This window comes from Carya illinoinensis, chromosome 1, assembly GCF_018687715.1.
Source record: "Carya illinoinensis cultivar Pawnee chromosome 1, C.illinoinensisPawnee_v1, whole genome shotgun sequence".
Lineage (NCBI taxonomy): Eukaryota > Viridiplantae > Streptophyta > Magnoliopsida > Fagales > Juglandaceae > Carya > Carya illinoinensis.
This window is the reverse complement of record NC_056752.1, coordinates 32,802,395-32,874,483: the sequence shown is the minus strand read 5'-3', so window position 1 is coordinate 32,874,483 and position 72,089 is coordinate 32,802,395. Positions and strand designations below refer to the sequence as shown.

General features: G+C 38.5%; 5 protein-coding genes across 11 annotated transcripts; 2 read left to right on the top strand and 3 right to left on the bottom strand.

The window, feature by feature from the left end:
* Positions 1–37,953: 37,953 nt before the first annotated feature.
* On the bottom strand, positions 37,954–41,625 carry LOC122315502 (40S ribosomal protein S8-like). Its single transcript, XM_043131437.1, has 3 exons — positions 41,302–41,625; positions 39,734–40,069; positions 37,954–38,549 (listed from the first exon to the last, which is right to left on the bottom strand). The coding sequence occupies exons 1-3, from the start codon at positions 41,340–41,342 to the stop codon at positions 38,543–38,545; spliced, it is 384 nt and encodes a 127-aa protein (XP_042987371.1). The 5' UTR covers positions 41,343–41,625; the 3' UTR covers positions 37,954–38,542.
* A 99-nt stretch (positions 41,626–41,724) lies between these two features.
* Positions 41,725–44,876, top strand: LOC122315454 (probable anion transporter 5). Of its 3 annotated transcripts, none has more exons than XM_043131365.1 (3): positions 41,725–41,911; positions 42,673–42,921; positions 43,037–44,876. In XM_043131365.1, the coding sequence occupies exon 3, from the start codon at positions 43,158–43,160 to the stop codon at positions 44,484–44,486; it is 1,329 nt and encodes a 442-aa protein (XP_042987299.1). In that variant the 5' UTR covers positions 41,725–41,911; positions 42,673–42,921; positions 43,037–43,157; the 3' UTR covers positions 44,487–44,876. The 3 variants fall into 3 exon arrangements, with proteins under 3 accessions (XP_042987299.1, XP_042987307.1, XP_042987292.1); XM_043131373.1 differs by having other exon boundaries at positions 42,639–42,921; XM_043131358.1 differs by lacking the exon at positions 42,673–42,921.
* Positions 44,877–49,067: 4,191 nt separating this feature from the next.
* Positions 49,068–56,745, bottom strand: LOC122315468 (programmed cell death protein 2). Of its 5 annotated transcripts, none has more exons than XM_043131404.1 (12): positions 56,633–56,743; positions 56,515–56,555; positions 56,074–56,413; positions 55,896–55,979; positions 55,473–55,603; positions 55,237–55,334; positions 52,615–52,703; positions 51,895–52,006; positions 51,036–51,190; positions 50,848–50,918; positions 49,925–50,039; positions 49,068–49,431 (listed from the first exon to the last, which is right to left on the bottom strand). In XM_043131404.1, the coding sequence occupies exons 3-12, from the start codon at positions 56,326–56,328 to the stop codon at positions 49,264–49,266; spliced, it is 1,278 nt and encodes a 425-aa protein (XP_042987338.1). In that variant the 5' UTR covers positions 56,329–56,413; positions 56,515–56,555; positions 56,633–56,743; the 3' UTR covers positions 49,068–49,263. The 5 variants fall into 5 exon arrangements, with proteins under 5 accessions (XP_042987338.1, XP_042987330.1, XP_042987345.1 ...); XM_043131396.1 differs by having other exon boundaries at positions 56,074–56,435; positions 56,633–56,732; XM_043131411.1 differs by having other exon boundaries at positions 56,074–56,555; positions 56,633–56,745.
* A 2,902-nt stretch (positions 56,746–59,647) lies between these two features.
* LOC122289799 (uncharacterized mitochondrial protein AtMg01250-like) lies at positions 59,648–60,067 on the bottom strand. Its single transcript, XM_043097129.1, has one exon. It carries the CDS (start codon positions 60,065–60,067, stop codon positions 59,648–59,650), a length of 420 nt encoding a protein of 139 aa, XP_042953063.1.
* A 5,012-nt stretch (positions 60,068–65,079) lies between these two features.
* Positions 65,080–66,904, top strand: LOC122315450 (phloretin 4'-O-glucosyltransferase-like). The gene has a single exon (XM_043131347.1). The coding sequence runs from the start codon at positions 65,312–65,314 to the stop codon at positions 66,716–66,718; it is 1,407 nt and encodes a 468-aa protein (XP_042987281.1). The 5' UTR covers positions 65,080–65,311; the 3' UTR covers positions 66,719–66,904.
* Positions 66,905–72,089: the final 5,185 nt, after the last annotated feature.

Here is a 72,089-nt window from a genome sequence, read left to right as displayed (position 1 = left end):
ACCATCTTTCATATTTGCAAACAGTGAGTCCAGAGTTTGAGACCTTTGCTTGGGCATTGCATTTCTCTATTGCGGCATCAGTTGTGATTTTGCATAAGAGCCTCCCTTTGCGGCTCTCCTTAGAGGAACACCATCCCTTGATTTGTTCCAATTAGTCACCTTGTAACTTTTGAAAGCTCTATTACTAAGCGGAGCGGTTGGAGTCTTTTGTGCAACGTTAAAGGAAAATGGTTCTGCTGGAAATTTGACCGTCTCTGGGCTAAGACACCCTGTCTAAATGAGAATCTTGTGTCCATTAAACATTTCACCTTCATAAATTTATCTTGAGTGTTTGAAGATTTCTGACTCTTGTTCAGAATCCTCTACTGTTTCTTAGGCTTAGTTTTGGTATTTTTGGACATCTTGATACTGTCTTCTAATGCCATGTCCATTTTCTTCTCTTTCAAAACAGACACCACTTCTCCAGTTAATGAGCCTTGCTCAATCCAAAAAATAGTGGTTTCCAAAGCCGCAACTCTTATGTCAAAATCGATATTGTCTCCCCCTTTTAATTCCACAATATTCACATGGGCCAACTCTCTAGCAAGCAATTTAGACACTAAGAACCCATCTATTAAAACCCTTCCAGAACATAAATCAAGACCATGCATTTAATCAAACAACTTCTCAATATTCTTATTCGGATGCAATGCACCCACAAAACCCCATAAAGGTAGATCATCCAAAAGGAATTTAAGCCGGTTATTATTGTCAATGACATCCTTGAACTGTTTAACCTTTGCTTTTCATCAAGATTTGGAGAACAAATAATAATCAATTCATTTCCACCAAGGATCTCACATTTGATGTTTGTAGATCTGCCATTTTCACCAGCATGTCCTTCCATTGTGATTTTTTGTTCTTGCAGATTTTCGAGCCATCTCAACAGTAGGTTCATCCAATTCCATGGCACTTCTTTGCTCTATCACCGATTCTCCAACAAAACACCACACACCCAATGCCAAGTCACATATCATGCAAAATCCTTAACCCTTAAATATACCCAATTCATCCAAAGACAACAATTTTGAACTAGAACTCAATTTTATTTCTATGCACAGTTCACCCACTTGAAGCAAGAGTTCACACATTTTAGCAAAATCAAATTGTGTCTGAATAAGAGATGGGAGAGTTCGCTAACCTTTGACACAACTTCTAATTGACGTTTTCCCAAACAACTGGGCACAATTGCTTCCCCTTTTGAGATGGTGAAGTGGTATGAGGGGAAGTGCCCTGTTACCCCTTCCACATTTGAGAGCCTGCAGAGTAGCGATGGTATCAGGGACTAGTCATCAAATGTGGGTTGCTGGGATTTTTTTTTGTCTCAAAAGAGTTCTGAATAATGTTGAAAGCATCCATTGGTAGCACTGACACCACCTGAAGCTTGAGCATGGTTGCATTTGTTGCAAGTAGCCCATTCGAGACACCAAGAATTTCATTCCCAAGATCCCATTGAATCGGAACACCGACGTTGGAGAGCATTTCTAATTTTGACTTTTGCACCAAAAAATTCTTGTACCAATTGGGATTGAAGGAGGAGGACGTAAGGTTTTCCCATGTGGTTCGTTTGGATGATGAGAATGTTGCATCAGAGGAGGAGAAGTTCAAAAGTAGGTCTACCATCAGCTCGACTTTGGTGTCCAGAAGGTCATCATTGACCCCTATCAGGCATTTGGTTTGGAGGGAGGAAAGACAATGTTGATGGCCTATTATCTAGGTTGGTTTGGATATCGGAGGAGGCATATGGTGGTGATGAATGAGTCTAGGGTTAGGAATTAATTTAGTTGGATTTTGAATATCATAGGAAGGAGGGACGATTTCTTCCACCTCTACTGCATTTTCTTCTTCTTCCTGCGTAACCTAGTCTTGCTAGTCCATGAAGGGTTGCTTGAAAAGGTTGAAGTTTTCATGGTATCGGTCGACTAAATTTGTGAGATGGAGCATTTTGTCAAGATTCTTTTCCATCAACAACAAAATTTCTTGCTATTTGTTAAAGCTTACCCCGTCCTCCATGAAGGATTGTCGGGCTCTAGATACTACTTGTTTTGAACTCCACTTGAAAGAACAATACAAAGATTCAACAAAACATAAATTGCATAAGACAAATAATCACGGTTTGGGATGTTTGAGCCTCACAATTCCTCTAGATGAAAAACTACAAGTTTCGACAGATTTCAAGAATGATTTCCCCTTTCTTCCTCGTGCACTAAGTACTCGTGCTCTCCTCTCTAACATACTGATAATAAAAATACCAAACTGACCCTCTAACTCGTTACAAGTTTACACTTCCAAACGCATAACTACATTAAAACAAAAACTAGATCGTTTAACAGCTATCACTACATTTTGTTGTTCAAGGCTTCAAAGCACTGCATTTTATTCCTTGCTAAACTACGTCGTTTCCTTCTATCCTTCGAGAGACTATTGCAACAGCTTCATTTCATCCCTTACCCCAACTCAATCAGTTAGGTTCCTAACAATGGTTTAATTTCAAAATTAGGATGTAAGACATGTGAGACAGGAAGCCAATAAGGTTGCTCATATTTTATCCAATTATTCTCTTTTCATTGAATATTATGTAATAAATATTGAGGTTTGAGGATTATACGCATTCAGCCTATAATTACGGCTGAAGCTCTTTGATTATAAATTTATGATATATATAAATATATATACATTTTAAAAAGAACCCACCCCAAAAAAAATTATCATATTACAAAGAAAGAAATGATTAGTAATAGTAAAGTACTGGATTAGAGAAAAGAAAAAAAAATAATCTTTTTTACCTTCTATTTACCAGCCATTTTCATTAGATGATTGACAACGATACAAAATTTATTTTAACCATTTTACATTTATCATTTATTGCACAATATGAAATATTTCTAGGACGACATCAAGTTTGAGATCAATTCGAGGAATGCATTGTGGGAGGCTGGGAATAAAGTTTAAACACTACTTTTTCAATAGATCTCAAACTAATTATTAATGGAATCTACTACTTTTTCAACTCTCTATAAAAGATTTAAATCCATCTCAACTTGCTTCATACATTCAAACATATATTTCAACATATTTACATTCAATCACCATATCTCAATACCAAGAGCCTGATGACCTAATGGCATGTAGCCCAATTCTCCAAATAGAAAACCTGGGTTCGAAACCCCCCCCCCCCCACCACCTCCCTTATAAAAAAAATACATCTCAATATAACCCACAAAATGCTACTATTTACAGATCAATTTAGATCACTTGAAATCACCTCAGCATCCAAACACATCCAAAATCCTCCTGAATTTTATTACATTCTTCTTAAAAACATTCGCTCGGTAGTCACAATTTACTAATCAATTGATAGATGGTTAAAAGGGGAGGTTGTAGATTTTTTTAAGGGAAAAAAACATTATCATTAGCTCATATATGAAAGCTATGTCATAAAGGCCAAATCTCAAATAGCATGAAGAACGAATGTAACTCCCACTTTTCGTAAGTTAGGAATATCACATGTTTTCATAAAAGTAGCTTATCAAGAGATCTTATATTTAATAAAATAAATATTTATTTTATAAAAGAATTATTTCATAAAAACATGTCTCCAAATAATATTAAATGAAACAATTGAATAAAATTTATGCCATAAAAATAATTTATTCTAAGAAGTTTGGAATTTAATCAACTACTCCATCCAAGTTTGAAATTTTCTTGTAAGTGTTTTTTCTTTTAGTGTGTGAAGCCCAAGCCTATTTTGAAAGTGGGTTTTTCCTTATTAAAGGGTGTCATCGTGTGTGTGCAGTAGGTCTAGTTGAAGAAATACAAAACCCAGACCCTTTGTAAAACGACGCCGTTTGGCCTAGGGTTAAAAGTAGTGGAGGAGTTTGGAATGTAGTATCAATTGGATTCCTCAAGGAGTTCTTTAACGGCGCTGCAGTTCCTCTTCTACCAATTAATAATTCCGTGCGACGTTGAATGGAAGCCCCCAAGAGAAAAATTGGTGCGGCTAAAAAATGCTCTAAAGCGAATATATGTGTGCGGCTTGAATTGAAAAACCCCTCCAAAATGTGTTGCGGCTTAGGTAAAATAAAATGATGCTGTGCCCTTGATCAAAAGTCCCACTGTCAATTGAATTCCTCTTGTGCGGCAATCTTCAATCTAGAGAAAAAGGTGTGCCATAGGTCACAAATCCAATACAAATAAACCTCTCTATCCATGCCACGTGTGAAATACCAAAAAGCCAAAAAGCAAGTCACATTTAATCTTCTTCAAAAGTCATATGAAGTCTCTTACGGAAAGAAAACAAAAAGCAACCCACATTCTTTTACTTTTTATATTTTTCTACCCACATGCTTCATCTATTTATATAACTAAAAAAATAGAAATCAGAAAAAAATAAAAATAAAAAATAAAATATCAAAGATGTGTTATGCATGTGAAAAAAATATATAATCCAATTAAACCACAAGTTATAAATTAAGCATAAATTCATACTATTAATCAATTTAAATCATAACTTGGATTTATGCATCTTAATCATTTTTTCCATCTAAAACCAATAATAATGTAATAAATGAATTAAAATATATTGGTTCTAAATGTATAAAATATGCAATATTTCAGCTCAATCACTGCTTCTCTCCTGAGCCCCTCTCTTCCTCGTAGTCCCACACCTCTCCGTCTTTCAATCTCTCATTTTTTGTCACCATCCACAGCCTTGTGAAGAAACTCTCCTCTCTCTGATCATCTTCCTCTTCAGTATCTCTCTCTCTCTCTCTCTCTCTCTCTCTCTCTCTCTCTCTCTCTCTCTCTCTCTCTCTCTCTCTCTCTCTCTGTGTGGCTTTAGCATTGCAACCACCATCCACCGCCGTCTGATCTCAAGAATGAGCATATATGCCTTGGATCACAGCCAGCCACTCTGATCCGTCGTCACATAGCATCCTTGCCAATGACGATTGCTATCGATTTTGTTTCTCAAATCTGCCAACCTCTATCTCTCGTAACTCCTCTGCCACCGCTTGTCTTGCTGTCCAACATTAGCTGTGGTGGGCTTTTTAATCTCAACCTCCATCCCTCAGATCCCTCCAGTTTTCTCTCTCAGATCGTTTTTCCTCCTCTTACTTTGTTTCTTTTTCCTAGGGTTCCATTGTGCATCGCCTGGTTTGCCACCCTTAAGTGCTCATTGAAGGTCGTTCGACCACCCACCACCTTCTCTCTACCTCCCAGCCTCACCCTTGTAAAAAGCCCTATTTTAGTTTCGACTTTTCTCTCTCCTAGGGTTTTCTAACTTTGCTAGCCACCACCAACCACCACGGGCTTCTCTGTATTAGACGCTTTATTCTCACCGGATTGTCTCCATCTCGTTCCTCACTATAACACCACTATCATAACCTAGATTTGTCACTGTCCACTATGCCCTACCATTGCCACTGCCATATTCCGCCCTTCTAGATGCCACCATAGTAAGCCTTTCTACCTCTTGCCTCATATTTTAAACTTTTGGTCATGTTCAGATCAGTCTAACCAACTCTGTCCATCTGTGTAGTGACATGTGCACATGCACACACTTGCTCAACATGTCGCGATCATCTAGAAAATCTCCTTCGCATTGGTAAGTAAATTTATAGACCGACTATTGAATTACTAACGTGGAAAACTATCACGAAATGCTAATGCAGTCTGGTTGCAAAGGAAAGTTTTTAGGGGCCCTGTGGAGTGATGGGTTATAAAATCTATAGTTTATGATGAATGTTGGCCTAGGGCCGGGTGGAGCATTGGGAATCATGTGTAGTTGAGAAAAATTATAAAACTGTGAAATGTGATGAATGTGTTGTTTTGTGTGTGATTTTACTATAATATGTAGGGGTGTTACCTGCCCCCCGCCCCCACCCATGCGGGGGGATGTTTTTTGTCCCCGCCCCTTGCCCCCGCATGGACGGGGGCGGGGTACCCCGTCCGGTAGCGGGGGTTCAAGGGTGGACTTCCCCCTGTCCTCCCCCTGGCTTGTGTAATTGGGCCCTTGGCCCATTCAGATTATTTGGGCAATTTTTAGCCCAAATAAGTTTTCTAGGCTCAGAATGACCCAAAAACACAATCCAGTCATTTTTTAGACAAAAAATTTAACTACAACTATATTTATTTATTAAAAAAATTGAAAAAAAATTAGGAATACAAACACTAATTACTAAATTCCAAGTTCAAAAACTTCGACGGTCAACCTAATACTATTAGCCTATTAATTACTAAGTAATAACCATCACTAATTACTAAGTAACTAAGGCATGCACTAAACTATTACAAAATTACAATGATAGAAATTACAAAATCGTGTCAACTAATAAACAATTACAAAATTACAAAGACATAAAAATAATAAATACTACAAATTGTACCATTAATGATTAACATTACAACTAATTATAAATTAACAAAACTATAACATTGGGATGTTTGATCAATTTTGAGTGGCGGTGAGTTCACTGAGACGTTCCATTGTGTTGAGATATGGGCAGACAAATTCAAGATCATAAATCTTGCAATAATAATAAGTTAAAAATAAAAAGAATTAGAATTATCAATATAAAGTTTTAACTTATAAATTAAGGGATTAATTGTGCAAACCATGAGCAATGGTGGGTCTAGAGTCTAATATAAAAGAAGTCATACTGCAACAGAGGTAGCTGTAGATGTCGTCCCAAGTATCACTACAACAATTAAATTTGAAATTAACACCAATTAATTTCAAATAAATAAATAAAAATCAGAGAATTGAATTCAGGTGACATTACCAGATCCAGGTGCATCATCACCCTCCTCCTCGGCATTGACATGATTATAATCAATAACATCCGGAACATGAATTAGATTCCCTGTGATCCAGTTTGAGGTGCAAATCAAAGTCTTAACAGTGGTAGGATCTAATGAGCTCCGGAATGGATCCAATACGCCCTCCTGTGTTAAAGGCTTACTCCAAAGCTACGGTACTAATAGGGATGACCAAAATACTACGGGCTATATATAATAAGCTAATATATATAATAAAATAAACACGCTAGTGTAAATATATAACCAACTAGAAATGTTGTTTCAAACCAAAAAAAAAACTAGAAGATGTAGCTCATGCCTTCATTTTAAAAAAAAACTAAAAAGAATGGTAATGTAAACTGATTACATGTACAACTCTTTTACAATTATAATGGTAATATAAACTGATTACATTTATTTTTAAAAAGTTAACTCCATATCATTTATTTACATTGCAAATTGCAATAAAAAGGAAAATAAATAACCGTGTATTTTGTAATTTACACAAAATCGAAATAAATCACAAAACCCTAAAACTATTCTAAACAATCGGATCATGTGAGCATCGGATCATTCCATAAAATCCAACCATTAAAATCAAACCAAAAGGATTTTATAAAAATAAATTTACACAAAATCGAAACACATTCAATTGAATCCAATATCCATCACTGAATACTGATCACTCATCACACACATGCACATTCAATCCTTCATAGCACACAATTCACAATCCCATCCTCCACTTAATTTCATAAAAATTTAAACTTAAAAAAAAAAAAAGAGAGACAGACTTACTGGTCGACGAGACTCTAGGAGGTAGCTATGGTGGCGACGGGGGGAATGGTGACGCGATGGTGCACTGCTGCACTGGGTGGCCGACCAAATTTTGTTTGATCCGGGGGGGGGGGGGGGGGTTTACGCTGTTGGGGGGCTTTTTGGGGGAGGGGTCTAGATCTGATCGCCGGGAGGGGGGGTTTTTAAGTTTTAACTATTAGGGCAAAAGTAAACCCAAAATAATGCTATTTTGGGTTTACTTCCTTAAGTAATATTTAAAAAAAAAAAAACGCAGGTGCCAAAACGACGCCGTTTTGGTCACCTGAGGGTTTTTTTTTTGTGACACCCCGTTTTTACGTGTATTTTCATTGAATGAATATTTTAATTTAATTAATATAATAGTTCTTTTATTTTAAATTATCGGATTTTAATTGGATTTTAATTGCTGTTGAATTTAAATTGTTGTTTAATTTATTTTAGCTTGTCTTTGGATTTAAAATTAAATAGTTTGCTTTTACTAGTTAATTATTATATTTTAGCTTTACGTTGTGTTTAAAATATTTTCTTAGTTTTATTGCTTTTAAACTTATTTTCGTTGGATCAGTTGTTGGACTCCAGAGGTAAGGATTGTACCTCATTTCTTTTCTTTTCTTTTTCTTTTTCCCTTTTTCCTTTTCTTTTCTTCTTTTCTTTCTTTTCTTCTTCTTCTTCTTCCCGTTTTCCTCCTCTCCCACGTACGCACATCTGCCCCTTTTTCTCATTCCCGTCGCCGCCACTTTGACCGGCCAGTTCTCCGCCGTCCGGCCACCGTTTAGTGTACCATCACCACCATTCTCTTCCCCTTCCACCAGAGATCATCCCCACCAATTTTCAGAGCCATCGGACCAGCCGTTAGCCTTCGAGAGCTGCCGGAAGTCGCTGCACCTGCTCTGTTTTTGCCCCTGTTGCCGGTTGCTTTCGCAGCCCAGAACCGCCGTTCGCTGGCGGCGTGGCCTACACCACCCACCCAGTTTTCTTCCCCTCTCACCGGTGAATATCCCCACCAAGTTTCACCTCCATCCGAGCCACTGTTAGCCGCCACGAGCTCCTCCAAGCCATACGGTTTTTCATCGTTTCCAGCGCCGTCGCACCACCTCCGGCCACCATCTTTTCACAGCTTCTTCCTCTACCTCTTGCCGACCTAAACCACCCATTTCCGGCCTCGATCCGTTGCCGGAGCAGCTCCCACAAGCTCAACTCCGTTCAGCCCCTTTTTGGCCTTCGACCGCCATTTCCACCACCACCCACGGCCAAAACTCGTTTCCTTTAGCTTCATAAATATCTCAAGACCATTCCCTATCAATTTCGTGCCTTGGTTTGTCCCCGTTGGAAAATGGGTAATTTATTACCCACGGCAACAGTGTAAATTACACTGTTACGTTGCTCTTCCTCCGCCGTTTGCAACGTCGCGAGCTTTCTAAAAATATCGTATAGCGCTGTAAGTATTTTCCAAACCCTATTTTCAGATTTAAATATATTGCTCTTTCAATAATTTATCTGCTGGTTGGTTGATTCCGGACTGAGTCCGAGGAGTTCGGGGGTCGGATGGATGGAGGACGGAGTTACTTGTTTTATTGATTTATGTTGGTTGGTTATTTTTGTGCATTGATATGACATTACATGGTGCATGCACGTGTGTTTTTGTTTAAGTGTGAAAAGCCTGTTTATTGGCGTAAGTGGACTTACGAGTGCGTGTGTATCACGACCCCAAGCCGGGATGGGGTATTATCTCGGTGGAGCTCCTCTGGTCACTCGGGAGCGGAATAAACTGAGTGACGTCCCCTGGGTTGTCGCTGGGCGACGACGGGAGCGGGGCAAGGGAATGCTTGGCTACGAACGCGCCGGGTGCGGAACCGGGCATCGCTCTACTCACCGACTCCGTGGCCCTTCGCTGGCGAGGGCTAGAGGATGCTTGGCTACGAACACGCGGGGCGTGGAACTGGGCATCGCTCGTTAGGTGTCACATGCGTGGTGGTACTCTGCGGTGTGGCACTGGAGCCAGGGTGTGCGGATGACCCTTAGGGGAGGTCATGGTGCATACGGATAAAGTGGATAATGGTTTGAGATGGATAAAGGCCAAATGTGACTTTTGGCGTGATATTTGGAAAAGATATGTTTTTGGGCCAAATGGGATTTTTGGCGTGTGTGGAAAGTTATTGTGATGACCCGCTTTTAAGTGTATTTTCGCTTAAATAATTATTTTTATTTAATTAATATATTAGTTTATTATTTTAATTTATTTGCGTTTTAAAATTGGTTTTTAATTTAATTTAATTTATTTGATGTTGTGTTTTATTTCTTTTAGTTGTTTTTGTGGTTTTTAATCTTTTTCGGCGGTTTGCTTCGTTTTCCCGGAGTGAGGATTGGACCTTATTTCTTTTCACATCTTTTTCCTTTTTCTCTTTTTTCCTTCTTTTCTTTTTCCTTTCTTTTTTTTTTCTTTTTTCTTCTTTTTCTTTTTTTTCTTTCTCTCCCCCTCGTCCGAACCCCCCCGAGCTCTCTCTCTCTCTCTCCTCCCTCTCCCTCACGCCGGACGTTTCTTCAGCCCAACCCAGTGCCGTTCGGCCACCGTTCGGCCCCCCACCGGTCCCATTCTCTTCCCCTCCCTCCGGTGCACCACCCCTCCAAAGCCCACCCCCAACCGGCCGGCCGTTTGGCCGGAAAAGCTCCAAGAAGGGCGCACGGATTTTGCTCCGATCCGCCGCCGTCGCTCCACCTCCGGCCACCACTTCTTCACCACTTCATCACCGACTCCTTGCCGTCCTAACCCACCCATTTTCGGCCTCCAACGACCACCGGAACAGCTCCTACGAGCTTAGTTTCTGATTTGGGTTTTTGGCCATTTTCCGGCGATTCCGCCGCCACCCACGGCCGTTCATCACTTCCAATAGCTTCACAACCATCCCTAGACCATTCCCTATCAATTTCGTGTCCTAGTTTGTCCCCGTTCAAAAGTGGGTTTTTCACAACCCACGGCTGCAGTGAATTTTCACTGTGACGTTGCTTTTCCGGCACCGTTTGCAACGCCGCTTGTTTTCTAAAATTGCCATATAGCGCTGTAAGTATTTTTCAAACCCTACTTTCAGATTTAAATATATATTGCTCATTCAATATTTAATTGTTGTTGGTTGTTGATTCCGGACTGAGTCCGAGGAGTTTCGGGGGTCGGATGGATGGAGGACGGAGTTGTCTGTTTAATTGATTTATGTTGTTTGATTATTTTATTAGGCATTGTTATGGCATTGCATGGTGCATGCGCGTGTGTTTGTGGAATTGTGTGAAAAACCTGTGTATTGGCGTGAGTGGTTTTACGGGTGCGTGTGTATCACGAGCCCAAGCTGGGATGGGTTATTATCCCGGTGGAGCTTCTCTGGTCACTCGGGAGCGGAATAAACTGAGTGATGTCCCCTGAGTTGTCGCTAGACGACGGGAGCGGGGGCTAGGGGTTGCTTGGCTACGAACGCGCCGGGCGCGGAACCGGGCATCGCCCTACGCACCGACTCCGTGGCCCTTTGCTGGTGAGGGCTAGAGGATGCTTGGCTACGAACGTGCGGGGCACGGAACTGGGCATCGCTTGTTAGGTGTCACATGCGTGGTGGTACTCTGCGGTGTGGCACTGGAGCCAGGGTGTGCGGATGACCCCTAGGGGAGGTCATGGTGCACGCGGTTAAAATTGGATAATGGTTTGAGAGGCCAAATGGGTTTTTGGCGTGCGTGGAAAACGGGTGTTTTATGGGCTTTGTGCATTGGGCATGTTTCATGCATCTTGTTTGAGTTTTATGTGTTTTTTTATCTGGTAGTGTTTGGGTTTTACTTACCTGCGGTACCATTTTGGTTCCGTAGCTTTTGGTGCAGAGTTAGAGGACGAAGAGGAGGAGGTTGAGCCCGAGGATGCGGCTCCGCCGGGTTGCTGATGCTGTGTTTTATATTTGTATAAAACTGTATTTGTGTTTTGTAATATTTTATCTATGTACGTTTTAAACAGCTTGTATTACGTTAAGAAAAAAATTCTGGTACTTAGTTATGACTTTCGTTATCCGCTGCGTGTTCTTTCGTGCACATTTGTTGCCTTTGCACACACTCGGCACCCGTCGATAGGATGGTGACCCGGGTTGTCACCATCCGGACGTCTCGATTTCCCCGTGTTTGGGCGTGGGGATTTGGGGGCGTCACAGTTATGTTTTATGGATTTTGCGCATTGGCATCACTTCATGCATGTTGTTTGAGTTCTATGTGTTTTTATCTGGTAGTGTTTGGGTTTTACTTACCTGCGGTACCATTTTTGGTTCCGTAGCTTTTGGTGCAGGTTTTGAGGATGAGGAGGAGGAGGCTGAGCCCGAGGATGCGGCTCCGCCGGGTTGCTGATGTTATGCTTTATATTTGATTTTAAAACTATGTTCGTGTTTTGTAATATTTTATTTAGGTATGTTTTAAACAACTTGTATTACGTTAAGAAAAAATTCTGGTACTTAGTTATGGCTTTCGTTATCCGCTGCGTGTTTCTTCGTGCACATATGTTGCTTTTGCACACACTTGGCACCCGTCGTTAGGGTGGTGGCCCGGGTTGTCACCATCCGGACGTCTCGATTTTCCCGTGTCCGTGCGTGGGGATTTGGGGGCGTCACAGGTGGTATCAGAGCTGTTCGGCTCTGGGTAAAACCATATGTCCCATAGGTGGAGTACCAGAAAGTTTTAAAAGCTGGTGTTAAAATTATTTTAATTTATTTAAGTTGAATTGTTTTTTTCTTTAACTTGATTCGATTTTATTTGATTTGAATTTATTTTATTAATTCCATTTGATTTGGTTTGGTTTGATTTTATTTGAATTGGAAGTATGTTGTTTATTTGTTTTATTTATTTTGTTTTAAGTTGTTTTGTTTTGTTTTGTCCGGAGTTAAAGTGGGGTTGAGGATTGTGCTATGGCAGGAGGACGGTATTATTGAGAATGTCGTTGATAGGAAAAAAAAAATACTTAGTGAAGTAGGGTTGAATTTTATAGAGGTGGGTTACTTTTATAATATTGTGGCTAGAAGAGAACGACATGGATTAGGCAATTTCTTGGGAGTAGGAATGTAAGTTGCAACTAAGGAGGGGAGTTAGCTTTAAGCCGCTTAAGATGGTTGAGGTCTTAGGTTTTGTGGAATTTATGTAATGAAGCTATAGAATATGAGAGTGTAGGTTCAACGAACTTTAAGGATTGGTTTAAGATAATTTTATCTAAGGTTTGAGGCCTTACAGATTTTAGGAAATAAGATTTTGGTAATTAAGGTTTTAGGTTCGATAAGCTTTGGGGGAAATAATTAAATTTCAAGTTTTAAATTCGCTGATTCGGATGAACAATTTGGTGGCAATTTGGGTTTTAAAATTTACAAGTTTTAAGGTGAATGTTTTGGATTAAAGCTATCAATCTCGAGGATTTCGGAAAATGATTTATTATCCGTTAATGTATTAGATTTTAAAAGCTTTGGGAGCCGATTGTTCTATTATGGGGTGTAAGCTCATTGATCTTAGAAATTTTAGAAATTATTCTTATTTGATTTAAGGTTTTAGAATTGCAGAGTTGAAGGACCAATTTATAATAAGAGTTGAGTTCTTAATTTTACAGACTTGGGGTGCTAGCTTGATCCACTCTGGAGAGTGATTAGTTTGCAACCATTAAAATGGGGTTGATCAGAGTTTAGTTAATAATATGAAATTTTTCTGGGGTACATTTCTTTGAGAATGGAAGGTAATGATTTAGTTCATATACTTCTTTGAGGATTGTAGATATTGATTTAGTTCAGAAAATGACTATTGTTAACTCGAGGTTGTAGTAATCGATTTTAGGAAATGATTTTTGTCGGTTCGGAAGAAATAGATCCATTGAGGTTTTGGAAGCAATAGTTTAATTGTTGGTATTGAATTCGATTGAAGTTGAGACCTTATGTTCTAGAGACTTTTGGGAACGGATTATTAGTAGGTTTAAGGTCATTTTCAGTAAAAAGCTTTAAGCGATAACTATTTGCTGATGTTAAGGGTATAAGTTGAGCAGATATAGGAATGATTCATGTTGATTTGCGGATATAAGTCCAGATGATGGAAATAGTAGTAATGGATTACTTGTACGTTGGAATGACTATTGGTTTCGGCTAAGGACGTATGAGATTGACACGTGATAGTGGTGAATCGATTGGAGCGTTCAGTCGAAGCGTGTTAATCAATGGAATGTGGGTTGGCAATAATTGTTATAGCTCGAGGTTATAGTGACAAGTTTTAAGATTGATTCATACCGAGTTGAGGATAATAGATGATGCAGGTTTTGGGAAATGAAATTTTGTTTATTTTGAGGATAAGGTACGGATGTTGGAAATGGAAGTGATGGATCACTTATACGTTAGAATGATTATTGATCTTAGCTAAGGGTACATGAGATCCATTTATAGTGGTGGTAAGGGTGTATGGATTTCGGAGAGTACAAATCCTAGTCTCTTTTTGGCTTGAGAGAAGTGGCTTTGGTGAGTACTGAAGTGGATTAGATGTGATAGTATTAAATTCAATAGATTTTAACTTCGAGTTCTTAGTGAGTTGATCGGAGTGTACAGTTGAAGTGGGTTACCAATTGGAGTGATGGTTGGCATTTATTGTTGAGACTATCTTCAAGAATTAATTGTGACTTGAGGTCACACATGAATTTAAATTTTGAGGCTATACTTTCCTTTGGAGTTTGAGTGTCCAATTGGGAGAATTATATACATTTTATTTAACTAGAAGAGAGATTGTTGAGTCGCCATGTGTAGTGGATAATGAAATCTTGAAAGTGGAAGTTTGGGAATCAACGGTGATTAGCCTAAACAGGTACGTAAGGTAATAAGCAGTAGAAGTCAGGAGAGTATTGCCATAGTTTTGATGGATTGGAGGTTTGAATAGCATGGCCTATCTTGAGATTTAATTTTGTATGCAATTGAAGGAAATAGTCGTGCTAATATTAGGGTTATGAGAATAGAAGTAGATAAGTGAGTTTATAAGAAGGGTTTACTAAGGTTATCGTGAATTTAGTTATCTCTAAATTAGACGATATTCAGAATTTAGGTGATGATCTTGAAAGTGTAAGTTGTTAGGTAGGAGTTATAGGTGCTTTATTAGTTGGTCGGGACGGATTCGAGCCCTATGTTCTTTATCTTAGATGAGATTGGCGTATTTTGAGATAATGATACTTGTTTTTAATTTGGAAGGTTGCAATTGATTGATATCGTCTTCTTTGTTGATGATCATGGGTGTCGTTGCGGAATTTTGATTTAGTTAAGGTAGCTAGAGATAATTGAGGAAATAGGAGTGATAGTTCATGATTAGGTGTGCTAATTTTGAGTAATTAGTGATGACTTAAAATTTCGAGAAGGTGCTTGTAATTGGAGAGTAATATTTTGTTTGGGCAAATTATGTTTATTGATGGTTTATTTTGGAAGTGACTATTAGGTTACCAAGATATAGTATACAATGAAAGTTTCGATGATATAGCATGAAGGTTGATTGAGGTTAATACAATTCATTCTAAGAAGTAATAATTTTTAGAATTTTCTTGGGTGTGGTTTTGAAGTTCTTGACGATATGGTGATTCCGGTTTACGTGGCTACTTTAGGAGTTCTAGACGTGATGCGTCGCTGGGAGACTAGTACGAATATGATGGAATTGCTTTAGGAGTATAATTGGAGAGATCTTTAATCATACTTGTGTGGAAATGGCTGATGGTATGATTTTCTCAAGTATACTCTGAGTTGCGTAGTGTATCTTACTTGGCGCTGATATTGATCTCACAAATTTCGAGGACGAAATTTATTTTAAGGGAGGGAGGATGTGACACCCCGTTTTTACGTGTATTTTCACTGAAGGAATATTTTAATTTAATTAATATAATAGTTCTTTTATTTTAAATTATCGGATTTTAATTAGATTTTAATTGCTGTTGAATTTAAATTGTTGTTTAATTTATTTTAGCTTGTATTTGGATTTAAAATTAAATAGTTTGTTTTTACTAATTAATTATTATATTTTAGCTTTACGTTGTGTTTAAAATATTTTCTTAGTTTTATTGCTTTTAAACTTATTTTCGTTGGATCAGTTGTTGGACTCCAGAGGTGAGGATTGTACCTCATTTCTTTTCTTTTCTTTTTCTTTTTCCCTTTTTCCTTTTCTTTTCTTCTTTTCTTTCTTTTCTTCTTTCTTTTCTTCTTCTTCTTCTTCCCGTTTTCCTCCTCTCCCACGTACGCACATCTGCCCCTTTTTCTCATTCTCGTCGCCGCCACTTTGACCGGCCAGTTCTCCACCGTCCGGCCACCGTTTAGTGCACCGTCACCACCATTCTCTTCCCCTTCCACCAGAGATCATCCCCACCAATTTTCAGAGCCATCGGACCAGCCGTTAGCCTTCGAGAGCCGCCGGAAGTCGCTGCACCTGCTTTGTTTTTGCCCCTGTCTCCGGTTACTTTTGCAGCCCAGAACCGCTGCTCGCCGGCGGTGTGGCCTACACCACCCACCCAGTTTTCTTCCCCTCTCACCGGTGAACATCCCCACCAAGTTTCACCTCCATCCGAGCCACCGTTAGCCGCCACGAGCTCCTCCAAGCCATACGGTTTTTCATCGTTTCCGGCGCCGTCGCACCACCTCCGGCCACCATCTTTTCACAGCTTCTTTCCCTACCTCTTGCCGACCTAAACCACCCATTTTCGGCCTCGATCCGTTGCCGGAGCAGCTCCCACGAGCTCAACTCCGTTCAGCCCCTTTTTGGCCTTCGACCGCCATTTCCACTACCACCCACGGCCAAAACTCGTTTCCTTTAGCTTCATAAATATCTCAAGACCATTCCCTATCAATTTCATACCTTGATTTGTCCCCGTTCGAAAATGGGTAATTTATTACCCACGGCAACAGTGTAAATTACACTGTTACGTTGCTCTTCCTCCGCCGTTTGCAACGCCGCGAGCTTTCTAAAAATACCGTATAGCGCTGTAAGTATTTTCCAAACCCTATTTTCAGATTTAAATATATATTGCTCTTTCAATAATTTATCTGCTGGTTGGTTGATTCCGGACTAAGTCCGAGGAGTTCGGGGGTCGGATGGATGAAGGACGGAGTTACTTGTTTTATTGATTTATGTTGGTTGGTTATTTTTGTGCATTGATATGGCATTACATGGTGCATGCACGTGTGTTTTTGTTTAAGTGTGAAAAGCCTGTTTATTGGCGTAAGTGGACTTACGAGTGCATGTGTATCACGACCTCAAGCCAGGATGGGGTATTATCTCGGTAGAGCTCCTCTGGTCACTCGAGAGCGGAATAAACTGAGTGACGTCCCCTGGGTTGTCGCTGGGCGACGACGGGAGCGGGGCTAGGGGATGCTTGGCTACGAACGCGCCGGGCGCGGAACCGGGCATCGCTCTACTCACCGACTCCGTGACCCTTCGCTGGCGAGGGCTAGAGGATGCTTGGCTACGAACACGCGGGGCGTGGAACTGGGCATCGCTCGTTAGGTGTCACATGCGTGGTGGTACTTTGCGGTGTGGCACTGGAGCCAGGGTGTGCGGATGACCCCTAGGGGAGGTCATGGTGCATACGGATAAAGTGGATAATGGTTTGAGATGGATAAAGGCCAAATGTGACTTTTGGCGTGATATTTGGAAAAGATATGTTTTTGGGCCAAATGGGATTTTTGGCGTGCGTGGAAAGTTATGTTTTATGGATTTTGCGCATTGGCATCACTTCATGCATGTTGTTTGAGTTCTATGTGTTTTTATCTGGTGGTGTTTGGGTTTTACTTACCTGCGGTACCATTTTTGGTTCCGTAGCTTTTGGTGCAGGTTTTGAGGATGAGGAGGAGGAGGCTGAGCCCGAGGATGAGGCTCCGCCGGATTGCTGATGTTATGCTTTATATTTGATTTTAAAACTATGTTCGTGTTTTGTAATATTTTATTTAGGTATGTTTTAAACAACTTGTATTACGTTAAGAAAAAATTCTGGTACTTAGTTATGGCTTTCGTTATCCGTTGCGTGTTTTTTCGTGCACATATGTTGCTTTTGCACACACTTGGCACCCGTCGTTAGGGTGGTGGCCCGGGTTGTCACCATCCGGACGTCTCGATTTCCCCGTGTCCGTGCGTGGGGATTTGGGAGCGTCACATTTTTAATATTATATAATTATATATATATATATATATACGGGTAGGGGTGGGGTAGCAGCAGGGCACCCGCCGGGGGGGGGGGGGGGCGTTGCCCACCCCTAATAATATGTCATGCCATCCAATAACTGTCTATCATGCATATGCATTCTTAACATCCTTTACTTATTATTTTATTACATGTGCTTTGTTTCTATGGTTGTGCTGTGATATTAGAAAACTGTGATTTTTGGTGTTATAACAAAAATGAGGATTTTGTGGGTGGGTGGGTATCATGACCCCAAGCTAAGATGGTGTATTATCTCAATGGAGCTCCTATGGTCACTCGAGAGCGTATAAAACTGACTGACGTCCCTTGGGTTGTTGTTGGGCGATAGTAGGCTTGGCCAAAATGGTAACGCTCTTGGTACGACTTTACGGTCCCTCTGCAGGCGGGGGTTAAAGGATGTCTAGTCACATACATGCTGGGTATGAAGCTAGGTATCATTCGTTATGAAGTCATATACACGGTCGTTACGCGTAATGGAACAAAGTGAGCCATAGTGTGCGGATAGTCTCTAGGGGAGACCATGGTGCACACTATAATAAATAAATGTCAATTGTGTACAAATGTGATTTTTGGCATGAGTGGCTATAATTCAAACAATTTTGGTAAAGGTTACAAAAAGGGGTATTTTGGGATAATCTCTCATGATTGTTGTGCGTGTTTGTTTGTATGCTTCCATGTTTGAAATTCCTAGTTGTTAATTTGTGAATTTACTTGTTGAGATTATGAGATCTCATTGTGGTGTTCTCACCTATGATTTCATTTCACGAAACCGTAGACTTTCATGCAAATAATGGATTTGAGCATGAGGGACCGATCCCAACTGAGGAGTGATAACATGGGTTTATCCCCATTGTAGCTGATTAAATTCTTATTTTATTGTTTCAGCTGGATGATTGTAATAATCTTTTTTTGAGAACATCTTCGTTGGATTATATTTAGATTTTTTGATACTTAGTTTTTAGACTACCTTATTATTTTCCGTTGCGTTTATAACTGTACACATATTGCATATGTGTACACATGTGCACATTGCGTTAGGGCTGTGCACAAAAACCGCAGATCCGATTCGTCCGAATGGACCGACCCGACCCGACCGCTAAATACGGTTTAAACTAATGTTCGGGTCGAACCCGTGAAATGCCGGTTCCAACCCAAGCAACCCGCCTAAAGTCATGTTTTAAGCATAAAATCCCAAATCAAACCCTAGATGCCGAAAGCTCGACTCCATTCTCTCCCTCATTATTCCTTCTTGTCGTTTGTCACCGTTGAATTCCTTCTCAGAGAGCCAAAGAAGACTGATAATGAGCATGATAAGGAAGATGTATTGATGTGCAACTCATCTTCTCATTTCTGTGAGGAAGGAATCAAAGATGAAGAGTTTGGAATCCCCCTACGGGCATAAATCTTTTCTCTATCAGCACCGAAGAAGAAGTAATCGAATTCTAAGCTTCGATTTCAAGCACCCGAGTGATAGGTACCCATTTCGAGTATCACAAAGGGCATGCCCATATTTCATTTCAAGAGGATACTAAGCTGGATGCAACATTTTTTTTTATCAAACCCACAAACCCAACAAACGTTTTGGTCTAAGAAATTATGAGAAATGGCATCAAGGCTACCCCCTTAAAGGTACTGATACCTTCCCCTGTTTTTCCCCAAATATCTTGAAAACCCTCCTCAATCTCCCAAACTTTGAGATGATTTTCGTGGCTCACAAAAATAATTTCACAACATTTTTCTTTATGTGAAAAGAATAAAAAGCTTTTAATGGAACTAATCTCCCCTTTTTGTTGTTTGACAGATAATTCATGGCGGTGGGTGAGAAGTTTTTTATTCTTGATTTGTTAAATTCCAGGATTTGAATTTGTTTTAAACTAGAATTAATATATTTTGTTTTCTTTGCTAAAATGAAAGGTCTGGATGGAAGAAAGTAATTTTCTTTTGCTTTCCTGCATTCCTGAATAATGAAAGGTCTGGATTGAAGAAACTGAAATGGTGGAAAGTGAAAGAGGATAGCTGATACGCTATAGCTTCGTTTGGGGGGAAGGGATCTGACCTGACCCGAAGTGTACGGATCGGTTTTGTTGTTCCAAGCATGCGGACGGATCGGATCGGGTTGAAAACTATTGCGGATTGGCCGGGTTGCAGGCCTGCATTGCGTTAGACGTGTGCAACTCCCTCCAAATCACACGTGGAGGTCGAGGGCACCACACACAAATTATTTTCCATTTCTCGAAATAGAAGTTCACCTACTAACTTTTTTGAATCAACTGATTGTTTTGTTTGTTGCATAGCTTTGCAAGTTCCATTCTTCATTAGGCTATGAAGTAATAAAATAAAAGGTAACATCAAAGAGCAGTTTTTATTGGTAGTAACATTCTCTTTAAGTTTTGCTACGTAAAAGCAAAGTTACGTACTAATCTGCGTATCAATACTGATTCCTTCATATTCAAAATTTAAATTAACACTGTTTTTTAATAAAATCTATTCTTTAACCAATCACATTAGATTGATGCACATATTAGTACACAATTGTACTTGCAAGTAGATTTTTTCTTAAAAAAAAATGTTACTTTTGGAAAAAGTAGTGTCTAACCTTTCTATCCCTCATTTCTCAAAAGTTCTTTTTTGTTCCCCTTGTAAAGTCCAAGAGTTATGCTATACAACCTCCCCTCTCTCGCAACCTCCGCACACCGGATATTATTTTCTTTTTAATGAAATAAAAAGTGGGTTTTTAATTTTTACATTTTACCTTATTTCCCCAGGCCCTCACCTCGCCCAAACGACACAAAAAAGCATACAAAAAGGGGTATTTTGGGATAATCACTTATGATTGTTGTGCATGTTTATTTGTATGCTTCCATGTTTGAAATTCCTAGTTGTTAATCTATGAATTTACTTGTTGAGATTGTGAGATCTCATTGTGGTGTTCTCACCTATGATTTCGTTTCACGAAACCGTAGACTTTGATGCAAATAATGGATTTGAGCATGAGGGACCGATCCCACCTGAGGAGTGATAACATGGGTTTATCCCCATTGTAGTTGATTGAATTCTTATTTTATTGTTTCAACTGGATGATTGTAATAATCTTTTTGAGAACTTCTTCGTTGGATTATATTTAGATTTTTTTATACTTAGTTTTTAGACTGCCTTATTACTTTCCGTTGGGTTTATAACTGTACACATATTGCACACATGTGCACATTGCGTTAGACGTGTGCAACTCCCTCCAAATCACACGTGGAGGTCGAAGGCACCACAGAAAAATTATTTTCCATTTCTCAAAATAGAAGTTCACCTACTAACTTTTTTGAATCAACTGATTGTTTTGTTTGTTGTATAGCTTTGCAAGTTCCATTCTTCATTAGGCTGTGAAGTAATAAAATAAAAGGTAACATCAAAGAGCAGTTTTTATTGGTAGTAACATTCTCTTTAAGTTTAACGTAAAAGCAAAGTTACGTACTAATCTGCGTATCAATACTGATTCATTCATATTCAAAATTTAAATTAATACTGTTTTTTAATAAAATCTATTCTTTAATAATCACATTAGATTGATGCACATATTAGTACACAATTATACTTGCAAGTAGATTTTTTCTTAAAAAAATGTTACTTTTGGAAAAAGTAGTGTCTAACCTTTCTATCCCTCATTTCTCAAAAGTTCTTTTTTGTTCCCCTTGTAAAGTCCAAGAGTTCTGCTATACAACCTCCCCTCTCTCGCAACCTCCACACACCAGATATTATTTTCTTTTTAATGAAATAAAAAGTGGGTTTTTAATTTTTACATTTTCCCTTATTTTCCCAGGCCCCCACCTCGCCCAAACGACACAAAAAAGCATACAAAAAGGGGTATTTTGGGATAATCACTCATGATTGTTGTGCGTGTTTGTTTGTATGCTTCCATGTTTGAAATTCCTAGTTGTTAATATGTGAATTTACTTGTTGAGATTGTGAGATCTCATTGTGGTGTTCTCACCTATGATTTCGTTTCACGAAACCGTAGACTTTGATGCAAATAATGGATTTGAGCATGAGGGACCGATCCCACCTAAGGACTGATAACATGGGTTTATCCCCATTGTAGCTAATTGAATTCTTATTTTATTGTTTCAGCTTGATGATTGTAATAATCTTTTTGAGAACTTCTTCGTTGGATTATATTTAGATTTTTTGATACTTAGTTTTTAGACTGCCTTATTATTTTCTGTTACGTTTATAACTGTACACATATTGTATGTGTGTACACATGTGCACATTGCGTTAGACGTGTGCAACTCCCTCCAAATCACACGTGGAGGTCGAGGGCACCACACACAAATTATTTTCCATTTTCGAAATAGAAGTTCACCTACTAACTTTTTTGAATCAACTGATTGTTTTGTTTGTTGTATAGCTTTGCAAGTTCTATTCTTCATTAGGCTGTGAAGTAATAAAATAAAAGGTAACATCAAAGAGCAGTTTTTATTGGTAGTAACATTCTTTTTAAGTTTTGCTACGTATAAGCAAAGTTACGTACTAATCTGTATATTAATACTGATTCCTTCATATTCAAAATTTAAATTAACACTGGTTTTTAATAAAATCTATTATTTAACCAATCACATTAGATTGATGCACATATTAGTACACAATTGTACTTGCAAGTAGATTTTTTCTTTAAAAAAAATGTTACTTTTGGAAAAAGTAGTGTTTAACATTTCTATCCCTCATTTCTCAAAAGTTCTTTTTTTTTTTTTCTCCTTGTAAAGTCCACGAGTTCTGCTATACAACCTCCCCTCTCTTGCAACCTCCGCACACCTTATATTATTTTCTTTTTAATGAAATAAAAAGTGGGTTTTTAATTTTTACATTTTCTCTTATTTTCCCAGGTCCCCACCTCGCCCAAACGACAGAAAAAAGCATACAAAAAAGGGTATTTTGGGATAATCTCTCATGATTGTTGTGCGTGTTTGTTTGTATACTTCCATGTTTGAAATTCCTAGTTGTTAATATGTGAATTTACTTGTTGAGATTGTGAGATCTCATTGTGGTGTTCTCACCTATGATTTCATTTCACGAAATTGTAGACTTTGATGCAAATAATGGATTTGAGCATGAGGGACAGATCCCACATGAGGAGTGATAACATGGGTTTATCCCCATTGTAGCTGATTGAATTCTTATTTTATTGTTTCAGCTGGATGATTGTAATAATCTTTTTGAGAACTTCTTCGTTGGATTATATATAGTTTTTTTGATACTTAGTTTTTAGACTACCTTATTATTTTCCGTTGCGTTTATAATTGTACACATATTGCATGTGTGTACACATGTGTACATTGCTTTAGACGTGTGCAACTCCCTCCGAATCACATGTGCAGGTCGAGGGCACCACACAAATTATTTTCCATTTCTCGAAATAGAAGTTCACCTACTAACTTTTTTGAATCAACTAATTGTTTTGTTTGTTGTAAAGCTTTGCAAGTTCCATTCTTCATTAGGTTGTGAAGTAATAAAATGAAAGGTAACATCAAAGAACAGTTTTTATTGGTAGTAACATTCTCTTTAAATTTTGATACGTACAAGCAAAATTACGTACTAATCTGCGTATCAATACTGATTCATTCATATTCAAAATTTAAATTAACACTGTTTTTTAATAAAATCTATTCTTTAACCAATCACATTAGATTGATGCACATATTAGTACACAATTGTACTTGCACGTAGATTTTTTCTTAAAAAAAATGTTACTTTTGGAAAAAATAGTGTCTAACATTTCTATCCTTCATTTCTCGAAAGTTCTTTTTTTTTTTTTTTTTTTCTCTTTGTAAAGTCCAAGAGTTTTGCTATACAACCTCCCCTCTCTCCCAATCTCCGCACATTGGATATTATTTTCTTTTTAATGAAATAAAAAGTGAGTTTTGTTGTGAATCAATCAAAATAAAGAGAGAGTTTCAAACATAGAGAAAGAATGAGAGAGAACTCAGAGAGATGTTCTGTTATTGATTTATATCAAATAACTTAGAAACACCCATATATATAGGAATACAAAAGAGACTATGTTTTTGACGACTAGCACTATGCATTTGACGACTAGCTAAATGTGGTCATACAATTCAAGATAGTTTATAACACTTCCCCTTTGGATGACCATATTTAAAGAATATGCCTCGTTAAAACCTTGCCAAGAAAAAACCCTGTGGGAAAAAACCAATGGCGAAGGAAAAAGAGTACAGTTTTCATGTGAACCGCCAAGTGCTTTAGGATTGCCTCATTAAAACCTTGCAAAGGAAAACTCAGTGGGATAAAACCTTAGCGAAGGAAAAAGAGTACAATCAGCACAAGTTTTCAATACATTACTTCCCCTGAAAAGTGCATGATAACGTTCTGCATAATCTTCTTAAATGTTACAGTTGGTAATGCTTTAGTGAATAAATTTGTCAGATTTTTACTTGACCGTACATTCTTGATATCAATTTCAACTTTCTTCTCATGAATTACAATGATCTTCTTGTGTATATCTGAAAGATAACTCGCATCTGTACATCCAACTAACTGTGGACTTGATCCATGTTGATAAAATAATCACAACTGGATCTTTCTGCTCATCACTACTCTTCTGGAGTTGTACTCTTCTGGAGTTCTTGTAAATAACACAGTTAGTGGAGAATTCATCAACATTAAACCGCTAACCTCATTTTTTAATAAAAACGGTGGCCAGCCTTTTAAGATCAGACAAGCACCGCAGATTTTCAACTCTTCTGTAGGTGTCAGGCGTGCTGTCAGGCGCCACAGCTGTCAGGCGTGCTGTCAGGCGCCGCAGAGCTATGAAGCTATATTTCTTCTCTTTTCTCTTGCTTCACGAGAGATGTTGTATCATAATTTTCTCTATAAAAGAGATATTCAGCTCATCTTCATTCACATCTCATCTTCTTCACTTTTCTGTAATCATACTGCATTTTTACTCTGCAATCTCTTTCTGCATTCTTATCCTACAATGGCTCAGCGATCTTCTCATGGCCAATATATGAGGTACTCTGCACCTCGTTCATCAGCTGTTCCTGCTTCTACTACAGGTACTATCATGCAATATAATGATCTGACTCGTAGGTCAGATAATGAAGCTATCTATGAGCTTGTGAGTCTCGGTACCCGATACTCATCATCCATTGTCGCATTTTCTCAGCTACTGCAATCCAGAACTTATGGAGTTGACAATCTCCACGAGAATATTGCTATACTTCAGCGACTTCTTCTGGAGTCCAACATGAAGATAGAATCAATAAAGCAAGAGAATAAGAATTTAAAATTTTTGTTGAAACCTTCTTTTCAATTGCCCACCCCTTTAGATAGGGATGCCATGCAAATTCTTGAAGAACAAGAGCATTTGAAGAATGAGGCAAAGTGCCTCAAATTTCTATAATTCTTGCTTCAAGATAATAAAATAATATTTCACAAATATTCATATTTGTGTTTCTATCTTTTGGTAGATGTTCTGTGTGTTCCCTTTTATTTCTTCTTTAATAATGCACACTTCTTATCAAACCCATAATATGAATCTGAAATACTAATTGTATTAAAAGATGGTATTTTATGACTAATAACATCATCTATCTTCCCCTTGAAGCCGCAAGGGTTTCAGATTTATATTTCAAATATGTGCAGTTTTCATGAGCTCTTCTGGAGCCTCAATGACATTTAAATCATATATATAAACTGCAATAATAGCTTGTTTCCATTTGCGTTTGAATTGCTTTAGATCATATAAGAATCTTTGAAACTTGATAGAGTACATATTTCTAGATGTATTCATATTAGTAGCTTCAGACATTTTCTATCCTTCAGGGATTTTCATATATATATCATGATCCAATAATTCATATAAATATGTAGTTAATCATGCATATCCAAACTCTTGGTAACTTTCAAGCTAATAAAAATCTCAATATGATTTCAACCACTTTAAAATCATATCAATATTGTTTCTTCGAGAAACTAACTTATGATTTCTATATCACATTTTCATATTAAAAGTTTCAGGCTTTTTATATCATGTATATAAATATCCACTGATATTTAACAAAAGTCACCTCTTTAGGTGTTTGGACTTCAAGTCCATATTTATCACATTTTACTTTGTGATATCAATTCTGCAGGAATTGAGAAACTGATTCGTGATTTATATATCACACTTTTATTTCCTTTCTATAAATACCCACTGACATTCAACAAGCATCACCTCTTTAGGTGTTTGGACTATAAGTCCCGATGCATCATATTTTACTAGTGAATCAATTCTGCAGGAATTGTTTCTTTCAAATTTGGCCAATATTTTACGTCGTATTTTTCGACGATTCTTGATTCACTTTCATCATTACTTCTGGTAATATCAATTGCCATCTCATATGGAAATACATTATCGACAACAATTTTATTTCTATCCATAATTTCTCCAATATTCATGAAATGTATCGAGATCTCGTTATTTTCAGGTACCTGTCCCTCTTCAAGGAAAGACATTTTCATGAAAAACCTTTTCAGGAGATTTATACTCTTCAAGAGTTTATATAGGAGAATTTTATACAGAAAATTTGGATGGACTTTATTACTTGTTCTGTGGGTATGGCCTATTCAGGAGCACCAAATTATTTGTGCCTTTCTCTTTTGAGATGTTCTATCTTTTGTATCAATAAATCTCACATACTTTTAGACATGTTTTTAGACTGCTGAATTTCTTAATTGTCCTACAGGGACTTCAATCCTCGCTAGGATTTTAGCAGCTAGAATATGAGACATTTTTATCTTATTGCATCCAAAATTTAATTATCATCTGAACTTCTGGTTCACATATGATAATCAAGATAACGTCGAATAATTTCATCTTATTTGCTTCAAGCAAATTTTTCTTTCCACTTCTGGTGGTAAGATCTTATAGTAAAAGAATCTTCTGGTTCTTTTATGGACGTCCATATGAAAATCATTCGACTTATTGTAATTGATTTTGGACGATCAAGATAACCATGAAAAGATACAAATATTTTGAATCATATCACCTTTTGATGCATCATAATATTTGATTCAATAATTTGTATAATATTATCTCAAAGAGAAAGCTTACAACTTTTTTCAATACGAGCTTCTGACCCGAAAAGATATTCATTATCACATCCAATCTCTTAGTTTCTTTGAATGAAACGCGTCATTCTTTTCACTTCAGGGAGTAGAATGATATAAATTTATTATCATTCACTTCAGGGAATGATGTAGATCTAGTAAGACGTGAATAATGATTCTTATCAAAAGCTCATTAATTTTGCTCAGTCACTGAAAGACCTGATACAAATTTAGAATATTTGTGAACGTTTGCATTTCATATTGCTACTTCAGGAGCATACTCGATATTGCTACTTCAGGAGCACATTCGAGACGTTCATTCAAATATATATTTTTTCCACAATTTCAATTATGCAACTTCAGGTGCATAAAATCATAATGAGCTTTTGGTACAAGTATCACTCATATGAGATACTCAATAAAATTATTGATTTAGGGCGATCCTTCAGGGATGCTCCATTTCCATTCTCAAATAAATCATATCATCAATAATTTATAACAAGTATATAAATAAAACTTGTATAGAATTTATGTGAATAAAAATTAATCACAAATATAATTAAAATGTGAATTATTAAAATTTTAATTCACCAATACTGTTTTAAAGATTTCAAATAATATATTGAAAAACTTACTTGAAATAGAAGATTACTATCTTCAGTATCATCAAGACCTTCGTGTACTCTAAAAATTAATGTGATAAAAAAATCACGATATATAGCTCCTGTCAAAAAAACAAAAATAAGTAAGTTTCATGTAATGGTGTATAAAGTAAAGCTTCTTTTTCAAACTTCCACGTCTCCTTTAGTGACTTTGTCGCATAAAGCCAAAATGATAAAGGTCCACTTTTGCAAATTGCATGTGAGATCTATTGTCAGTAAAGTCGGCCAGTCAAATCTTTGTCTCCTTGTCCCATTGTCATCTTTTGATCATGCCTCCTTCTACTGATTAAAGTAGGAGCGTTCCTAGCCAGCTAGCGAAGTCAAAGTTAGCTGCTGAAATTTGAACAATCAAATAAAAAAACCTGAAAAGAAAACAAGGAAACAAGGGCCTGATACAACCACGAGGAAAACCAATCTCAAACAGTGATTTTCCTGCAGTGATTTAACCCCAACGCAGAGCTATTTTCAGGCCATTGTGTTCCAGATCCGAAGCTGCCGAGAAGACCCATGAAAGAGGAAGCCATCTCGATTGTGGGTCATGGATCTACGAAGTCTATGAGCAGGCACCTCGGTCACCTTATAGAAGGCACCTCGCACGGTCTGGTCGACTTACAGCAACAGATGTTCCACCATTAGATCCTCACACGTTGGAGGCTACCGAGTTGTATGGCCCAGTTGTTGCCGACTCCAGACTGCCCGAAGATGAAATTATCGGGCCTAAAGATCTGGCCGAATAGACCGGATTGAACAGAATCCATGGTCCCCAGTTCAAACTTCCGTCGGATGAGCATGGATCCAGTAACAGCCTGCACTCTCCTTCTCCATGCCAAAGAAATCGAGCTCAACGGTTACCGTCGACATGTTGTGTGTCTTTTTCCGGACGAGTTAGCTTCGGATTGTGAGAGGAATGTTGGGGCCGACGAGTAATGTTATTTTACTGTCATTGGATCAACCTGAAAAGAACTTTTCATGTATATGGCGTTGGGTAGATTTCCATGGATTTCTTCTTAAAGGCCTCGATCACGGACTTCCAATGCAACCCAACATGGCTCTCTCGAAACTGAGGAGTCAGCACCGGTTTCTACGTGGGAGAGATACACGAGCTGAAACTGCTGCTCCCTGTGTGGTCCAATTCCGTGGCACATCTCGAACGGGTGTTCCCATTTGCAGCACACGTTTCGCAGCGTAAGCCGGTGATGCAATCCCCCACCAACACCATGAAATACTCGTCCCTTTTTTACGACAGCATCGAGTGGGTGATCGGAGCCGATGGAGTAATCTTCTGGTGCTTGAGAGCAAGTGGTGGTACTGCCGGATCTGCTGTCATAGTGAATCTGACGGTGGTGGGAGATCAAAGCCAATGAAGGGTCGGGATGCAGCCACGTGGCCGGCATAATGTCTAGTTTCCCGTGCAAAAGTTGGAATACAAGTGTAAAAACCTGTATCTGCATGGTTGTCTTCTGTTTGTTGGGAGGGACTTTTCAAGTGAGAGATATATTAGAAAAAGGATTGGTTTTGCTGGTGGCCTTGTCTGATCATGGTCTTTCCCATGAGAGAGAAACTCAAGAACCATGCGGCAGAAGAAAGATTTTTCACGCATCGTGCTGATAACGTGTTGTGAATCAATCAAAATAAAGAGAGAGTTTCAAACATAGAGAAAGAATGAGAGAGAACTCAGAGAGATGTTCTGTTATTGATTTATATCAAATAACTTAGAAACACCCATATATATAGGAATACAAAAGAGACTATGCTTTTGACGGCTAGCTCACTATGCTAGCACTATGCACTATGCATTTGACGACTAGCTAAATGTGGTCATACAATTCAAGATAGTTTATAACAAGTTTTTAATTTTTACATTTTCCCTTATTTTCCCCCGGCCCCACCTCGCCCAAACGACACAAAAAATCCCCCCGCCCCCCAAAACAACACAAAAAAGCTAACTCTAAACCCTCTCTCTCATCCCTCCCTCCATCACCCAGTGACCCATTAAACTTTTGTTGTATTTGCCACCATAGCCGAAGAAACAATGCCCTCTAAATTGACTCTTTGGCCCAGTGCTCTTTTAAATCTGCCGACCACATGTTCATGAAAAGATTCCTAACCTTCTCAGATTTGCTATCTTATTTTCACTCTTCTTATTCGTGGTTTTGGGATTACAGGTTGTAATAATCTGATGATCAACAATGCCACTATCGATTCGGAAATCCCATCAACACCAAACCCCACCATTCCTCGTCTACTCACAGTCCTTTCTTCTTCTTGTATAAGTAAAGTATAACCAAAATCATAGAACAAAGAACTAATATTTATTCCAAAAACAAAACCCAAAAAGGGAAAAAAAATCTTAATAATAATAGAAATGTGAAAGTCAAATACAAAATAGATATTTCTCTGTTTTTGGGTTTCAGATCATGCTTTCTGTATTTTGGGTCTGGAAATTTCCAAGTTTTAATCTGAAGACTACTTGGGTTTAAGTGGCGATGTCTATAGGAGTTTGCTGGAAGCATGTTGGATTCGAAGAGATTTTGGTAGTTTCAAGGGGATGAAGAAGGGGAGAAGAGTAGGGAGAAGTGACTAGGGTGAGGGAACAGGCTCGATTTCGAGGTGATGGAGAAGGGGAGAAGAGTAGGTAAAAGTCAGAGAATGGAGAATAAATCAACGAACCGTGACATGGAAAGGAACCGGGTTCAGTGTGCTGTGTGTGATCGAGGACCGGGGGTTGAGTAGAGTTTTCGTGAGTCCAAAAGGGTGAAACACAAATCCAGCCCCTCCATTTGATTCGGCGGCGTTTAATGAAGGCCCTTCATTGAAGGGTATGAAATCCTAAGTTTCTTCTTCTCCTCCTCCTTCTCTCTCTCTCTCTCTCTCTCTCTCTCTCTCTCTCTCTCTCTCTCACTCTTGCTCCGAAACACAAGGCTTACCGTGGGGGTGTAAGGGACAGAGATCACGAAACAAAGGAAAATAGTGGAAAAATTCGTTCTTGGTATTACTAAATCAAGATTGAATCACACATAGGATTATTCGAGGTAAACCCAACCTCCAAGATTAGATAACTGCCACAAGCATTCAGAATGACCCTCCTCTCTTCCCTTTCTGCATTTTATAACACGGAATTACAAATCAATCTAAGGAAGAAGAACCTAACGCACCGTTCCAACTAAAAGCAATCATAAAACGATGCATTTTATTACAACACAACACCCTATCACACACACCTCCTAAACAACTTGCTTCATTAAAGAGTAATGCTACGTACAGTCGTGGAATTGCAAACGTCGCACAATCGCTTTGAAAAAGAGTGGGGTCCACGATTAAAAAGTAAGTTTTTTTTTTTCATGTGGATTCCATATTAATTCATTTTTTTCAAAGCGACTGCATGCCGCTTGCATAACCACGACTGCAAATATCATTTCTCTTTATTAAAACCCCAAAAATCCTCGTTTCATCCTTGATTCTCCCAATGAATTCCTTCTCTCAACTGCTTCCTGCACCCACGACAGGGGGAAAGGTATGCTGTGCGAGATGGTGGCAGGAACGATGTGGATGGAGATGGGAAGATCAACGACGGCGAAAGCTTCAGAAGAACACGAGGAAACCAGCGTGCGACGGATCTGAGGCTGGCAGAGCTGCAGTGGAGACTCGTTGACTTCTCTTGAATGCGGTGGTTCTCTAAACGGGGTGGTCGGCACTTTCTATGCATGGGGAGTCAACGTGGAGGTGTGTTGTGAAAAACGATGACAATGAATTGAAAGATAATAATGAACGAGAAAAACAATCACACACGCAATCACACACGACACAAGATGTACGTGGTTCGGCAAATTGCCTATGTCCACGGGAGCTGCAGAGGATTTTATTATTGAGGAATATCACACTACAAGATGGATCTCAACACTGTTCGTCCACAGTGTTTTCGTGTCTACAGTAACCGGCCGTATGAGTTAAAACATCATATATATAGTTCAAACGGTGGAAACCCTAAAATCGCATGTTCGCTCGAGCGGCGTGTCGAGCGTGCGTCGAGCGAACTTCCCTTCCGCGTCCCGTTCGAGCTCACTGTCGAGCTGACGTCGAGCGTTCGACTCTGCCTGACTTCGCTCGAGCGGCCAATGCCTCCGCTCGAGCGAAAGCCTCCTGCTCGAGCTCACTGTCGAGCGTTCGACTCTGCCTGACTTCGCTCGAGCGGCCAATGCCTCGAGCGGTGTGGACCAGACTCCACAGTACTCAACAATTCTCCCACTTGGAGACTGGTACACTCGCTGTATCGCCGTCTTTCTCAAACATGATATCATCCACCTCTGTAACTCACTGCTCCTGTCTTTATGCTAGAAGACCAACTGAAGTTGCGCACAACTTCAGTTTCTCAAGTGTAACACCCTTTGTCAACATATCAGCAGGGTTCTTGCTTCCACAAATCTTCTCAAGTAACAGCTGTCCGTCATCTAACAATGACCGTATGAAGTGATACCTGATCTGAATGTGCTTGGTCCTGGAATGGAATGTTGGATTCTTGGCAAGGAATATGGCACTCTGACTGTCACTGTAGAGAGTGCCTTTCTGATTCTTCTTACCCAATTCTTCCAAGAAGCCTTGTAGCCATACCATCTCCTTTGCAACCTTTGACACTGCAATATACTCAGCTTCTGTTGTAGATAAAGAAACTGTTTTCTGTAGATTAGAACCCCATGACACTGCAGTACCACCAAGTGTATAAACAAAGCCCGTGGTACTCTTTCTGCTGTCAATATCTCCAGCTAAATCAGCATCAACATAGCCCTGCACCTCCAAGCTCTCTCCAGAGAAACATAAACAGGTTTCTGAGGAACCCCTTAGGTACCTCAAAATCCACTTCACTGCTTCCCAATGTTGCTTTCCTGGGTTACTCATGTATCTACTCACAACTCCCACCGCATGGGCAATATCCGGTCTTGTGCAAACCATAGCATACATAAGTGAACCAATAGCTGAGGCATAAGGAACCTTACTCATGTAATCTTGTTCCTCCTCTGACTCTGGTGACTGATTCTTGCTGAGTCTGAAGTGACTTCCCAAGGGTGTGCCAACTGGTTTGGCCTTGTCCATATTGAACCTGCTGAGTACCTTTTTCACATACTCAGCCTATGAGAGTCTCAACGTACCTCTGACTTTGTCTCTGACAATTCTCATGCCAAGGATTTGCTTTGCAACTCCCAAATCCTTCATTGCAAAGTGCTCTGACATTTGCTTCTTCAGATTATTGATCTCATCAATACTAGCCCCTGCAATAAACATGTCATCCACATACAACAGCAAAATAATGTAAGAATTGTCAAAATGCCTGACATAGCAACAGTGATCTGCCTGACATCTAATATACCCTGCACTGTGCATGAAGTTGTCAAATTTCTTGTACCACTGTCTAGGAGCTTGCTTCAGGCCATACAAGCTCTTCTTCAGTCTGCAAACTAAACCTTCCTTTCCCTGTACCACAAACCCCTCAGGCTGGTGCATGTAGATGTCTTCTTCAAGGTCTCCATGAAGAAAAGTTGTCTTCACATCTAACTGCTCAAGAAATAGATTTTCAGTGGCAACCATAGCCACTACCATCCTGATAGTTGTGATTTTCACTACAGGAGAAAAGATCTCAGAGTAATCAATACCCTGCTTTTGCTGAAAGCCTTTTACAACAAGTCTAGCCTTGTACCTCTTACTGCCGTCATGCTCAGTTTTCACCCAGTACACCCACTTGTTGTGTAATGCCTTCTTCCCTGATGGAAGTTCTGTCAACTCCCATGTCTGATTCCCTAGAGGGAATTCATCTCGTCTTTCATGGCCAGCTCCCATTTGCTAGAATTCTCATCTTGCAAGGTTTCTTCATAACTCTGCGGTTCTCCACCATCTGTCAACAAAATGTAATTCAAAGTAGGTGAGAAACGCTATGGAGGACGTACAGTCCTAACTGACCTGCGAACTGCAACTGTAGGAGTAGATGGTTCTGAAACTGCCTGCGGAATAATAGGAATGGGTGCACTGGACCCACTCTCCCCGTCACTCACATCTCTACACTGCACTGTGACCTCAGGTAGGTCATCCAATCCTACAAACTCGGACTCCTGAGGAGCTACTTCAGAAGCTGTACTCGACTTATCCTTGTACATCATTTTCTCATTGAAAATAACATTCCTGCTTCTTATGATTTTCCGACCCTGATCATCCCAGAAACGATAGCCAAATGCCTCGTCTCCATAGTCAATGAAATAGCATTTCTTTGACTTAGCCTCAAGCTTACTACGAGCATCAGAATCAACAAGCACATAAGAAAGACAACCAAAAGTTTTAAGGTGAGAAAACTTAACCTCTTTCCCGCTCCAAACCTCCTCAGGCAATCCACAATCTAGTGGAACTGATGGCCCTCTGTTTATCAAATAAACGACAGTGCTGACTGCATCTGCCCAGAAAGTGGGTGGTAGTCCGGCGTGCAACCTCATGCTTCTAGCACGCTCATTAATAGTCCTGTTCATATGCTCAGCAACTCCATTTTGCTGTGGTGTCCCAGGAATGGTCTTCTCCATTCTGATACCCAGAGCTGCACAATACTCCTTGAACCCCCATCAACATACTCACCACCATTGTCAGACCTCAAACACTTCAGTTTCAAGCCTATCTCTGTCTCAACCATGGCTTTCCAAATTTTGAAAACATTAAATACTTCAAATTTATGTTTCAAAAAATAAATCCATACTTTCCTACTATGGTCATCAATGAACGTAACATAGTAGCGAGAACCTCCAAGAGATGCAACTGGGGAAGGACCCCACACATCTGTGTGCACAAGATCAAGTCTTCCTGTCTTTGGCGTCCTGCCACTTTTCAAGAAGCTGACCTTCTTTTGTTTCCCCATAACACAACTCTCGCACATACTGAGATCAACTGTCTTCAGTTCTGGTAGCTTGCCTCTAGACAGAAGTTCCGTCATGCCCTTCTGACTCATATGGCCAAGCCTGCAATGCCACAAATCTGCTGTGCTTTCTGCAACGGTAGTAGAAATAGTGTCAATTAAACCAGTAGTCATATATAGTGTACCAGTTTTCTTACCCCGAGCTAGTACCAATGCCCCTTTTGTGACCTTCCAGGTGCTATCTGAGAACACCACTGAATGACCACACTTATCAAGCTGCCCAACAGAAATGAGGTTCTTCTTCAACTCAGGAATGTGCCTGACCTTTTGCAAGGTCCATTTATTCTTGCCAGGGAGTGCAATGTCAATGTCTCCCATCCCCACTACGTTCAAAGCTTCACCATCAGCCAAATATACCTTCCCAAAATCACCTGCAACATAGTTCCGCATTAACTCCCAGTGGGAAGATGAATGGAAGGAAGCCCCTAAATCCAGTATCCAGTCATCAACTGGACTATGAACTGCAAGCAATAGTGCATCCTGTACTTCTTCAGTTACCACATTAGCACTATCATTCTCCGTCTTCTTGGGGTTTTTGCAGTTTTTCTTTATGTGGCCAGCTTTGCCACAATTCCAGCAAGTTGCCTGCTGACCAGGCCTCGACTTGCTCTTGCCCCTGTACTTTGATTTTGATCTTCCTCTGTTTGAGTTCCTGTCATGTGATCTCCCTCGAGAGTCAACATTTAGGGCTGAACTCAAACCCGAGGTCTCGCCTGAATCTTTCCTGCGCACCTCCTCAGCCAAAATCAAATCACGAATATCATCATATTTCAGTTTAGTTTTGCCAGCAGAATTACTAACAGCCATTCTCATGGCTTCCCAACTATTTGGCAGTGAAGCCAACAGTATCAGTGCAAGTATCTCATCATCAAATTCAATTTCAACAGACGACAATTGATTTGTGATAGTATTAAAATCATTCAGATATTGTGCAACAGACGTACCATCTGCCATTTTTAAATTGAATAACTTTTTCATCAGATGTACCTTGTTATTTGCTGACGGCTTTTCATACATACCTGACAAAGCCGCCATGAGATTCGCAGTCGTCTTCTCCTTGATGACGTTGTGTGCAACGGATCTCGACAAGGTTAATCGAATAACCCCCAGAACCTGTCGATCCAACAGGTTCCAACTAGCATCATCCATCTTTTCCGGTTGCTGCCCCAATAGTGGAAGATGAAGTTTCTTCCCATAGAGGTAGTCCTCTATCTGCATCCTCCAGTATCCAAAATCCGTGCCATCAAACTTCTCAATCCCCGATACCTTCAATTCATCTCTAGCCATCGTTTCTCCTCAGACCCGAACCTCGGCTCTTGATACCAATTGGTGTGAAAAACGATGACAATGAATTGAAAGATAATAACGAACGAGAAAAACAATCACACACGCAATCACACGCGACACAAGATGTACGTGGTTCGGCAAATTGCCTACGTCCACGGGAGCTGCAGAGGATTTTATTATTGAGGAATATCACACTACAAGATGGATCTCAACACTGTTCGTCCACAGTGTTTTCGTGTCTACAGTAACCGGCCGTATGAGTTAAAACATCATATATATAGTTCAAACGGCGGAAACCCTAAAATCGCATGTTCGCTCGAGCGGCGTGTCGAGCGCGCGTCGAGCGAACTTCCCTTCCGCGTCCCGCTCGAGCTCACTGTCGAGCTGACGTCGAGCGTTTGACTCTGCCTGACTTCGCTCGAGCGGCCAATGCCTCCGCTCAAGCGAAAGCCTCCTGCTCGAGCTCACTGTCGAGCTAACGTTGAGCATTCGACTCTGCCTGACTTCGCTCGAGCGGCCAATGCCTTCGCTCGAGCGGTGTGGACCAGACTCCACAGTACTCAACAGAGGTGCTGGCCATGTGCGGCGTATTCATAGGTTCGGTGGCGCCTTACCGAGAAGCAACAAACTAAGGAAGGTAGAGAGGGTCAGTTGTGTGCTTACCGGTGCAACACAAGGTGATGGAGGGTGACTGGCCGTCGATTTCTATGGCCTTCGGTATATTCTGTGATGGCTCTTGGTGGTGGCTTCTGGCGGGGGCGAGAAGAGCTAGCATGCTCTGTTTTGGAATGGGAAAACATAGGTGTTTTGTGGTGATGTTAGGTTTCTTCATGCGGTGGAGACCCTTGGATGGAGGAGGGCTGGCTTTGGACGTGGGTTTGGTGCATCTGTGGCCTGTGGGTTATTGCCTTCGGCTTCAACGAACGGTGAGCAGAAAAACTGTAGTGAGCTTGAGGTTGGCAACGTGCTATGGTGGTTTGTTTTGGCGTGTTTGGAGGCTTGCTTTTTTGTTTGCCGTGTAGAGCTTGCTAGACATGGAGGATGGGAGTCAGCAGACGTGCAAAATGGGAAGAAAAAGCAAACTGGACAAATGAGACAAATACATGAGGGATAAAACCATCAGAAAAAGTCAGAACAAAAAATACTACTGCTTTTAGGATTGATGCTTTTATATATAGAAGATATATATATAATATGCAGTGATTGTATCGAGGTAGTTCCTGCTGATTGATATGATGAAACTTGTTATTTCAACTCGATAATGTACAAACCACAAAAGAAGATGAACGGTTCTGACAGCAAACAAATGTACAGTTCATCAGAAAATACTATCTCGATTTCCATTGCAACTTGATGGAAGACATTGAAGATGGAACCGCCGTTTACTTGTGAGAGAGAGAAAAAAAAAAAAAAAAAAAAACCAATGAAATGGCATCTGTTCTATTCAGAACAAATATCCAGAGTTGTATTCCTGCACGATAAGTAGATTAACTATTGGAAACAATGAAGACAATGGAAAAGAAGCAACCCCCCACATAAATGGCATCTTTAAACAGAATACACGGTATTAATATTAGAGTTCTGGCATTTTGATGGTCAGGCAATGATATTCCAGACCTGATACCTAATAAATCAATTTTGTGATACAAATCAAGTAAATGAGGTGAAATCATCCTACAAAACTTGTCAAGAACATAATCCAAAAACTCTGCCCCCACCAACATCCTTCATTCAAGTCTTAAGGACTACAAATGATACATAGAAGCGAGAATTTGCCTGTAATGGCACAACATGCAGTTATATATGTAAAAGCAAATATAAATAATATGCCTTTTTGTCTGACCTAATTGGTAGGAAAATATTGGATTTCAATACTAAAATCACAAAAGCTATATTGATCACACCATACCTACACCAGAATGGTCTAACTACTTTCTTCTCACCAACCAAAAATGTTCCTAGCAAGTTGCATTATCAAGCAGATAAAGGAAATGAAGATTTTTATTTTATTTATTATTATTATTATTATTATTTAAGTATAATGAAAGTTTTATTAATATGGATGAAGTAGGCAAAATCCATGTAGACAGAAAGTATACAAAAGAAAGGCTAAATACATTCTAGGAACCAGAAATTAAAAATAGAAAATCGTGAACACTTGTTCCGTTAAGCACGATGGGTGAAAAGCAGAGTAATAAGGCGTGCAAAAAATAGTTCCAAAGTTCCTCCATTGTGCACTTCCTATCTTCAAAGCATCAATCATTACTTTCCATCCAAATACATCACATAATTTACAAAGAAACCATCCTCCAAATAGCAGCCATTTGGGGACAGCCTTGAATATCCTTCAAGCAAGCTAGTAAATCCACCACCTTCAAAGGCATAACCCAAGCCACACCAATTCTTCTAAAGATCTCATCTCACAATTCTCTTGTCACCTCACAATGAAGTAACAAGTGATCCTCTGATTTCCTATTCTTCTTACATAAATAACACCAATCCATAACAGTGAGACCCCACTACCTCAAATTGTCCGTGGTCAAAATATTCCCAAGAGTGGCAGTCCATACGTTGTCGTGCAACTTTGGAAGGCATACGAGACCTCCAAATACTCTTCCACGGAAAAGGAACATTACCATGTGATGCCAACAGCTTGTAATAAGATCTCACTGCAAACTGTTTGCTCCCGTTGGGCCTCCATCACATCCTATCATGTGCCGATAGGCCTATCATAGAATATATATGACTGAAAAATTTAGAAATAGTATCCAGGAAATGAAGAAAATATTATCACATGAATGCTAGCCATCATTAAAAAGAACCAAGGAAGAAATCAAAATAGTCGATCAAATTCTTCACCTTTGAAACCAACATCACCTGACTGAATTTCGTAAATTGTCATCATTACCAGCAGGCAGCAAGTGGTTACAACTATTATGTAGCTTTTCACCATTGAAAGAAAACATAACCTTAGCCCATTAACATAGAACTTTTTGAAAGTGGAAGAAGGGGGCCAACCACCCAGATTTTCATAAAATGCACCATTTCTATTAGATCCAGTAATTTCAAGACCTTTTCATTTGCCAACAGAAAATGAGCGGGTATTGCATCAATTTCGGGAAGGAAATCAAGTGGCCGATTACTTGACAAAACAGGGTGAGTTTTGAAACAAATGTCATCTATAATGATATTAACCAATTGCCGAGGTATTTAAAAGGCATTATTCGTACAAATTAATTGGGTTTGCCTTACTTTAGAGCTTAAGTTTTATTGTTTTTTTTCTTGGTTTATTGGCTTTGGCTTGTTCTATAGTTTTTAGGCTTGTTTAGAGTTTTCTGTTTTTCCTATCTAGGACTATTTAAATTTATTCCTATTATAGGATTGTTTAGTTTTGTTTATTTGTCTGGTTTTGATTTTGTTGGTTTTGTATTTGGGAGGGTTTTGAATTCTTTATTTGTAATCTCCCAGATGATTTGCTTGTAACCACGATATTTCTCTGCAATAAGTGAAGCATATCAATAAACTTGGGACATGGCCACTAGAAGTGTGGCTACTGGCTCTTCGAAAAAAAAAAAAAAAAAAAAAGAGGGAAAATGCTATAAACGCAATGGAATTTGCTATAAAAGACCGAACAAGTAGTTAAAAAAATAAAAGATTTTGAAAACTGTATTTTATATGAAAAATGATCATGTACAATACATTCGAATCTGCAAGCATTCCACGTGCATTAGTAATGCAACACACATTGAGATTAATACAATGAGAAATTTCCTCTTAATTGTCAGGTTATTGTCACATCCGGCTGTACAGAGACTTATTAAAAAAAAAAATCCAGCTGTACAGAATCTAATAATCAATCAAAATGAAAGCAAACAATTTGGAGAAAATGACCAATGGTACATGTGGGGTTTCCTTCTTAGCAGCCACCACTGCTTGAATCGAGCAGCATCCACATGAACAAATGCACTTTTCACTAGATTTTGTGTCCTCACAAGTTCATTGTTTGAAGCATTGTAGACAACATCCAGTGGTGGCCACCCCATGAGTAGTATGAAGCATTGTAGACAACATACGTATTTTGCGGGTGACAGCTTCACTACCCCATGAGTAGTTCCCGGTATCCAATCTGTGGCTCTCCATTTCACATTGCCTCCTCTCACCCGAATTTGCCTCACGGTCTTGTTGCTTGAAAGCATAGTATTAGCAGGCTGGTGGCCAAGCTCATACCTGCACCAGTCTAAAAGTGATCAGCATTGCATAGAGAGAAAATTAGTGATATTACAAGCAAATACGAACATCAAGCCTCATGTGAAGAAGCCAACTCAAATATATCATCATCACTCAGGAATGTCTGTTTTATTTTTACCAATAATACATATATACAAACATATATATATTTTTATGTTGGGAAACCTCTTTAACAGGGCCTTTCGGACCCGCCCTTGCAGAGTAAATTACAGTCCCGTATACCACACCCTCAAAACTTTCTTTATACAGAACTGGTTAAATCACTGGTTTTCATCAGGAAATGTGGCTCCAAAGGATTGTTCGCACCCATAATGTGTTAAACCTTAGACTTTGAAGGGAGTGAGACCCCAAGACCAAGACCTTCACCACTTGGCCCAACCCCTTGGGGTTCACACACACACATATATATGCATATATTGAGAATCACACATTATATAATACTTTTTCTTATAATTAATAAGAGTTTTATTACAGACATAGTCCAAGTACACTAGAAGTATATAAGAGGAAATACTACACACAGCGACTTATATAATCTAGTATCCTCAAAAATACCGTATAGTTATTAGGAGGTGAAACAACAAGAAGTTTTTCTCCTTGGGAAATTTTAGTACAAATTTTGAGTTCGTGTTAAAATATAAACCATGTAACACTATATCAAATGACCTGACGATAAATAAGGGCAATTTTCAGTGACACCAAACAACTTGAGATTCCCACCCATATCCTAAAGCACCAAACTCAATACATCACAGTGATCACACTAGATAGAGCCGTTATACAAAATTCTCACGTGGCTACGCATTAGGACATGGGAAAGAAGGAAAAAAGAAGAATTAGAAAATAAAACGAAAGAGAGTCAAGAAAGGATATTACTCAAATGTGTTTTGTAACTGAAACGCAGTGTAAATATTCAAACGTAAAATTCGAAAACGAGTTCAGCTCAGGACAGCAACATATATGTATATTGGGTAAGAAGCACTCATTGAGTTTAACAATCAAACAACCCTGAATAACCAAAAGCCGAGAATTGATAAAAAGATCCGATCAGGAAGCCGAGAAAATGCAAGAACAAAGAGTATAGCAGTCGAGAAAGGAAAGAAAACATTGCTTCCATACTCTTTCTGACCAACCAAACAGAGACGCGAGAGAGAATATTATAAATTAATAACACAAACAAATTAATGAGTCAGAAAGGTGGGTTGCATTACTTTCTCTTCTTCCTCCATGCCTTCTTCTTGCCTCCTGGCATGCCTCTTGTGCATAGAGTCACGCGAGATACTTAACTTTTATCGAGCAGAAGCTTCCATTAGCTCGAGAATGAAAGAAAGGGGGAGAAAAGAGAAAGTGCCTGCTGATTGTCTCATTACCCATGGTTGCGGATTGGAAAGGAAGATCGAAGAGTACGAGTGTTTATTCTTCGATCTTCAGCGCCACTGGCTGCTCCTCCTCACCAACAGCCAAGACTGTTCAACCGGACCGGGTCTTACCTGGAAACAAAACGGATTACCCAACCCGCCCCTACCCGGACTAGGTACTGGTATACCGGGTTTAAACATGATACTCGGTCCGGTTTCTATTATTTTTGTAGTGAAACGACGACTTTTTTATTGACCAAACGACGTCATTTTAAGTGTTAAAATTACTTAACCCACCCCGGCGATCTCTCTCTCTCTCTCGCGCGCGCCCAAACCCTAGGCTCCTTGCGACTTTTCGTCTGCCGATCGGAGCTTCGTTGACTCGTGGCCATCGTCTTCATCATCCTGTGGCGCTCCGCCAGTCGTAATGCAGCCACTCCGTCGTAGATGTCAAGAACCAAAGGTTAGTTTCCATCTCTGTGTGTGTGTGTCTCTCTCTCTGTGTTGGAACTTTTATAACTCATGGATTCTTGTATCTGTCTTAGCTTGTGTTCGAAGAGTCTCGCGGATTGGTAGATGTTATATGTCATTTTTAATTCTAGCTTGTTTTGGTCTCTGCATTTTATTTTGACTTGGATCTGATTGGTTGCCTGGAAAGAGAGGAGGCTAAAGAAAAAACACGAGGTTTGCCAAATCTATTGAGTTGGGCTTGAATATGCTGGATAATGTACTTGCAGTAGAGTTCAAAATGAATATCTGCGAAGTAAAATATTGTTAGTTTTGATATATTAGGTTACAAAAAATATAGTTTTGTTTCAAACAGGGCCAAATCAATGCCTTAAATGATCTCTTTATCAATGCTTCTTTCCCTGCGATTTGATTTTGTTGACTGTAAAGTAGATTTTGTCTCATGTGATCTCAGTGTTGAATGAATTTCTTGTTTGAAGTTTGAAAATGGTATCGTTGTAACCCTTCCATGCAATATAGGCTACTATACTCTCAAAGCATGTTCGCCACCAACAATAATAGCACTGTCTGCTAAAGTTGTCCCTTTTTTATGCGTTTACCTGGCAGAATCTGTGGTTTTTTTTTTTATGCATATTCTAGCATTTGCTTCCATTTCATTTCATGCTCTTTTCCATAGTGTTTCTACTAGAGCCCATATTTATAAGGGGATGCCTATATGGCAGTCTTTAACAGGGCATCTGCATTGTATACACACAGATTGCTGTCTCTCTACCGAGATGCACCAAATCATTTATGCATCTGATGGACCTGGTAATAGCGGTTTTTGTCATCAGATACTCGGGATCACATTTTCTAAGTTCAAGATCATCAATTAGAATGAGAAAATTCCAGTTTCAGTATGAAAGTATCTGCTTCAGAATTTCATTTAGAGCTCACCTATTGATAAGTGCTGGGTTCCTGCAATTTTTATTTTCCATTTTTCTGGCACAGTAATTATTGCTTTCTGTGAGTAGATTCTGTCTGTTGTTTTGCAAGTTGCTGATTTTTTTCTATTTTGTTTATATGTTCTGCTCGATATGTATGAGCTATGCTGATTTTTTCATCTTCCGATGTGTGATAGGCATGAAGTTGTTGCCATTTTTTCTGGAACCACTTGGTAGTAGTTTAAAAGCTGTTGACAGACGGGATTGTATAAAGACAATTGACTGAGTATATTATCCAGACAAGACTATAGGCTAAGTATGAGAATGATGAAATTTCCGAAGCGTTACTTGATAGTCATTTTAACCTTCATCAGCACATCTGTTTGCTACATAGAACGTGTGGGCTTCTCTATTGCATATACAGTTGCAGCTGATGACGCCAAGGTAAGCCAATCAACTAAAGGAATGATACTTTCTACGTTCTATTGTGGATATGCCTGCTCACAGGTTCCTGGAGGATGGGTAGCTCAGAAAATTGGGGGAAGGAAGGTCCTCCTTATTTCTTTTGTGTTGTGGTCATCGACTTGTGCATTAGTCCCATTAGACCCTAGTAAAGTTGTGGTTTTAGTGATTGCCCGCTTGCTTGTTGGTGTGGCACAAGGCTTCATCTTCCCCTCCATCCACACAGTTCTAGCACAGTGGGTTCCGCCCCATGAAAGATCTAGATCCGTTTCTCTAACAATGTCTGGGATGTATCTTGGCGCAGCTGCGGGAATGCTTGTCCTTCCAAGCCTGGTGAAGTATAGAGGGCCTCAATCTGTATTTCTTGTTGAGGCAGCATTAGGTGCCATGTGGTGCTTGCTTTGGTTCAAGTATGCTAGTGACCCTCCTCGGTCTGAACATCCGAAAGCCACCGCTGCTGGTTTTGGTGAGTCTTTGTTGCCACTCAAAGCAAACCAGAAAATGAAAGTGGAGAATGGTGGATTGTCTGCCAGAACTCCCAGCATCCCATGGAAGAAGATTTTACTTAGCTTGCCAGTTTGGGCTATTGTTGTAAATAATTTCACTTTCCATTATGCCTTGTATGTGTTGATGAACTGGCTGCCAACATACTTTGAGCAAGGCCTGCAGCTTAGCCTTCAGGACATGGGATCATCTAAAATGTTGCCATATTGTAACATGGTTATATTTTCAAATATCGGGGGAGTGGTTGCTGACCACTTAATCACCAAGAGAATTTTGTCTGTGACTAAAATCCGGAAGTTGTTGAATACTGTTGGATTCTTAGTTGCTGCTCTTGCGTTGATGGCAATTCCCATTTTCAGAACTGCTGGTGGAGCCATCTTCTGTTCTTCTGTGGCTCTTGGTTTCTTGGCATTAGGAAGAGCTGGGTTTGCAGTAAACCACATGGATATTGCTCCGAGATATGCTGGGATTTTGATGGGAGTTTCTAATACTGCTGGCACATTCGCTGGCATCATTGGGGTTGATCTCACTGGTAGGCTTCTTGAAGCTGCAAGAAGTGCTAATGCAGACCTTTCAAGTCCAGAAACCTGGAGAACAGTGTTTTACATACCTGGGTTTCTCTGCATCTTTAGTTCTTTGGTGTTTATACTGTTTTCAACAGGGGAGAGAATTTTTGATTGAGTTTTCTTTGTTTCTTGTAACGGTCAGATCCGGCCGTCGAGATCCATTTTATAAATTTCTGCTGATGAGCCTTCTGATGCTTGTTAAGCATGCCATTCTATCCAAAGGAGTGTATATGATGCAACTGCCAACGAAAGAATTTGAAGGGTAGCTTAGCTGTAGGATAGCTATTGAATATATTCTTTGATGTGCCACTGCAAAGAATCCGCAACCCATGTACTTGTTATATTCAATCATGACGCCATAATCGAGCAGGTTCTCATCTGGCTCATGAAGCAATGTATCTTTGTGATAAGTTAAGTTGTAACTGACTGATTGCATGAGAAAATAAAAGGCTCCAGCAATAGCTGCTGACCTTTACAACTGGATGATATGAGGATTTGTTGCTTATATGGTTCGCAGATGATTTTATATTGCTAATTTCTATTGCCCACAAGCAGTATCTAGTTCTGAGTTGCAAACCACTCAAAACTAGACACTTTAGGGCTAGTTTAGTAGTTGGAATACATTGAGATCAACTTAGTTCAGTTTGATTTTAAGTTGAGTTTAACATCCAAATACACAACTTTTAAATTACTAAACTCGTATTGATTCAAAATTTTCTTACACATGAGATTCATAATTTTTTTCAACTCAACACCTCTTTATATATAGAATCTACAATCTTTTTTAACTTCTTATAAAGAGTATTGAACTCATTTTAATATCCAAACACATTTAAATTTATCTTAGATGAGTCTCATAAAATTCACTCTATCATATTAACTCACTACTATTTATAAAAAACTGAGTTCAGCTCAATATCCAAACACAGCATTGAGGTCTTGGAAAGAGGCCCAACTTTTCCTCTCATCGTCGCCTTGTTCACCGACAAAGATATAATAAGCATGTAAAGACTAGAACCAAAACAAGTAAACGTAAGTTTCAACTACAACAACACAAATAATAAATACCTCAAAATTGTCCAACAACAACTTCATCGCCCCATCTATTTTGGCCTCAGAGACCAATGAATTATTCTCAATCATTTCTGTGCTGAACTAAGCATGGGTGAGCCCATGAAAAACTCTCTCCTCTCTCTAAACTCTCTCCCTTCTCTTTAAACTAACCCTAAATCTCCATAGCCACGACGGGGGGTGGGAGCTTCGGCTCCCCCCCTCTTCTCTTCTCTTCCCTTCCCCTTCCCTTTCTCTTTTCGTTTCCTACATTTTGTGTTTTTTCATTTTCGTTTGTAGTTGTGTTTCAGGCAAATAAGGGTGGAGTGCCGACCGCCAACACGCGCCTCACCAGGATATTGGCTAGCTGCCGATCTTCAAGTCCACCAAATGCAGCGCCAAACGAAGTGGAGCGTAGCCCGCACGCGCTGGATGAAGTCTCGGATAGCACTAGAGCATGGCCGCCACAAGTCACCGGGGAGCCATCTACCGATTCAAAACTTGGCTTTTCTGGGACCTCGGATTTCGGGATAACATAGACTGACCGTCGGCTCTCCTCTAAGAGTGGTTTTGATACACATGCACTACAACCTCTATTTTTGTATTCCGTCCCTCCGTTCCGGAGATGTTTTGGTGTGTTATTGATCTTTGTTTTAACCGAGCGGGGTGAGGAGTGGTTTGATCGGTCACAATCTGGGGCTAGTGCTAGTCGAGAGTGGCGAACGATATTATGACCGGTGGATGTACGGCCAACCTCTGCAGTGGAGGTTATTGTGATCCGTACATGAGCTAGGTACTCGTGCTGTTCCTGGGCGCTTGTGAAACCAATGCCTGCGGTGGGTGTGTCGTCGAGGCTCATGCCGGTGCTTGTGTTTATGTTTCGGTTGTTTTATTATTGTTTTGTAGTGTAGTATTATGTCGTTTTATTAGTAATATTGTAGTAATAGGCTTTTGGACTTAGTATTCATAGCAGTATTGTCCCATACTCCGCCTCTTTAGGGGCATGGAGGGGCCTTGTCACTCTGTTTATTTAGAGTGCGTTCTCTCTCTTTAGAGAGTTTTAGAAGTTAAGATAATGTCCACCACTTTGTGTGCGGAGATGCTCCAGAGCAGATTCGTAGGTTGGCTTATAGTTTGGATTTTCCTGTATTGATAAGTCATATTTATAACTTTGGCATGATGAATGAATTCACCATTTCAAAAAAAAAAAAAAAAAATCATTCTGTGCTAAATTCACTTTCATTCTCAATTATAATCTTAGATTCCGGCCAGTGTGTTGCTTGCAACTGTTTGCAAAAGCATAACTTTTCAGACGTGGAATCCACAAGAGAAATACTTTAGGAGATAAATACTTTAGTAATAAAGGGATTACACAAAAGTAAATCTACAAACTGGCGTAGTTTGATGCAATGTGTCAGATTTTAAAGTTACTTTTAGTGTAAAGTATATCTAACAGATTATGTGAAGCCAAGTCAGTTTATGGGTTTATTTTTATTTAATTTTTTTGTATCTATAACATCTCTCAATTCTAAAATGCTTATTAGACATTGACTATACTTTTTTTTTTTTTTTAAATTCCAATAGAAAGTCTCATATATTTTAGTCTATATTTTCAGTCAAACAAACGTAGAGACCATATACTTCACTGGCCTTTTTGAAAATTTGCTGAAGTGGTTTAATTTTTATTAGGGGCATCAAATGATTGAGAAGAACGATAAATTTGTGTACAATCAGTCTTATAACGGCAAATAATTTAGATGAGTTGAAACAAAATTTGCATAAGATACTAGCCTAGACAACTAGACAACACGAATCCTACCCTATTGCCTCGGGATGTTTGCATGGAAATATAGGATTTGGATTTCTAATTTCTACGGACACAGAGAATTTTGAAGCGCTTCCAATTTATCATATTCAATCAAAATATTTGTGTTTCACCATAATCTAGATGGTAAATTATAATATCATTAACATTTGAAGTCTTCCCAACAATTTTGATTTGGAGCTTTGAGACATAGTCCACATGTATGAGACATGTTGTACATGCTTGCAATACATTTCAATTGCAAACATATTTGCAAATATTACGTTACGATGACTGATTAGCACTAAGTAAGGATTTGATATTGTTTACACGGGGACTAAACTGAATCCCCGTGCAAGCAGATGTATTATCTCTTTATCAATACTTCTGTCGTCCCTGGGATTTGATATTGTTAACCTTTAAGTAGATTTTGTTTTATGTGATCTTAGCGTTGAGTGAATTTCATGTTTGAATATATTGTAACCCTTCCATCCAATATAGGCTACTAATACACCCAAGGCATTTTTGCTGCCAAACGTAGCAACAGTATGCTAAAAGTTGTCCTTTTTGCGTATTCCATTTCATTTCATGCTCTTTTCCATAGTGTTTCTATTAGGGCCCATATTTATAAGGGGATGCCTTTATGACAGTCCTTAACAGGGCAGCTACATTGTGTATACACACATATTGCCATCTTCTGCCGAGATATATACAGTACCAAATCATTCATTCATCTGATGATAATATATAGCGATTTTATCATTAGAAACTCAGGATCATATTTTATAGGTTCAAGGTCATCAATTGGCTAGAATGAGAAAAACACAATTTCATTATCAAAGTATCGGCTTGGAGTTTCCATTTAGAGCTCACCTATTGATAAGTGATGGGTTCCTACAATTTTTATTTACCATTTTTCTGGCATGTAATAATTTCAGGATTGTATAAAGATAATACAAGGATAATTATATAAGATTATTCATGATTACAATTGGATTCGTGATAAAATATTTTATTATCAATATCCAAACTAATAATATGTAAGAAAATTAATATTTTTAAAAAATAAAATTATATATCAATGAAGAAACTCAATAATTTAAGATATTAAATAGTCAAATACTAATATATACTACATCTCAACAGCGAAAAAGATATATAAAACTACAAATATCTGAAAATAAAATTTATTTGTGTTATACGAGTTTATTACGGGTTTTATAAGTTAATCTACAATTAACTCATTTATTAATCATGTCTTATCTAGTCAAACTATTTTAATTCAAATCTATTTATATTAAATTAAAACTCTCTAATTTCGTATCTTATAAGTGTCATATATTGCCATCCCTATTCAACAGTATATATATAGTCCTGATCACTCAGAACTAGAAATTTAGTAGTGGTCTTGTAAGTATCTTGTACTGTTTTGGGAACAACGGAAATTTTACACGAGTGTTTTTCTGCTGAAAGGCTTTTTAAGCTTCGAGATTATTTAATTATAAATATTTTATCGGCTGCAGTATCAACTCCGCGCGAGTCCTGATTGCAGATTGCAAATTGGATACAGTGCTTTTTACATAAGTCTGGCAACAAGCCTGCCTGAACTAGTTTTTCAACGACAATAAGATGTAGCTGCCCAAGTGAACAACAAACTCAAGTGTTATAGAAACAAACAAAAATATAAAATAGGAAATGAAATTATAAATTTTATTCTAATGAACCAAAGACTTGTTTCTAGGATTGCAAGCAATAATATCTGATACCGTTTAGAAGAGAGATGACAAATAGGTAGTGGATTGATTATCCAAAACATATGAACACTATCAAGAGAATCGATAAGAAAGAAATAGTTACCAATATATTTTGTGGAAAATTCTCACCTTCTATACCGAACAAAATTCAATGTCGATATACATGATCATCTTGTTGCTTGACGGAGTATATAAGAACACTTTTTTCTTCTCAACTTTTCAGTAAAAGAACAGAGCTAATATAAAGAAATAAACGGGGGTAAATCGGTCAAAATACACCATCATCAAGGTACAGTAGCAGATTGTGAAGAGAGTTGAACCCAAGTGTATTCCTCTTTGTAAGCAAGACATCCCTCACAAGAGGCTTCACAAGTATATATAACGAGAGTTGCCCAATCAAGAGAGTCAACATCATTCTTCACACCAAAGTAATAAAGCAGCTGAGGTAATATCTGAAGCCACCAACATAATACCAACATCAATGAAAGGTTTCTATCTCGGATATACAATGAAGTTCACATTAACTCCAAGGGTCATAAATATAATATAAGAACTAAACAGTAAACAAGTTTCTTTCAACTGATGAGCTTTGAAGATCAAGAGCGGTCAATGGATGAGCTTAGAACTTTGTTTTTCAATACTTTACTCCATTGATAAATTGTAATAGATTTTCATGGCATGACCTTCCATGATTTCGTTGTATCCCTAAACTAGTAGGCCTAGGTGTTGCTCTTGTATATGTCCCGTATATTTGGGCTATTGCCTTCTCTTTTGATCAATAAAAATTTGTTTACCGATAAATAAAAAAAGTTTCTTTCAACTGAGAAGCCAACCCCACAAAAGGACACAAACTCTCTCACTCAACCCGAAACACAACGAGAGTAAACAGAGTGAATGATAGCACCATGGTATATATAAACCTTTTCAATGCGTAGATGTTCATACCTGAAACTCAAAACACAGAGGACCACCACAGTATTTGCAGTTCGGAATGTCAGCTTTTGATGGCCGGCCACTTGACATGGGCCATAGAGGTTTTGCACTACCATCCCTGCAATACCTGATATTTTGGAGAAAAAAAATACAAAAGGTAAAGATAAAAATACATCCACCATTGCAGCAAGGAAGAAGAGTATGAGCGGATTTAATTAAAAGATCAGCGGGGACAAATGACAAATGATGAGTTGACAATGCACGTACGTCTACTCTCAACTAACAACCAAATTACAATAAATTCCCATTAAAAATGATACCATATCAGTAACATGCCTCGAATAGATATAGACTTGCACTAACAAAAATCAATGACCAGCATGACTTAGCATGCATTTAAAGCTAGGCCTCTATTAGATTACTAGTGTAAGCATTTGCATAAGATGTTGATAGATGATGCAGAAGTAGCATCTATCTAGCAACAAATTATTTAAACTTGGATCTAATTGAATTTTACGTTACCATCTTTAGCAAGTAACAAATTAAGCTTTTACATCGGGTTGCTTGGCTTCTAGAGCAAACTTATAACCATAATAATGCTTATTTGATCACATAAGCGTTATAAGACTTTTCATTTTTTATTTGGACAGTAACAAGGCCTGAAAAATAGGTAGCAGCGAGGCGCCTCCCTCCTTACTTCTATTTTGTCATTCTCTATATGTAAGCCAAACACAAACCATGAGGTCGATTAAGGTTCCCTGACCAAGGATACTTGATATCTTTCTTTCTTTTCTTTCTGTTCCCCAGACTATATATATATATTTTTATAGGGAAAAAAAAAAAAGACAATATGTCGAGGGAGAGAGCCAATGCTTGTCCATTTCAAGCAGCATTACAAATGGAAGTTTGAATCCTCAATTAGATATTTCAATCACCTTAACACCTGTTCAGGGGCCTTGGCTATGCACTCTTGAAAAGAGGCCCAACTTTTCTTCTCATCGTCACCCTGTTCACCAACAAAGGTACAAGCAAGTAAAGACCCGACAAAGATACAAGCATGTAAAGACTAGAACCAAAACAAGTAAACATAAGTTTCAACTACAATTGCACAAATAATAAATACCTCAAAAGTGTCCAACAGCGACTTCATTGCGCCATCTATTTTGCCCTTAGAGATCAATGAATTGGTACTGGAATTATCCTCAATCATTTCTGTGCTGAATTCACTTTCATTCTCAATTATCATCTCAAATTCTGGCCATAGAGTAATGCTTGCAACTGTTTGCAAAAGCAGAACTTTTCAGATGTGGAATTCTAAAAGGTTTATTTAGACATTGACTATACCTCTGATAATACAGTGCATGTTAATACTTCAATAAATATAATTCTTAGACTACACAGGAAAGTAGACACGAAAATCTAGATGCCAGAATGTGACTAATGTTCTCTAACCAATTAACATCTTTATTTCATTACTATTCAAGATCAAGAAATCGCCATGCTCATGTCATCTAAGACTAAGATGTAACTGATTTTTTTTTTTTAATATTCCAATAGAAAATATATACCACACACACACAATCTCATATATTTAAGTCTATATTTCCAGTCAAACAATCATAGAAAACATATACTTTACTGGCCTTTTTGAAAATTTACTGAAGTAGTTTCATTTTTATTAGGGGCATCAAATGATTGAGAAGAACTGTTAATCTGTGTACAATCAGTCTAATGATCAGAGCGTCAATGCATACCTGCAAAAAAAGAAGGATAGCTCAGAAAAATTACAATCAGTCTTAGATCAGCAATGTCAAGGTATAAGACTACGTCACATTTATCACAAGAAATCACCATGTTCATGTCATCTAAGACAACTAAATTTTTTAATATTCCAATAGAAAATATACCACACACATACAATCTCATATATTTAACTCTATATTTCCAGTCAATAAATCGTAGAAACCATATACTTTACTGACCTTTTTGAAAATTTGCTGAAGTAGTTTCATTTTTATTAGGGGCATCAAATGATTGAGAAGAACTGTTAATCCGTGTACAATCAGTCTTATGACCAGAACGCCAATGCATGACCTGCAAAAAGAAAAGGATAGCTCAGAAAAGTTATGAATCGATGCAATTTTTTTACTTAGACTATTCTTCTGGTCCTTAAGATATACACCAGTTTCAAATTTTATCCTTGAAGTTCCAATCTAGTCCTCACAATGTTAAGATGTAGCAATATCATTCTTCTATCAAATAGAATTAATGGAAATTCTTGAAAACGTTAATTACTTTTTTAACAGAATTGGCATAATAAGGCTTTAGATAGCATATTCCATGTAATCAATAGCTAAAGCAAAAAAATCCAATCACTTTTCCCTTCCCTCCTCTCCCACCCACCCCACTTCTAATTCCACCTCCAGTCTCCCCTCTCCCTCCTCCCTATGGTTCTTCCTCCCTCAAAAACTTAAGCCACAGAGTCCATCTTGGAACCCTAGCACAGAGACGATTAGCGAGAGAGCTAGAGAGTATTGAGCTCATGGACCACACCCTCCAGTTGTTAGAAGGAAGGCACTTTGAGTTAGAGCTTGTAGGTACTTAGAAAACAATTTTTTATTTTTTATTTTTTGATAGGTACTTAGAAAACAAATGAACATTAAACATATAACAAGAACCCAAAATGAAAAATACTGAATTACTTGGTGTTTCTCTGAGCAATAACGAGCAGTCCTGCAACCGCTACAGAGCTTATCTCCTTTCCAGGTACCACACCAACTACAAAGTGCAGCTAACACAAGGAAACATCAAAGATCACCAAGTGAGCTTTTGCAAGTGCATTAATGTAACGTAGGAACATGTGCATGACCATATCCAAACAAGCTTCAGGCCACACGAACACAATCTTCGTGGTTTCATAAAGACCAATCTATTCAATATGATAAATTTTTTCATAAGTTAAAAAATCTATTTAATATAAACAAGTGGATGTCATATTGTTAACAAGCACAATTGGTTTCCTTGCAAGCAAAATTCATTCTACCTTCTATTTATCATATAGTTACAAATCATACTTTAAAAGAAAAAGATATTCATTTACAAATTACACAAACCAGACATAGGATGCACAATTCATAAGAACAAGGAAATTATAACATATATTGAAAATAATATGTAAAAGAATTATAACATGGAAATTCATAAGAACACGCAATCTCCAAGGGTGTGGTGCACGGGACTGGAGTTTACTCTGCAAGGGTGGGTTTGAAGAGCCTTGCCTTGGAGAGGTTCCCCGATATTAAAAAAAAAACATATATTAAAAATAAATAAATAATCAAACACAGTGAGATAATTCTGAGCAACAGCATGCGGCATCAGAGAGTACTGAGAAAACACACTCCTTATTTTCATGCAAAGGTTATTTCTCTCTTTTATAATATGACGTTTTCTTTTAATGAACCAGAACAAAGAGACTAAGCCTAGACAACAAGCCGACACGAATCCTACCCTCCTGCCTCAGGATGTGTGCATGGAAATGTAGGATTTGAATTTCTAACTTCTAAACAAAGAATTCTGAAGCGCTTCCAAGATATCATATTCAATCAAAATATTACTGTGTCGCACCATAATCTAAATCACATCATTAAGATTTGAAGTCTTCCCCACAATTAGGGCTGAGCACCGACAAAGTCGGAGTCGGATTTGGCCTCCTCTGACTCCGACTCCGACTCCGACTCCGACTTTGTCGGAGGCCAAATCCGACCTCCGACTCCGACTCCGCTTAGACCCCACTCCGCTCCAACTCTGACTCCGACTTGTCGGAGCGGAGTCGGAGTTGGGCTTTTTGTTGGGCTTTTTTATTGGGCTTTTTTTTAGACTTTTTTCTTTGGCCCAATTAACATTTCAATTTTACAATTTGCAACTCTAATCGAATTTGGGCTTCCATATCATTTTTTTTTTAAATATAATTTGAGATTTCTAATTTATCTAACCAAAATGAATACATTAGAAAATAAAATTAAGTAACAATTTAATGTGTATTATTTAATTAACTCACTAAAAAAATCACTAGTTAATTATTACTTTATTAATTATTACTAACTTAGAGAGTTAGTTATATATTAGAAATTTGACAAATTTTTTTTATTGTTTTTATATCCAAGGGAATATATTTAATAATTATGTAATTATATTGTGATATTAATTTAATATATATTAACTAATAGTATACTATTATAATTTATATATATTAACTAATACTATACTATTATATATATATAATATATATTAGAAATACACTAATACTAATACTAATACTATTAGTCTATTAATATATAGTAAATTAGTAATAATTATTAACTTATTTACTATAGTCTAGTAACTAGTAACTAATAATATGTGATAACACTAGTTACACTAGTAGTCTAGTACTAATAGATAATAACTTAAAGATATTAATTTAATATATATATATAACTAACAGTATACTATTATATATATTTGTAATTTACTATATACTAATAGTCTAATACTATTAGTCTATTAGTATATAGTAAATTATTAATATTTATTAACTTATTTACTATAAGTTTATAACTAATAACTAGTGTGAATTACTAGTATATTATTGAATTTAACTAATGATGTTAATATATAAGATATAGTTATATAAAATCTATATAATCAATTTTAATTTTTATTCATTAGTATTAAATGCTATTATAAATTTATTACTTATATATTAGTGTTATATGTTATATTATACATTAGTATTATAATGTTACATGTTATTAAGTATTTTAGTATTTATACATTAATATTACTTGTTATCATATTTATATTTATATGATTAATATATAGAAAAACACATATATTATTTATAAAATATATACATTAGCGGAGTCGGAGTCGGTGGGAAGTTGGAGTCAAAATCGGAGGCGGAGTATCGGAGTCGGATCGGAGCGGAGTCGGAGTCGGATCCGCCTGGAGTTCGACTCCGACTTCCCACCGGAAAAATCCTCCGACTCCGACTTGTCGGAGCCGGAGCGGAGTCGGAGTCGGATTTTCGGATTTTTGCTCAGCCCTACCCACAATTTTGATTTGGAGCTTAGAACAAAAGTGCCAAATTCACCAAATCCAAACACAGTCTTATTAGTTTTTTTTAACACAAATCCTGGAACTTAAAATATGATATTGAGGCATATAGAGCAAAAATATTGTGTATCCAACTCAAAAAGCCCAGATAAGGGCTCTGCAAATGTGAGCATAAAAACATTTGTAGTAACAGCTATCACCGGACAATGAAAGAAAACTATGAAGGATACCTCCAGCTTCAGAAGGTTTTTCAGTCCCATCATGTTGCGGGGGCTCGCTTGAGTAAAAAGGATTAAATTGATGCAGTTGGCAACGGAAAACCTTCACACTTTAAAAGCCATTTGAATTCAGAAACAAGATGTAAGTATTAGGAATGCGAAAATTTCATTTTGTTCCCAGTAATGTATTAATTCCGACATGTCATTATTTTAGAGAACATAGTAATAACAGGTATAATAGAGAATACCTTCTGGATGGCTTCTCTGGGTGGCGTTTCCATTGCTCATGTTGATCCCGAAGAAGACAGTTCATTGATGAACACATGAAAACAAATAATGACCGATGAAATGCATATTCTTTCTCAATTGGTGCATAAACCTAGAAACACAACGGTTATTGGTAAGTTGGTAACTATCACAACTACTGTTCAACCTATAAACCCAACAATACTCACGTGGAAAAAAAGGATTATTTTAAGAAGTAAATACATATACGCAAATCCAGATACCATATTACAAAGTCATACTCACGCGGATACAATGAATCAAAATTCCTTTTTCCCTGAATAATGAATAAGAATTTTATCTAACACATGATCCTATGAAACCCTTGTTATTCGGGCTACATTAGTCCAAGAACTTGTAGTTATAGAATTCAAAAAGATATATACCTGAAGCAGGAACTGCAAAGGTTCTCCGCATATATCACAGACACAAGATTTTCCTGATGGTAAATTCACCGGATCCAACCAAGCCTACAATCACAAAAGCAACCCAAAAATGCTTTCTAGAGTAAACAAAAAACAGAATTTCTAAATCTTTCGGATAAAATGAAATATTGATAAGTACAGGTACGCCTCCAGCCTTGCTAGGAAACATTTGACGGAGAAGGGACCAGCGATTCTTAGGCTTCTCAAGAAAACCTAAAATCACGAAATCTTCTTCTTCTTCTTCGTCTTCTTCATATGCAGCAAATACTTCTAGCTGCTGCTGTGGTGGCGGTTCTTCTTCTTCTCCGTCGTCGCCATCAAGTGAGGAGATTCGGAGGCCCTTTTGCATTCCCAAAAAGACACATTTCTCAGTACCATCCTGTACCTCATCCATTTCAGCTTCACTTTTAATGATCTCAGAGAGTCTTAGGATGTAATGGAATGACAACGTGCTTGGGGTGCGAGGACGGCGGCACTCACTGTGGAGAGAAAAGAGAACGTCTGAGGGAGGGAGAGACCGAGAGTGAGAGAGAGAATATATCCCGGGACGAAAAAAGAGAGAGAGGAACTGATACGTAACTTGGTGGCGTCCGGAGGCCTTCGATGGTCACCGGAGAGGTCCTAAATGGAGATGCCGACCGAGGGTTAGAGCGAGAGCGCGCGAGATAGAGAGATACGGGCGGTTCCGGAGTACTTACCGACGTGGCGACTGGCGTTAAGTTAGGGTTCCCAACGAAGGAGAAGAGGGGCGGCGGAAGAGAGTAAGAAGAACCCAGCACTGGAACTGTGAATTCAAATTTTTGACTTTATATCTCTTAACTTTGCTGGAGTAGTTGACATTTCCTAAATTAAATTATTAATTACGGAGGGTTAGAATATCATAATAAAAAAATAAAAATAGGAATTATTATTAAAAAATAATATTATATTATTATTTTAACTAATCTAACATAAAGTTATGATTTGAATGGCTTTAAAGTTATGAAAAAAGTAAATTATAAAGTCACTTTTACGTACTTTTCACATATTTTACTGATGTAATTGATCAAAACAGTTATTTTATATTTAAAAAAATTGATCAGTCAATCACATTAATAAAATATATAAATAGTATATAAAAATGAATGTATATAAAAATTTTGTTATTAAAAATATATACTTTTAGCTAAATTTTAGATATAACTTTGATAAACCAATGGTAATGCTCAAACGGTGGAGCTTGTGTGGAATTGATGATCGAGCTGGAGTTGTTGACTTGAAGTGCCAAACTCGAAACTAGGGCTATAACCAGTTTGGTTTTGAACAAAATTTAGTACCGAACCAATATGCATTGATTTTACATTTTTTAAAACTGATTATGCACCGATTACTCTTCTAAACATTTGCCTCCAGTTTTACTGGTTTCGATTCAATTTGGTCTGATTTTTCGGTTTTAATATTATTACTATATATATTAGTATTAGTTATAGTGATTAGAATAACTATATATTAATATTTGTTATAATGATTTTAATTTATTATAATTATATCATTGATAATGATAATATTAGTATTACTATATCATTATTTCATATATAATTATTTGGTATAGTGATTTATATAGTAATTTATATATAGACTTAAAATATATTACTTACTAATAGTAATATAGTTTTAGACTATTAGTATTAGGCCATAAAATGTAAATTGTAATTAATATACATTATATAATAATGTATATTAGTATTAATAATTTCCTAATATATTTATCAAAAAGAATATATTAAGAATTTATTAGGCCATAAAATATATATATATATTTTTAAATGAGAAGAACTTTATTATATAAGCAAACAGATTACATAGCATCAGAAATAACTATTTGCTTGATACAATTAGGGGTCTCCTCTATATCATAGTGATCAACTTCACTTAAAAGGACATCATTGGCTAGAATGTGAGCTGCCATATTAGCATCCCTTCTAGTGTGACAAATAGTCCATAAAACAAAGGATCGAAGAACAATCTTTATGCCTTCAATCATTAGGCCTCCTGGACTCCAATCCTCAGCTGATTTCTTCAACTTCTCCACCACTTGAAGGGAGTCGCCCTCTAGATAAATCTCACTGAATCCAACTTCTTTACTAAATAGGACTGCAACCATTAGAGCATATGTTTCTAATGTAAAGGGTGATAGCTTCATGTTACGTCTAGCTCTGAGTGTGCCAAGAACTCTCCCATTGCTATCTTGGATTATAGCTCCAATGCCTATTAGTCCTCTTGAGTCATTGAGAGAGGCATCCCAGTTGAGCTTGTATTTTTCCTCTGCAGGTTTCTTCCATTTTGCAGCCTCAGTGTTTCTGGTGGGGATTTCCTTGAGGTTGTGTGTTTTGGTTGCCTAAAAAAGACTCACGTCACTAATAGCTTTATAGATGACAGAGTTTGGGTGCCTAAATCCCTTGTCATGAATGAAGTCATTTCTCCTAGTCCATATTTGGCGAGCTATCATACCAGCTTCATCCAATTCATGTTTAGGTAGTCTTTTTGTCATTTTGTACCAGATCTCCTTGAACTCAGTCTCATTTAGAGCCAATTTCTATACCTGTCTACTTGCTTGCCCCCAAACATCTCTAGCTGCTTCACAGGTCTACAAGACATGGCCTAATGTCTCTTCCTCCAGTTGACATATTGGGCACAGGGAGGACTCACAAATCTTCCTTCTAAGCAGATTACTGAGTGTGGGTAATGCTTCATTGCAGGCCCTCCATAGGAACATTCTGACTCCATTAGGAACTTCCATCTTCCACATTGTTTTCCAAGAGCCTTCTTGAGACGAGTTACAGGAGGTGACATCTTCTAAATTGGTTTGTAGTTCCCTATGTGGATAGTATGCACTTTTAACAGTAAATTTGCCATTAGGAGTGCCTCCCCATCCCAATCGATCCTCTCTATTGCCCAAACTAATAGGGATTGACCTAATGATGTCCACCACTTCCTGTGGGAATAGCTTGCTTAGTAAGTTGCCATTCCATCTCCTAAGTTCATGATCTACCAAATCAGACACCTGAGCTATTCCTGGTTCTGCATTACTGTCTTGGCATGGGATGAGGAAGTGAGGTCTGGGCAGCCACCTGTCCTCCTATATTCTGACTTTGAAGCCATTGCCAATTCTCCATTGGAGTCCTTTTTTCGAAAGACTCATTCCAGCTTTGAGGCTTCTCCAAACTAGAGAGGGTCTTAGCCCCAATTTTTTCATCTAAGAACTCTCCATTGGCAAAGTATTTTTGTTTTAGTATTTGGGCAGGGAGAGAGTTAGGTCATATGAGGACTTGCCAGCCCTACTTAGCTAGGGAAGCCAAGTTGAAACTCCTGAAATTCCTGAAGCCTAGTCCACCCTGATCATTGGGTTTGCTAAGTCTGTCCCACTTGATCTATTGGATTTTGGTACGATCCTCATTGAAACCCCACCAGAATTTTCTTAGTAGTTTGTTCAACCTGTCTGTAATGGTTTTAGGAAGAAGAAATATGCCCATGGTATAGGTGGGAATGGCTTGCAAGACAAATTTGATAAGTACCTCTTTACCAGCTACTGAGAAGCAATTTGTCTTCCAGTTTGTTACTCTAGCCCATATTCTGTCAATAAGTCCATGGAAAGCAGCATTTTTCTTCTTGCCCACCATGGCAGGGAGGCCAAGATATCTTTCAAAGGTACCTGTGGCCTTAACCCCATCTATCTATAGTATTGTCCTCTTGTTTTCATCTGGTGTATTCTTGCTGAAGTAAATAGAGGACTTTTCCTTGTTCAGCACTTGTCCAGAGGCACATTCGTATTGGTTTAGGATCTCCATCAGCCTACTCCATTCAAGGGAATTGGCCTTGCAGAAAATTAAGCTGTCATCAGCAAAGAAAAGGTGACTGATCTGGGTAGGACCTTTTCCCATGGGAACACTAGAAATAGCCACTTTCTTCTTTGCCTTGTGGAGTGACCATGATAGAGCTTCAGCACACAGGATGAAAAGGTAAGGGGATAGGGGATCCCCTTTCCTCAGACCTCGGGTAGGCTTGAAAAAGGGTTGAGGTTCACCATTGAGCAGTATTGAGTAGAAAACTGAGGAGATGCATCTTGTTATCAGATCTATCAAGTTGTTTTCCATTTGGCCATGACTGAGGTTAAGAATTCTCACTCCACTCGATCATATGTCTTACTCATGTCAAGCTTGAAAGCCATGTAGCCTGCTTTGCCTTGCATTCTGGTTGTCATTGTGTGTAAGACTTCATATGCCACCACTATGTTGTCTGTAATAATCCTACTTGGAACCAAAGCACTTTGACTTGGGGAAATAATGTTTGGCAAAACTGTTTTAAGTCTATTTGAGATCACTTTGGCTACAATCTTGTATAGCACATTGCAGAGACTAATAGGCCTAAAATTAGTAACTCTCTTTGATTCTTTGATTTTTGGGATTAGGGTGATGTACGTGTCATTAACCCCCTCTATAGGCCCACCTTTGTTTAGAATGTTAAGAGCATAATTGCTGACTTCTCTCCCAACTAGATCCCAGTTTGTTTGGTAGAAAGAGGCTGGATAACCATCTGGACCTGGAGAACCTAGACCATTCACCTGTAAAACAAGTTTCTTTATTTCCACTTCTGTGTACTCCCTTCCCAAGTACTCATTCATTACATGAGTTACCTTCTGAGGCATTTCCTCTAGGCAATCTGCAATACCAGAGGGGTTAGAGGTTGTGAAAAGGTTTTGAAAAAAGGTAGAGAAAATGGATCCTATGTGCTGCTTTTCATTGACAGGTAATCCCCTTTCATCTATGATTTGAGAGATTCTGTTTGTTTTTCTCCTTTGAGTGGCATGTAGATGATAAAACCTTGTGCTTTTGTCTCCCACTTTCAGCTAGTGTTGCTTAGCCCTTTGCTTCCATTTCAAGTCTTCCTCCACTAGGTGCCTTTCAATCTCATTTTGCAATTTTAGAATAGAGTCCATTTGGTCACCTCTGTCCTCTTCTTGTAAATCACTAAGCCTCTTCATTTTCTCCTTGATCTCAACAGGTGAGGTTCTGTTAACAGTTTTATTCCACCTTTTAAGGGCCAAACTGCATATACTTAACTTTTTTGTTGTCACTGAGGTATTATTCACACCTGGGACAACTTTCCTCCATGCCTCCTTTATGATAGTAGCACAACCTTCCTTTAAAGACCAGGCTGCATCAAATCTAAAAGGTTTAGAGAGGATTTTGTTTTGGTTCCTTTGATCACCTAATGAGATGTGCAAGGGTGAATGATCTGATTTTACTGCAGGGGAGATTGAGCAAGAGGCTTCTTTAAATAATTGCAGCCAAATGGGATTGGCTAGAGCTCGATCTAGAAGTTCTTTTGTAAAGTTTTGGCCACGTCTATTATTTGTCCAAATATATTTAGGTCCAACAGTCATCACTTGGTTTAGAGAGCACCAGTCCAGTGCATTCCTAAAGGTCTCCATTTGCTTGTACGGCCTAGGGGGACCACCCATCTTCTCATTCTGACATGTAATTTCATTGAAGTCTCCACAACAGAACCATGGGGATGAGTTAGTGGGCTTGAGAGATTTTAAGAATTCCCAACTACTAGTCCTCTTAGAAGTCACAGGGTGTCCATAAAAACCAGTGAAGAGCCAGGATTGTGTATTGATGTTATTAGAGACTTGAGCATTAATGCGCCACCTAGAATAGTTATAGATGACAACATTTTCTTTGATTTTCCACATAAGAGCAATACCCCCACTAGAGCCTCTACTCTCAACAGCCAGGCATGCATCAAATTTTAAAATTTTGCTAACTTCTTCCACTCTTGTTCTATCACATTTGGTTTCCATGAGAAATACCATGGAATGGCTCTTGTCCTTAACTAGGAAGTTAAGGAAGTTGACTGTTCGAAGGTTCCCAAGCCCTCGACAGTTCCAACTGATAAAGTTCATTGGTTCTGGCAGGGCTGTCTTGCAGCTACTGCCTTTGAGGTTTGGATAACATCCTTGTTTTCTTGGTGGAGCTCATGGGGTTTCATGTTTAATTCTTTTAGGACCTTGAACATTGGAGATGTCTTCCAGGATTTTATTGCTGGTTCTTTTCCTGGTGGTTTCAAGTGGTGCAACAGGCTTGTCTGGGTTAGGTGGGGATGAGGCTCGAGTTTTTTTTTTCCAAGTGGCCTTCTTGGTCATTATTGGATATTCAGTAGGGGGTTGGAGGGAAGGGATATCTTTTTCATGTCTTCTCGGATTTTTGGTGAGGGGATTGGGTAGTATGGCCTTGCCACTGACTTCTGTCCCTATGGTACTTTGGATCATGTCAACATCTGTAGTTTTTTTTTTTTGAAATGTCAACATCTGCAGTTAATCCATAGGGGGAAGGCTTTGAATTTGACACTGTGTGTGAGGCAGGTTTACAAGTTCCAACTAAAGGGGTAATGTGTCTTTTAGCTACTGTAGGGGAGAGAGGAGGGTCACCTGTATGCGTACTTTGTTGACTTTTGCTCTGGAAGATCAGCTTTGCAGGGACATTCTCCTTTGAGACTTGCACCAGCATACATGTCTCCCTCTGAGTTGACTGACATAGCTTCTGCCTCTTTCCTCAGGTACAGTTCTGCCTGGCATGGTGTCGCCACCCTTCCCTGCCGTGGCTGGTTTCTGTCCTTGTGATGCTAGCTTCTTGGAGGAGAGCTTCCTCCATAGGTTTTGGTGAACACTGGTGCATTCTTTGCTGTGCTAGCTCGCAACCAAGGTCCATATTGGGACATTTGGTTTCCTTGGTTTCTCTGATAGGTGCAGTTCTTGCCTTTGTGCATGATGGTACCACAACTAAAGCAAAAGTTCTGGAGCTGCTCATACTTGAAAGCAGTCCATACTTTCTTCTCCCCTACTTGCACCCACCTTCCTCCAACCAGAGGTTTAGTAAGGTCAACCTCCACTAAAACTCGAAGACATTGCCCCCATCCTTGGCCCTCTTTATCCACCTCCACCTTGAGGACATTCCCTATAGCTGAAGCAATCAACTTGCCGTATTCTCCTATCATCCCTGTGAAGGGAATGTTATGGAGTTGAACCCAAAAGGGTTCATGGGAGAAGGTTATTCCACTGGGTGGTAGGCTGCTATCAATGTTCTGTATGCCAATGAGGTTCCTGTCAAAGGTCCAAGGCCTTCCTAGGAGGATTTTTTCCTTGTCTATGAGCTTGCTAAACTCCAAAATGAAGCTATTGTTTCCTAAGTCCGTGAATGTCATCTCTCCCTCCACTCTCCATACCTGTTGCATGATTGTCCGAAATGCCTCCTTGCTCAAGCTTCTATCGGTGATGACTTTTGCCAGTAAGCAGTTGGTGCCTCTTTGAACCGCAGCCTAGATGTCCTGGTCTGAGATCTTGACAAGATCTTCTTCTTCCTCAGTTAGGTTGAGACCTTCCCAAAGTTTTGACAGATCTTCTTCCATCATGTTACGTTGGAAACTACTTAGAGTCTGCTGGATAGGAGTAGAGTATAGTTTTGGGACCTTGTAGGATACACTACCCCATCTAAGTCTTCCTTTTGGTGCTATTGTTGAGGTCCAATGTTTATGAGAGGATTGATCCAAGTAAAAAGAAAGCAGAACAGAGGAAACATAAGAGAAAATGCCACACACTCTCAGCTACTAACCGAGAGACATAGTTCTTTGCATCCAAGAGTAAAGAAACTCAACCTTACAGTTCTACTCCTTCAAAAGGGGCAGAGACAGAAGGACCTCCGTCCGCATTCGTTAATGAAACAAGTTGTCCGTTGATCGCCTAGGCCTTTCCTTAAACTATCTTTCATTTACCTGAACCATTGCTCGCCCAAGGTCATGCTTACCTTAGGCTTGCTCGCTAGAGGTTTTGATTGTCTTGTTCGTCTGTTAGGATTTTTCCTTTGCACTTGTGATTTCGAATTTTTTACACAATCTTGACTAGCCCATCCAAGGGGAGCTCCTTCCTTTGAAGGGCGCCGTCTTCACACAATAGCTATGATAAGATGAATAATCTTTCCATGATAGAAGGGTTACATGGTGGGAAAGCCAAAGTGCCGAGTAATGAGAAATCAATAACCACTATAAGATGAAAAGTGTTTATTTCCTTTCTATTGAATTAACAATCATAAATGGTAGGTCATGGCATGGTACAAATGGTTATTAGCCAAGTATCTCTAAATCTTAATGTGAAAAACATTGAGTCGGTTTATTGTGGTAACAAATTAGACTATACAATGAAAGCTTTATTGTGGTAAAAAATTAATGTTGCTTTATTATAATACGGTCATCTACCCTTTGCGAAAGGGATACTAGAGGGTAGTTTGGTAGCTAGAACCCATTGAAAGGAGGCACAAGTCTCAAAGTTGCAATCCGTGATTTATATCTATACCATCAACTTTAGACAATCAATTTTTTAAAAATGATTTGAGGAGATCTAGAGTCACTTTTCTCTAGTATGACTCTTTTATTTCTCAAAAATATTGTAGCTTAAAGCATTTATATTGCCTTCATCAAAAATATATTTAAAATTTAATGGTTAAAATATATATTTTCTATAAATTTAAAATCTTCTTATCCATAACCTTACATTAAATTAGTTATTGAATTTATCAAAATAATAATAATATTATTTTTTTAATAATAATATTAATTTTCATATTTTACAATTACATCAACTATATGTATATTTATAATTTAATTTGATACTTAATCATGAAAAGTACATAATTTAATTTGTACATTATGGATGAGCGCCTCAGGAGTAGTCGAAAAGTTTTTATGTGGAAATGGCATCTAAGCTTGATGAGCAAGAGAAGTAGGCCATGAAAAATTTTAAATATAAGTTCGTTCATACATCACAAACTAAATATTTTTTTAATTATTTATTTTACTAAATATTTAGTATATAGATAATAAGTAAAAAAATTAAATTAATTTAAAAAGAATAAATCTAAAAAAAATAAAAAAAATAAAGTATGTAGTATGTGAGACTTATGAGTAGCAAAACTCAATTAATATATACAACTCAATTGCCAGTGAACTTGTCCTTTTCCTCTTCCCCAAATAGTAAAAGAAAGTACTTTAGCCACCGCTGATAACTCTCGCTGGAGCCACCGTTGGCTTTTAAACCAAGCGGTGGCACCAGCGGGAGCCACCAGCGCTACCATCATTCGACAGCAAATTGCAAACCTCAATCTTCTAGCTTTTTCCAAAACGTCACTACAAACGTCACAACCCCGATCCCAATCTTCTATTAAAGCCTGCCCACATGACTGCTTAATTGCATGTCCAGCTTCACAGACCTGGCCTATCTAGTCACCAGACTGCAGTAGTACTATCAAACACAAACACCTCGCCCTTAAGCTCCACCGCCCACCACCATGGAGAAGTACCGCCATATACTCCTCGTAATATTCCCTGCGCAGGGCCATATCAACCCTGCCCTCCAGTTTGCCAAGCGCCTCATTCGCTTGGGGGCGCATGTCACCCTCGCCACCAGCATCTCTGCCTACCGTCGCATGACCAAAAACTCTACTCCTCAAGGTTTGTCCTTCGCCCCCTTCTCCGATGGCTACGACGATGGGTTTAAGCCTGGTATTGATGATCTAGAGGACTACATTCCCGCGATCAAGCGTAGTGGCTCCAAAACTCTCACCGATCTCATCGTGTCCAGCGCAAACGAGGGCCGCCCCTTTCAGTTCTTAGTTTACACTCTTCTCCTGCCTTGGGCGGGGAAAGTGGCCCGCGAACTTCACCTGCCGTCAGCACTTCTCTGGACTCAACCTGCCACGGTTTTTGACATACACTACTACTACTTCAATGGCTATGGAGACGACATCAGGAAAAAGGGCATTAATCCCTCATACTCGTTACAATTACCGGGACTGCCGTTGCTCTATGGTCGTGATCTTCCCTCCTTTCTCCTTGATTTAAATACGCATACTTTTGCACTCCCATCAGTTCAAGAGCACCTCGAAACACTCGAAAAAGAAAGCAACCCGAGAGTGCTTGTCAATACCTTTGATGCATTAGAGCCCGAAGCCTTGAGAGTGATCGAAAAATTTAATCTTACTGCAGTTGGACCGCTGATAATTCCATCATCCTTTTTGGACGAAAAGGATCCATCCGATAAAGCTTTTGGCGGAGATCTTTTCCAAGACTCCAAGGAGTACTACATCGAATGGCTGAACTCCAAGCCTAACTCATCTGTTATTTACATCTCGTTTGGGAGCTTGTCGGTGTTAGCAAAGCAGCAGATGGAGGAAATGGCACGCGGATTGTTGGATTGCGGCCGTCCCTTCTTGTGGGTCATAAGAGTCAAGGAAAATGGAGAGGAAGAGAAAGAAGAAGAGAGATTAAGTTGCAGAGAGGAATTGGAGCAAAAGGGAATGATAGTGCCATGGTGTTCTCAAGTGGAGGTTCTGTCACATCCTTCATTGGCATGCTTTGTGACACATTGTGGATGGAATTCGAGCTTGGAGAGTTTGGTCTCTGGGGTGCCAGTGGTTGCTTTCCCACAGTGGACGGATCAAGTAACAAACGCAAAACTAATTGAAGATGTGTGGGAAACAGGCTTGAGGGTGATAGCAAACAAGGATGGCATTGTAGAAGGTGATGAGATCAAGAGGTGCTTGGAATTGGTAGCTGGAGTTGGGGAGCAAGGGGAAAAATTGAGAAGGAATGCTAAGAAATGGAAGGATTTGGCTAGGGAAGCTGCCAAGGAAGGTGGGTCTTCATACAAAAATCTTCAAGCTTTTGTGGAGGAGATTGGAGGATGTTGTTATTAAAAAGATTACGTATGTATGTTTGCTTATGAAGACATTTGCTTTAGATTCTAATATTTCGGTATCTCGTTTTCTTTTCTTTTTTCTTCTCCTTTTTCTCTGGATTTAGTTTCAGAAGGAATTGTGTTGTGTTTATGTTTGTATTGTACAGTGTTATTAATATATATATATATATATATTATGATTAAAGCATGTTCTCAAATAAATTTTCATGTTTAAGATTAAAATTTTATGTTATAAATTATAATAATATTATCTTAATTTTTATTATTATATATAATATTTAAAAACTTAATTTTAAAATATATAATATAATGAATCGGTCAATCCGATCCTAAAAAGTATAGAACTCAACTAGACCAGTATTGACCAGTTTTGGAACTAAGGTCCACCATTTCGGGGCAGTCCAGTCCAATTTTCCGATTATTTTTTACACCCTTACTCAAAACGGTGCTTATTGCACGTAGCCAAAACGATGCGCATCACTAAAGGGAGGCATCTAGTGAGATTTGCGGGCAGGTTTGGTAATCCAAAAATCTTAACTCAAACTCAAAATTCTCATATCATCATTACAATTTTTTTAAATTTTCACACAAAATATAATAAACAATTTAACTTTTTCAAATCTCAATACAACTTTTTCAAATTCCAAAACAATAATAATATTTTAAACTTTCATCTCAACTCAAAATTCTCATCTCTACCCTCAAACCTCGTATAATTCTCAAAACGCTTTTGTCTATGTAAACCATAGCACTCTTATCTTGTGACAGTGGGTTGTACACCTGCTGTCAGTTTAATTTTCTTTTCTTTTATTTTGTTAGAATCTTGTCAGAGCTGAATATAAGGAAGAATAGTGGAAAACAATAGGAATTGTTCTGGAAACCTGTAATTTGCAGACTTTCATGGAGGAAAGGATATCTCGAATCATTCCAATTATTTTTCAATGAAATTATGACAGTATTCTCTAAAATTCTAAATCCCAGATTGAATAGTTCTGTTTTTACATTATTCCTTCAATTCTAATTCACACCAGTAGCAGAGCTCGTTGTGGTAGCTAATAAGTTGGTATCAAGAGCCTAGGTCCTCATAGTAGAGGGAACCCATTTACGGCAACAGCAAGGCACTTCACAGCGACAAGTTGATTCACACGAGGAAGCCCTGTAGAATATCAATGAAAGGTTAGATAAGCTTACTGACATGATAAAACAATAATGGCCCATCAAAATAAATGGAAGGGGCTTGATACCACTCTTAAGCCTATTGTGCCACTTTACGGCCTGGGTTACAGCGCAGGGCAATAACCCAATACCTTAAGAGTCCAATCCATCCCAATCACTGAAAGAATAACTGATTAAGAGTCTTTTGGGTAACGAGAGCTATTTGATCATTGGAATTTAGCTAAGCTCTCCATCCTGAGACTTGAATTTCAAATATCAGATAAGACCGCTATCACATGGCAACATAAATCTCATCGGCTTTATATATACATATTACCCAGGTATGTGAAGATGATCTCATTCATTGGTCTAGAAAATGAGATTCTTATTGTGGTCACTAACTGAGGCATCAAAGGAGTCCCCTAGAACCCCAAAGCGACACAACTCTTTAGGTGCAGGTGATCATGTGTGTGAAGCTGTGAAACACGTTCATATCAGTTGGCGTCGTCTATGGGATTTCTCTATTTGTCCTAAAACCAAAGTGCTTTTCACATGTCCACCACCATTCAATCTAAGGCGACCAAACACCATGAAGTGACATTGCGAAACATGGAGGCAAGGCTCGCGAAATAGAGGAAATAGTAAAAAAAAAAACAAAAAAAAAACAAAACTCACTACTGAAGTAGACTCATTGCGGAAGGAAAATAAGACCCTTAAGGCAAAAAAGGGGCCATTAGGGGAGGATACAACGTCCAGCCAAACAAACATGGTGGTGATGGAAGCACATAGCACTGGAACTGGTTGACCTCTTCTAGAAAATGAGGAAACAAGGAAACTGCACCATGACCTGCGCAGCTTGATGGACAAATACAAAGAGATGGCCAAGAAAATAGGGACAACTTCTTCAGTGGATCAATTGCAGACTAGCACTAATTCGTCATACAATGCAGAAATCATGGTAGTACCCCTACCACTAAAATTCAAAGTCCTAGCTATAGACATGTATGACGGATTGATCCAATGAAGCACTTAGAAACCTTCAGAGCTCACATGACACTCCACAGATTCCCTAAAGAAATCACATATAAGGCGTTCCCTTTAACTTTGAAGGGAATGGCCAGAGGGTAGTTTGGAGCGTTGCAGTCGAGATCCATCGACAGCTTTGAAGAATTGTGATATGAACCCGCGGGAAGAGAATCCTTTGAACCCGCAATCAATTTGAAAACTTACCCAAGAACGCCAAACTCAAGTCTATGGATGGAGAATTTAAACCCGTTGAGAACTCTTTTCAAGAACCTAGATTATATCAAAATCTAGACCTGTTGAAATCCCATCTCAAGAACCCAAATTACGAGGAGGAACGCTACAAAGGTTGTGATTTACTTTTGATAAGTTCAAGAGTTCAATTAAGAACAAGAGGAGAAAACTCACTCACAATTAAAATTCCAAATAAAATAATGTCTACCTTGAAATGGTTGGTTACATCCTTTAAATACCCTCCCCAAAACATAATAAAACCCTAGACTAAAATTTGAGACCCTTTCTCTCAAAAATGCTCTTAGTGAACAGTAGCCATGGGTACTGTAGCGTGAACAGTGTCATGCTACAGTACTTCTAAACCCTAGTTCAAATAAGTAAGACATATGTGGGTTAAGCATCCTCAAACCCACTTATTCAAAACTAATAATAAAAATCCTTTAAACAAATTGAAAGCCTTAATATCTAAAGGCCATGTTTCTAAGTCAAGTCTTCCACAGCTTGGATCAAGTGGATCAAAGTTGGTTCTTCTTCTTTCAAGTTCATCTTGAGTGTTGGGCTCTTGCTAGCTTCTTCCCAAGTGGTTTGTACTAATCCTTGCATTGCTTCTTTGATCTTCTTGGCTCTCGATCTTGTAATTGGCCCATCTGGAACTTGCAAAGGATCTTTAAGAGTAGGCCTGCCTTGGTTCCCATCAAATTGGGCAAACAATTTTTAATCCAATTTATGGCTAGTTAGAGGCGAAGAAGGCCAGCAGTGTACCTACTGATCGTGCAGCAGAGGGAGGAGGAGATCCTGAAGGCATATCTGGCACGGTTCAATAAGAAGAGAACAACAGCCAACAATCAAGATGAAAAAATTATGTTGACTACTCTACTCGAGAGAATTTGGCCAAGAAATCCATTTATGGCTAAGTTGGCGAGGAAGACCCCTTCACCTTTAGAGAATTTATAGATAGGGCAGATGATTCCATCAATGTTGAAGATACACTAATCACCTTGATAGCCAGACTGGAGAAGAGGAAAGAACAAGCGCCCAAAGGGACTTCAAGAAAGGAGTGACATGGAGGGTTGAGATCGGGGAGAAACACACACGAAGGAAGACAAGACACCCACACAAGTAATCACGTGCATTACTCAAGTGTACACATGTAAGATGAAGTCAAAGAGGTCAGGTGTGGCAAGGAACAAGGGCAGGGGCGACAGACCCTGAAGTACTGCACCTACCATAATACGAGCGGCCATAGAGTTGAAGATTGCTATACATTGAAGCAAAAGGCAAGAGTGCAAGTGCCAACGAAACAAAAACCCAAGAAGAAGAGGTTTGCCAAGAAGAGAAAGGAGATCATAGGAACCGCAAAGAGCGGAACCCTATGTAGGATGAAAATGGAAGGAATCCACTCATAGGTGAGATACAGACAATCGCTGGAGGATATGTCAAGCGTGGCCCTACTTCCTTTGAGAGTAAAGCATATGCCAGGTGGGCCAGGCATAAGGAAGCATACAACATTGGGATACTTGCCAAGTAGCCCTGAGTGCAAGTTTCACTCATAATCTCTTTTGACAATGACGATTGTTGAGGAGTAATCTACCTGCATGATGATGTGTTAGTAGTAACATGCTAGCAACAAATTACACCACACGGAGAATATTGATCAACAACAGGAATTCCGTGAAAGTCCTATTTTGGGATGCATTCACAAGAATGGGAATCAATGTAGACTAGCTGCACCCAGCAGGGCTGAGCACCAACCAAGTCAAAGTTGTAGGGCTAAACCTTCGACTCCGACTTGTCGAAGCGGAGTTAGATTTTGAGCCTTTTTTTTTTTTTTGTCTTTTTTAACTTCATATTTGGCCCACTTTTTTATTATTGTTATTTTTTATTATTTTAAATGTGTGGTCTTTCAAATTTCATTTTTAAAAAATGAAAATCTAAACTAAATAATTCACTTTTGATTATAACAAAAAATAAAACTAACTAAAAATAAGTAACATGCTAACATGCTTTACAAAATTAAAAATTAAAAAATAAAACGATAGTCCAATTGTTACAAGTATTCCCATCATCCATTATCCACATCTAACTAATCACTACAATAAACATCCACACCCACCATCCATCATCTATACCCATCATAATAATATTTACTTGCCACTACTACAAGAAACATTTTCTAAATTCCCATTCTCACAATAAAAGTACTCCAATATTTTCTAAGTGCCAACCAAATTAAATGTTCCCAACAACAATAAATTACAAACTTCCAAATGCACCAAAATAAATTAAATTACAAACTTCCAAATACACCAAAATAAATTAAATGTTACAAACTTCCAAATGTTTCAACTTCCAAGTTGTGCCTGAAAAAATTATAATAACTTGAGTTTAACTAACTATATAATTGATAAAGTTATATAAAATTTATATTATCAATACTTTAGTTATTATATATTAGTATTACGTGTTATTATAAATTTATATATTAGTGTTTATCCATTAGTGTTACATGTTATTATACATTTTAGTGTTTATACATTAGTATTACATGTTACACATATTTATACATTAGTCATTTAGTGTTATATGGTAGTAATATTGAAATAGTATGATGTTTACATCTACTTTTTTTTTTTTTGGGTTTTGAAATGGAGCTGACTCTTTCATTACTAAAAACAGAATTACATAGCTTCAACAAGTTGCCTAATACAAATTGGAATCTCCTCTAGATCATATTGATCAAAATCACTTAAAAGGGCATCCTTGGCTAGCTTATGTGCCACCATATTAGCATCCCTCTTAGTATGACATACAGACCAGGACACGAAGGACTTTAGGACATTTCTATTGTCTTCCACTATCAGGCCTCCTGTGCTCCAGTTTTCGACTGAATTTTGCAGCTTCTCTACAACCTGTAAAGAGTCACCTTCTAGCATTAGATCAAGTATCACTGCTTCTTT

Excerpts from the sequence above, each read along its gene's own strand:
- LOC122289799 (XM_043097129.1), bottom strand. The coding sequence starts at position 60,067 with ATGGAAAACAACTTGATAGATCTGATAACAAGATGCATCTCCTCAGTT.
- LOC122315450 (XM_043131347.1), top strand. The coding sequence starts at position 65,312 with ATGGAGAAGTACCGCCATATACTCCTCGTAATATTCCCTGCGCAGGGC.
- LOC122315502 (XM_043131437.1), bottom strand. The coding sequence starts at position 41,342 with ATGCCAGGAGGCAAGAAGAAGGCATGGAGGAAGAAGAGAAA. Across the intron at positions 40,070-41,301 it reads GCATGGAGGAAGAAGAGAAA|GTATGAGCTTGGCCACCAGC; the intron begins GTAATGCAACCC and ends AGACTGGTGCAG.
- LOC122315468 (XM_043131411.1), bottom strand. The coding sequence starts at position 56,328 with ATGGATGAGGTACAGGATGGTACTGAGAAATGTGTCTTTTTGGGAATG. Across the intron at positions 55,335-55,472 it reads CCAGAGAAGCCATCCAGAAG|TGTGAAGGTTTTCCGTTGCC; the intron begins GTATTCTCTATT and ends TGGCTTTTAAAG. Across the intron at positions 52,007-52,614 it reads ATTGCTCAGAGAAACACCAA|GTCATGCATTGGCGTTCTGG; the intron begins GTAATTCAGTAT and ends TTCTTTTTGCAG.
- LOC122315454 (XM_043131358.1), top strand. The coding sequence starts at position 43,158 with ATGAGAATGATGAAATTTCCGAAGCGTTACTTGATAGTCATTTTAACC.